At 37.4% G+C, this 72,089-nt stretch overlaps 3 protein-coding genes and 2 long non-coding RNA genes across 5 annotated transcripts in view; 4 read left to right on the top strand and 1 right to left on the bottom strand.

The window, feature by feature from the left end:
* LOC130459473 (uncharacterized) overlaps nucleotides 1–502 on the top strand; it is a 1,717-nt gene extending 1,215 nt beyond the window's left edge. Inside the window, exon 2 of the long non-coding RNA XR_008918872.1 lies at nucleotides 253–502. This is a non-coding gene — a long non-coding RNA (uncharacterized lncRNA). The remainder of the gene's footprint in view (nucleotides 1–252) is intronic.
* Nucleotides 503–24,960: 24,458 nt separating this feature from the next.
* LOC110784660 (uncharacterized) lies at nucleotides 24,961–26,202 on the top strand. Its single transcript, XM_021989117.2, has one exon. It carries the CDS (start codon nucleotides 24,961–24,963, stop codon nucleotides 26,200–26,202), a length of 1,242 nt encoding a protein of 413 aa, XP_021844809.2.
* Nucleotides 26,203–32,369: 6,167 nt separating this feature from the next.
* On the top strand, nucleotides 32,370–34,884 carry LOC130460063 (uncharacterized). The gene is made up of 2 exons (XR_008919933.1): nucleotides 32,370–32,978; nucleotides 34,750–34,884. It is a non-coding gene; the product is annotated as an uncharacterized lncRNA (long non-coding RNA).
* A 5,244-nt stretch (nucleotides 34,885–40,128) lies between these two features.
* Nucleotides 40,129–41,657, top strand: LOC110784659 (extensin-1). Its single transcript, XM_021989115.2, has 2 exons — nucleotides 40,129–41,122; nucleotides 41,430–41,657. Exon 1 carries the CDS (start codon nucleotides 40,170–40,172, stop codon nucleotides 41,082–41,084), a length of 915 nt encoding a protein of 304 aa, XP_021844807.2. The 5' UTR covers nucleotides 40,129–40,169; the 3' UTR covers nucleotides 41,085–41,122; nucleotides 41,430–41,657.
* Nucleotides 41,658–45,071: 3,414 nt separating this feature from the next.
* LOC110784673 (RNA-binding protein 2) lies at nucleotides 45,072–59,102 on the bottom strand. Its single transcript, XM_021989127.2, has 6 exons — nucleotides 58,861–59,102; nucleotides 47,470–47,606; nucleotides 47,090–47,363; nucleotides 46,924–46,985; nucleotides 46,212–46,293; nucleotides 45,072–45,654 (listed from the first exon to the last, which is right to left on the bottom strand). Exons 1-6 carry the CDS (start codon nucleotides 58,937–58,939, stop codon nucleotides 45,554–45,556), a joined length of 735 nt encoding a protein of 244 aa, XP_021844819.2. The 5' UTR covers nucleotides 58,940–59,102; the 3' UTR covers nucleotides 45,072–45,553.
* Nucleotides 59,103–72,089: the final 12,987 nt, after the last annotated feature.

Genomic DNA, 72,089 nt, shown 5'->3' with positions numbered 1-72,089 from the left:
GAGAAGATTTATAGTTTCCGTATAGTATGGAGTTAGTTTTATTTTTGGGATCATACTTGAAATGTAGTTTCATACTACATTATTTACATGACACTTTATTATTCTATTTTAGTATGTTTCTGTTTGTAACAGGTGATTACTCAGCTTTTTGCCGACGTGTGTGTTTATTTGTTATGTGGGTTTGCGGCCATGTCTTTTTCTTATGGTGGCCCTGCGACGACCCTTTTGGAATTTGTCCTCTATGGTGAGCAGTCAATATTAACTGGAGCAGATTGATCGTGAAAGATCGCAATTCAAGATGAAGGAGCTCAAATGTTATCGTATAGTCTTTTATGACAGTTTAATACTTTTCAGTTGTAAATAGACCACCTAGTAATCAAGTTGTAATAGTTTAAGTTTTGTAAGCCTTAGCACTTGACAATGTGGTCAAGTGTGGCGGTGATGCCTCCGATTTAGGTGTAAGCTTCCGCAAATTTATTATAAAGTCTTTTATATTCTTATTTATTTATAGTTAGTAAATTGGGGGTGTTACAATGTACTCTGCTGCCCGAAACACTAAAGATTGTGTACTCGGAGTCATAAGAGAGGACGGTGGCCTCGTCCTTTGGTGCAGGCTCCCGGCGTCTGGCGCGGGCTTGGTGTCTGGCGCCTATGGGCTGACGTACAAGCCGACTCTTGTATAAATAGGGAGCTTGTTGGATTATTTCTTGCATCAATCCTTCCCTGCTATCATTTCATACTGCTTCCTCTCGAAAAGAAAAGAAAGTATGGTTGTGTCCTTTGAAAGTGCCTTGAACTCGTGGCTTGGTTCGCTAGGCAAATTGGAGAAAAGGGAGCTTGATGGCATGCATCTTGGGGTGCTTGTCTCTTTCCGGTTTGTAAAATTGGATTTGCACTTCATTCTTGTTGCTCAGGAGGCTTGGGACCCGAATCATCATGTCTTCCATTTTGGAAATAATGAGGTATGTCCCCTCCCTGAGGAATTTAGTGCCATATTGGGGTGGCCCTTGATGCTGGAGCCATGCATGCACTACTACAGAAATGTCATTTAACAACGTTAATTTAACAGCGCTTTTCACCCTAATGCTGTTAAAGGTATCAAATATAGCATATAATAGCGCTTATCGTGTTGGCGCTGTCGTAAATGTACATACTATAGTGCTTAGGATAGAGGCGCTGTCTTATGTACATACATATTGTACCGCGTATGGTACAAGCATTGTTGTCCTCTCCCTTCGCTTCTCTTCCTGCTCTCATTTCCTCTCTCTCTCTCTCTCCTCTACTCTTTTACACGCCTACACCATTCCACATTTCCACCCAGCAACTTCTCCAACACTCGAAGATCTTCAACCTAATTTCGTTCCACAATAAAACTCAAACACGAGTTTTGGTTGCTTGCGAAACTGCTCGAGGTATAGTTCAAGATATTGCTCTATTAATTTTTAGATTCAAGGTTTTGAAACTTTCATTAAATTAAAACTTCAATTCCTTTCTTTTCTTTTCTCTCCTCAAATCTCACTGTTAGAAATTACGCCTACACTATTAGCAAAATTGACTATATTTTTTGAGTTTTCCCTCAAATTTTGAATTAATTAGGGTTTGGTTTGCAGAGGTATATGCAACAACACTCTCAGGTTGAGCTTTCTGCTCTAGGAATGGGTAATTTCCTTTCTCTAATTAAGGTTCTTTTTTCTCTTTCAGATTTAATGTAGTATGATGTTTACATAATTACATTGTGTCAGTTATAATTTGTTAATTTTTGCATTTTGTAATTGATTGCAATTTTTGGTGAGGATATAATTGGTGAGTTTGCTAGAAATTGTGTCAAAATGATGAAATCATGGCTTAGTTCTTGTGTAAAATGCATTATGCTTTCTACAATTGAGAGGAATTAGCTCTTGGTACTTGTTTTAGATATCAAATTTTAGATTTTGTTGATTTGAATTAGTTTCCATGTAATTTGGGAAATGTTATCTCTGGTGAAATGCGCCTAAACAAAGCGATTAATCGGTTATGTTGTTTGTGAGGTATAAAATAAAACAATAATGGATGGAGGATGAGAGCTTTGCATTTCGAATCGTCACTCTAAACAGATCTTAGAATACCTTGCTTACTGTTCCTTCCTCAAAATGACAGGAAAATGATATTATTCTATTCAGTAATAAAATTTCTTTTATTTGGTCTCCTATACTTAATGTTAGGACTTAGGTGATTTGAATACTACACGTAGCAGTTTACTATGCCAGAATTGTCTAAGTGATTGAGGAGCTTATTCATAAATGAATAACTTCCTTACTCCCTTCATAATGTTTGGATCCTGTAAGTACTGTTGCATTGTTTGAAACTGTTTGTAACTTTGTATGGGGAAATTGATCTTGAACTTTGTAAGCAGGCGCCTCGGGTGAGAGTGCGTCGCTGGATGCTCTTGCTTGATTCTTGGAAGAGTCAGTGCACCAAGCTGACCCGGAAGCTTTCTGGCCGGAACAGAGAGGTACCTCACTTGATCTTGAAACTTGTATACTGGAAAATTCCAACTGGGAAATTGATTCTTGAAATTGTATTTTGTATAGGAGCGTCGTCGAAACCGTAGAGACTCTGTTGACAGGGAGCCTCAGGCGGAGACGTCCTTGGGACAGGAGGGACCGAGCTTGGAGTTGGGACAGGGGTCCGGTGCTGGTGCTCATCAGAGGCATTCTGATGCTGAGCGGGGAACTTCCCCTTTTGTACATTTGATCCCACCAGGCATTCATTTGGAGGTGCTAGCGGTTCACGGCCCTTTGTTCCTCCTTCCAGTTACTACTTCGGAGGAAGTGGTCCTCGGCCTTGGGGTGCAGGTTCATGGGCTTGTTATGCGGAGATGGAGAGGATGCGCCAGACACAGATGATTGGGTCGTACCCGTACATGCCGATGCCGCCGCCTTATCAGTATTCCTCTTCTCAGCAGGGAGTTCATCCCTCCACTGGCACACTTCGTATCTCGGAGGAGGATCCTAGTACCCCTGGGACAGAGCTGGATCGGGAGCTGGAGCGCCTTAGGAGGCGAAACAGGGACAAGACGCCTGTGGTTAACGTTACTGCTGATGATGACTCGGACTGACCCTGCATGGTGGCGAGTTCCAGTTTGCCTGGGTTGATTTTGTATAGGCTGAATTGTATTGTATTTGTATGGCTTGAAACTTGAATTTTGTATGGTTTGTATGGCTTTGAACTTTGAATTGGTTTGCAAAATTTGAAGATTGGTTTTGTATGTTTGAATGCTTGAAATTGTATGCGTTGTGTGTGCCTTGAAATTCCGTAGCTATATGCATGCATGATAATTTTGCAAAAAATTTGAAAAAATTTGCCCATTTTTTCGGGTGTATATACCAACTATAAGCCCCCACTTTGACTGAGGTTTTTTGGTTAGGAAAAGCGCAAGTCAAAGTATATTCAACTTTTGCTAATGCACATGCAGACTCGACATAGGACGCCGATCTAGGACTAGAATGCTTGAATTTTGAAAGAATTGACCCGAAATCTGCCCGAAGCGTTGATCCGGACTGCTTGAAATTGCGCGGCTTGCGGCTTTGGAATCTTGAATAATGGAGGATGTACTCTGCTGCCCGAAACACTAAAGAGTGTGTACTCGGAGTCATAAGAGAGGACGGTGGCCTCGTCCTTTGGTGCAGGCTCCCGGCGTCTGGCGCGGGCTTGGTGTCTGGCGCCTGTGGGCTGACGTACAAGCCGACTCTTGTATAAATAGGGAGCTTGTTGGATTATTTCTTGCATCAATCCTTCCCTGCTATCATTTCATACTGCTTCCTCTCGAAAAGAAAAGAAAGTATGGTTGTGTCCTTTGAAAGTGCCTTGAACTCGTGGCTTGGTTCGCTAGGCAAATTGGAGAAAAGGGAGCTTGATGGCATGCATCTTGGGGTGCTCGTCTCTTTCCGGTTTGTAAAATTGGATTCGCACTTCATTCTTGCTGCTCTGGAGGCTTGGGACCCGAATCATCATGTCTTCCATTTTGGAAATAATGAGGTATGTCCCCTCCCTGAGGAATTTAGTGCCATATTGGGGTGGCCCTTGATGCTGGAGCCATGCATGCACTACTACAGAAATGTCATTTAACAGCGTTAATTTAACAGCGCTTTTCACCCTAATGCTGTTAAAGGTATCAAATATAGCATATAACAGCGCTTATCGTGTTGGCGCTGTCGTAAATGTACATACTATAGTGCTTAGGATAGAGGCGTTGTCTTATGTACATACATATTGTACCGCGTATGGTACAAGCATTGGTGTCCTCTCCCTTCGCTTCTCTTCCTGCTCTCATTTCCCCTCTCTCTCTCCTCTACTCTTTTACACGCCTACACCATTCCACATTTCCACCCAGCAACTTCTCCAACACTCGAAGATATTCAACCTAATTTCGCTCCACAATAAAACTCAAACACGAGTTTTGGTTGCTTGCGAAACTGCTCGAGGTATAGTTCAAGATATTGCTCTATTAATTTTTAGATTCAAGGTTTTGAAACTTTCATTAAATTAAACCTTCAATTCCTTTCTTTTCTTTTCTCTCCTCAAATCTCACTGTTAGAAATTACGCCTACACTATTCGAAAAATTGACTATATTTTTTGAGTTTTCCCTCAAATTTTGAATTAATTAGGGTTTGGTTTGCAGAGGTATATGCAACAACACTCTCAGGTTGAGCTTTCTGCTCTAGGAATGGGTAATTTCCTTTCTCTAATTAAGGTTCTTTTTTCTCTTTCAGATTTAATGTAGTATGATGTTTACATAATTACATTGTGTCAGTTATAATTTGTTAATTTTTACATTTTGTAATTGATTGCAATTTTTGTTGAGGATATAATTGGTGAGTTTGCTAGAAATTGTGTCAAAATGATGAAATCATGGCTTAGTTCTTGTGTAAAATGCATTATGCTTTCTACAATTGAGAGGAATTAGCTCTTGGTACTTGTTTTAGATATCAAATTTTAGATTTTGTTGATTTGAATTAGTTTCCATGTAATTTGGGAAATGTTATCTCTGGTGAAATGCGCCTAAACAAAGCGATTAATCGGTTATGTTGTTTGTGAGGTATAAAATAAAACAATAATGGATTGAGGATGAGAGCTTTGCATTTCGAATCGTCACTCTAAACAGATCTTAGAATACCTTGCTTACTGTTCCTTCCTCAAAATGACAGGAAAATGATATTATTCTATTCAGTAATAAAATTTCTTTTATTTGGTCTCCTATACTTAATGTTAGGACTTAGGTGATTTGAATACTACACGTAGCAGGTTACTATGCCATAATTGTCTAAGTGATTGAGGAGCTTGTTCATAAATGAATAACTTCCTTACTCCCTTCATAATGTTTGGATCGTGTAAGTACTGTTGCATTGTTTGAAACTGTTTGTAACTTTGTATGGGGAAATTGATCTTGAACTTTGTAAGCAGGCGCCTCGGGTGAGAGTGCGTCGCTGGATGCTCTTGCTTGATTCTTGGAAGAGGCAGTGCACCAAGCTGACCCGTAAGCTTTCTGGCCGGAACAGAGAGGTACCTCACTTGATCTTGAAACTTGTATACTGGAAAATTCCAACTGGGAAATTGATTCTTGAAATTGTATTTTGTATAGGAGCGTCGTCGAAACCGTAGAGACTCTGCTGACAGGGAGCCTCAGGCGGAGACGTCCTTGGGACAGGAGGGACCGAGCTTGGAGTTGGGACAGGGGTCCGGTGCTGGTGCTCATCAGAGGCATTCTGATGCTGAGCGGGGAACTTCCCCTTTTGTACATTTGATCCCACCAGGCATTCATTTGGAGGTGCTAGCGGTTCACGGCCCTTTGTTCCTCCTTCCAGTTACTACTTCGGAGGAAGTGGTCCTCGGCCTTGGGGTGCAGGTTCATGGGCTTGTTATGCGGAGATGGAGAGGATGCGCCAGACACAGATGATTGGGTCGTACCCGTACATGCCGATGCCGCCGCCTTATCAGTATTCCTCTTCTCAGCAGGGAGTTCATCCCTCCACTGGCACACTTCGTATCTCGGAGGAGGATCCTAGTACCCCTGGGACAGAGCTGGATCGGGAGCTGGAGCGCCTTAGGAGGCGAAACAGGGACAAGGCGCCTGTGGTTGACGTTACTGCTGATGATGACTCGGACTGACCCTGCATGGTGGCGAGTTCCAGTTTGCCTGGGTTGATTTTGTATAGGCTGAATTGTATTGTATTTGTATGGCTTGAAACTTGAATTTTGTATGGTTTGTATGGCTTTGAACTTTGAATTGGTTTGCAAAATTTGAAGATTGGTTTTGTATGTTTGAATGCTTGAAATTGTATGCGTTGTGTGTGCCTTGAAATTCCGTAGCTATATGCATGCATGATAATTTTGCAAAAAATTTGAAAAAATTTGCCCATTTTTTCGGGTGTATATACCAACTATAAGCCCCCACTTTGACTGAGGTTTTTTGGTTAGGAAAAGCGCAAGTCAAAGTATATTCAACTTTTGCTAATGCACATGCAGACTCGACATAGGACGCCGATCTAGGACTAGAATGCTTGAATTTTGAAAGAATTGACCCGAAATCTGCCCGAAGCGTTGATCCGGACTGCTTGAAATTGCGCGGCTTGCGGCTTTGGAATCTTGAATAATGGAGGATGTACTCTGCTGCCCGAAACACTAAAGAGTGTGTACTCGGAGTCATAAGAGAGGACGGTGGCCTCGTCCTTTGGTGCAGGCTCCCGGCGTCTGGCGCGGGCTTGGTGTCTGGCGCCTGTGGGCTGACGTACAAGCCGACTCTTGTATAAATAGGGAGCTTGTTGGATTATTTCTTGCATCAATCCTTCCCTGCTATCATTTCATACTGCTTCCTCTCGAAAAGAAAAGAAAGTATGGTTGTGTCCTTTGAAAGTGCCTTGAACTCGTGGCTTGGTTCGCTAGGCAAATTGGAGAAAAGGGAGCTTGATGGCATGCATCTTGGGGTGCTCGTCTCTTTCCGGTTTGTAAAATTGGATTCGCACTTCATTCTTGCTGCTCTGGAGGCTTGGGACCCGAATCATCATGTCTTCCATTTTGGAAATAATGAGGTATGTCCCCTCCCTGAGGAATTTAGTGCCATATTGGGGTGGCCCTTGACGCTGGAGCCATGCATGCACTACTACAGAAATGTCATTTAACAGCGTTAATTTAACAGCGCTTTTCACCCTAATGCTGTTAAAGGTATCAAATATAGCATATAACAGCGCTTATCGGGTTGGCGCTGTCGTAAATGTACATACTATAGTGCTTAGGATAGAGGCGTTGTCTTATGTACATACATATTGTACCGCGTATGGTACAAGCATTGGTGTCCTCTCCCTTCGCTTCTCTTCCTGCTCTCATTTCCCCTCTCTCTCTCCTCTACTCTTTTACACGCCTACACCATTCCACATTTCCACCCAGCAACTTCTCCAACACTCGAAGATATTCAACCTAATTTCGCTCCACAATAAAACTCAAACACGAGTTTTGGTTGCTTGCGAAACTGCTCGAGGTATAGTTCAAGATATTGCTCTATTAATTTTTAGATTCAAGGTTTTGAAACTTTCATTAAATTAAACCTTCAATTCCTTTCTTTTCTTTTCTCTCCTCAAATCTCACTGTTAGAAATTACGCCTACACTATTCGAAAAATTGACTATATTTTTTGAGTTTTCCCTCAAATTTTGAATTAATTAGGGTTTGGTTTGCAGAGGTATATGCAACAACACTCTCAGGTTGAGCTTTCTGCTCTAGGAATGGGTAATTTCCTTTCTCTAATTCAGGTTCTTTTTTCTCTTTCAGATTTAATGTAGTATGATGTTTACATAATTACATTGTGTCAGTTATAATTTGTTAATTTTTACATTTTGTAATTGATTGCAATTTTTGTTGAGGATATAATTGGTGAGTTTGCTAGAAATTGTGTCAAAATGATGAAATCATGGCTTAGTTCTTGTGTAAAATGCATTATGCTTTCTACAATTGAGAGGAATTAGCTCTTGGTACTTGTTTTAGATATCAAATTTTAGATTTTGTTGATTTGAATTAGTTTCCATGTAATTTGGGAAATGTTATCTCTGGTGAAATGCGCCTAAACAAAGCGATTAATCGGTTATGTTGTTTGTGAGGTATAAAATAAAACAATAATGGATTGAGGATGAGAGCTTTGCATTTCGAATCGTCACTCTAAACAGATCTTAGAATACCTTGCTTACTGTTCCTTCCTCAAAATGACAGGAAAATGATATTATTCTATTCAGTAATAAAATTTCTTTTATTTGGTCTCCTATACTTAATGTTAGGACTTAGGTGATTTGAATACTACACGTAGCAGGTTACTATGCCATAATTGTCTAAGTGATTGAGGAGCTTGTTCATAAATGAATAACTTCCTTACTCCCTTCATAATGTTTGGATCCTGTAGACATTTAGTTAGAACTTCTAAAGATCCCAGTATGCATTATCATTGTGTAAAAAGCAATCATGCTGCTTTACTCCATTAACTAGACAAAGAACAATTATGAAAAGTTAAAACTAGCTTAATGAAGAACATGAAAAATAAATATAAAAACAGGAACGTCTCCTAAGAAATCAAATCAGTTGTCTTACTTCTCTACCACAACCATAAACCTAAAAGTAAAAACATTTTCTTAATTATCATCTATCTTAATTGTCATTTACTGAGATTCTAAGGTTGCTTGCTTGTTTCTGATAGTATACAGACATATAAATACTCAGTTTCAACCATTCTTTGACTTGTATATTTTCAGGTCAATTTTAAAGCTTCAGGCATTAACTTACAACAGGGATCATTTCATGTCTAAAGTTTCATGTTATGCAGTCAAGGATTATTTATTGTTTATGAACTCTTAGAATTCTGTACTGTACAGTACATAAGAACTCTTAGAACTCTTATGTACTGTACAGAATTTAAGTTAAACATAATCTGGTGTTTGGCTGGAAAAAGTTTGAGCAATGATCTTATGTGTCTAAGTTGGCTTTCTTGTCCTGAACTCTTTTAGAAAAAACAACAAGGTAAATTCCACAATCCTCTTATAAATAATGCATGGAGCACTCTGTGTGGAAAGTTGCTTGTAGGAATATAACTTACATTGATTTGGACACAACATCAATTAATAGACACCTACAAGCTCACTTGGAAAAATCCATATCCTTTGGCTTTAATTTTAAGGATGGAAAGGTTGGTGCTATCTAACTCGATCTTGATATTATACATATTTACCAGATTTCAATAATAATTAAATTTACAAGCACACAACATGTAATACCATAATTATTGACATGGTATGGATTTATACAAACATGATAAACCACTTGCCACGATGGATAGTAAAATTTGCTTGTGGATAAGATTGTAGGGATATTTTCATGTGTTTTCTTTGAATTTACAGGAGAATAAGGGATGTCTTCAGTTTCTGAAGACTGTCGTTCATAAAGCTCGATACAGCAGCATGGTGGTCATTCGAATGACTGTTGCTGCAGCTGAGCTCTACAGTAAGGACAACTAAACAAGACCTTCAGCTTAAACTTCAAAGAAGAGGTACACTTTCGTTCTTCATTGGACCTTTACTTCTATAATATGAAAAGAAGCTAACTTGCTTTATTATCTCCTTTAGTATAGGCTAAGGTTGTTAAAGCCGGCAATGGTCTGTAAAGGCATCTCAACAAAAGCTCAAGGAGTCATTTTCTCTTTCTTGTTATATCTTATATCCGGATATGAAGAGGTATGAATTAATTCACCTTTGCTTCCTGTTTTCGGGTTGTGATTAGCTTGTGGCCAATATATTTTGTTTAATTATTCTGTCATTTAACCGTTAATTAAGTGATGTACTTGGAAGTTTATTTGAGTTAGATACTTAGATTAGTGTCATTTAACCGTTAATTAAGTGATGTACTTGGAAGAGATGCATTTTAGTTTGCAACTTAATATCTTAAATAGTTGGATCCATTTTATATTTTCTTTAGTTGAGTACATTTTTGGTTGATCATCATTCGTTGGTATATATCGATCAAACAGTTTGACTACTGCAGATTAGAAGTTGTTTAGAGTTTTGAGTCTTATTTTGGTACTTCATTAATCGTAACAAATAGAAGCATGCTAATCATATTTATAATTTATGAGATTTTTTCCTAGAGTTGAGTTTTGACTTATTTTGGGAATTGTAATTCTGCCATAGATGAAGTTTGTGAATGTGATTTCTTTTTTTTCTAATTCTTTATTTGGTTTATGGATTATTGAGTTTAGTTTATGAATCGAAGGGCTCTATGATCAAGTTTTTATATAGTTCATATATGTTTTTATAAAGTATGTTTTCTTGTTTTTCGTAGAAAATCCCACTAAAAAAATTTGGAAGCCATATTGCAGATTTAAAAGACATTTTTAGAAAACAGGGCACTGAAGTAAGAGATTTCGAAGTAAAATTTTCCTAAATCAAACCTCTTTAAGAATTTTACTAGCGAAATGCTCTACTAAAGCGCCTTAAAAAATGCTTATTGATGTTAGAAAATTGAAAGACAACTCAGTCTGAAAAGGGGGTTGGTGATGAGATGACCATTCTCCTACCGTCCTACTGATGTTAGATGTGTTTTTGTCATTGACTGATTGTAGTTAGTTGTTGTAGTGTTAGTCTTTTGAAGAACTGGGAATTTTATTCATCCATTTGATGATTTCTATCTTTTGATACTTGATGGGATATAATCTGCAAGCACCAGCAGTTACTTAGTCAAATTCCATGCAACCAATACAAAGCATTATCACATTTGGCTCCACAGGAATGCTAAAATCTTCAGCAATAAGCTAGGAAATTGTAGTGTTATTGTTTCTAGAATTCTTTTCCATGTAGCCTGTAGGTGCACTGAGGAAATGAGATTTGTGTTGCTTAGGTAGTGACTGTGGGGGGACACCACCCTGTTGGTGAGTGATCCTTCTTTTCAGTCTAAGGTGGTTCGTTGTATTGGTGAACTGCTGTAATTATATCTCTTTTGGTAATAATACTCCTTATTTTCCAAAAAAATACAAAGCATTATCATAATGTGAAGGCTTAACTCAATTACAAAAGAATAAAACACAGGAAGACCTGCCTGGCAGCAAAGTCCCTATACATTTCTTCGACTTCTGAAAGTTTTAAGGTACAAACAACAATTATTTAGGCATGAATGATACGCGGAATCACAGTTGATAGCGGCTAAGCAAATATAGGTACATTACCACATTTCAGAGGTCTAAATTTAATTGCAAAAGGAGGTATACTCCATAGATCAGAAACTCTATTAGACTATTACATTATTACTTACCGAAAGGGTTGTTCCCATTTTCTCATTGACTTTAAATGATTTGGGACAGTAAGTTCCTGCATGTATGTGATTTTTACAATTTCATCTCGTGGTGGCTGAACCAACCAATGTATATTATTCCTGTAAATATCCTTTCTTTTTTTTCATTTTTTTTCCTGAATCATGTTTAACTAAGAAGTGGGTTTGAAGCTTCTTAGCATACTGAGTTGTATGTTGGAGTTGTCATATGTGTCAGTGAAACTTTAAGGTGATTAGGGAGGGTACTTGTTTCTTTTATTTGCTGTATGGAATTGGTCGAACCTAAAAATGAATGTATATAAGTGATCGCAAATGTGGCATGGTGGATCTTTAGTTTGTATGGTTTATATAATGTTGCACTCATTACAGTATGTTTTACTGTAAATTGTATTATATCAGTTGACAAGAAAATGATTTCATTCTGTGCTCTCATTCTGTTGGGACGTTGCAATTAAATTTACACTGTTTATTGTTTATCAGAAGAAGAGTGATGCCGCGAAAAAGTCTGCAGATCGAGGGACTTTTATATCATCTGAAGCGTGCTCGTAGAGGATATGCTCGATTTGAGCAAGACGTGGTAAATGCATTTTTAATATCATCATATGTTTATCAATTTAATAAATTTTTTTGTAACTTTGTTTCTTATGCACTTGTGGTAAATGAATTTTTAATATCATCATATGTTTATCAATTTAATAATTTTTTTGTAACTTTGTTTCTTATGCACTTGTGTTGTAGGATTACTTTCTGCATCTAGCTGAAAAGGGTGACGTTGAAGACACTTTGTTTCTTATGCACTTGTGTCGTAGAATTACTTGTGTTGTAGGATTACATTTTTGCGTAATTTAATATTTGTGGACTTATTTTAGAACATATTTATGTAATCTGTTATATAATAGTCACAATTGCAAAAATATATTTATTAGGTTTGGAATTAATATTTAACTATTTACTATATTATTCATATCTCTAATTATGAACTCTTTATGGTTTTGTAGTATCGTAAAATGAAAAATATTGTAGAGCAAACGAAACTGTTTTTGTTTTTAAAAAAAATTTACTTTAACAGCGCTTCTAAGACTCCGCTATTATATAATAATTTAAAGTTGGCGGCAAAACTTTAACAGCATAACTTTAACAACGCTTATAATGTGCTGTAAAAGAATCATTTGAATATTTCTAAAGGGATCTTTTACAGCGCTTATAGCAAGCGCTTGTGCTTTTTTGTTTTAATAGCGGGGCGATTAACAGCGCTTGTAGAAGCGTTGTTAAATGCCAAAACAAGCGCTGTTAAATAGAATTTCTGTAGTAGTGATGCCTAGTGTTGAAGAACACTTTTTCTTGAGTTTTGAAAGGTATTTGGGCTGGAAGCCCCCACTTTTGAGTGCTGTTGTATACGGCAGAGGGGTGGATTTGTCCCTCTTTGTCACCTACTTTGCTGGGCTTGATGTTCCCAAAGCTTTTTGCCTGAGAGCCTTGAGTTTTTGTATATTCGCTCGCTTCCTCTTTTCGAAGCGGGGGTTTGGCAATGGTGATGCCTCCCTAATAGAGATTGTAGAGAAGTTTGCTAATGGTCGGGACCCAATGCCGCTTGTGATTGGCGAAACATTGATGGGCCTTGATATGCTGAATTCGGACCCCTCTTCTTTGCCATCGGGAAGTCCGGTGTTACTCCAAGTAAGGATCTGGAGCTCTCTTGTATGTTGAATTTTGTACTTGTATTTGAATTTTGAATGTTGAATTTTGAAGTGTTCTTCTTGTATACTCCCCAAGGTTTGGCTTATGGAGAGGCTCATGTTGATGGCACCACCGGAGAACATGGCGAGCGATAATAGAAAGGGATTCACTGTGCGACCCATGCTGCATGGCCGGCTTTCGTTGGATGAGTGATGGTGTACACTCTCTGGGGTTGAATCTTGTATAAGGTGGGTAGTTCCTTGGTGGGGGATTTCTGCTATGAAACATGCCCCTGGTTCTATTGCTTTGAGGGTGCCAAGCCTCACAATGCTGGTCTTCTACTCGCCTGCTCGAGTGATGAGACAATATGGCTTGAAATAGGAGATCCCGGACTGTATTGAAGAGAACCCGAAACCTGTTGCGCTGAATGCAAATCGTCTTGAAGTTTGGAGGCGGTATTGGGTCGCCAAACCATTCTTGAGTATCCAGTTCCCACCTGAGTCAGTTACTCTGTCTGCGGGGTACATTGTATGGATGAGAGGCCTAAGCCAGAGGGACATTTCTCTCTCCGGACCAGCTAGAGTCCGAGGTTCTAGAGCTAGACGTCATGCATCAACTGACTATGAGGAAGGTGACGGGGGTGTGGCCCATCCGGTGCTTGACCGTTCGGAATCCAAAGGAGGTTCGTCGTCCTCTCGTCTTGGAAGGCTTGCAAGTTCCTTCTCCCGCCGTTTGGGCAAGGGGAAGATTGATGATTGATTGCGGAAGGAGCCAGGGGATAGTACTTAAGGTTCAAAGACTCGAGAGCATAGTCGCCTGACCCTAGATCTTTGTAGGCTAAATGTGTTTGAAATTGTATTGGAAGGAATTGTGTTTAGAATATGTTTGGAAGATGTGTTTGGAAATGTGTTTAGGAAGTGAAAAGGATTTTGAACTTTGCTTCACTTGATCCTGACTTTGTATTTGAATTAGCTTTGAAGGCCTTAGGGCCAAATAAGTTATTGTGTTAAATTCCGCTTAAACATGCTTTGCTTTGAATTGGCACAGTTGGAATAAAGACGACAACAACTGAGTTTTGAAATTTGATTTGATTTTTAGGATGCCCTTAATTGAGGAAATTTTGAATTTTTTTGTATTAAAGTGGCCGGGCCTCGTGATGAGGTTTCCCACGTGTCCCGTTAGGGAAACAGGCTGGACGTAGTTCTGACTACCTTACAAGACCTGAATTTGGATTCTTGAATTTGAACATGGAACTTAGACATAGAACTTCTTGAGTTGATCGAGGTTGGTCAGAGATCTGAACTCTGTTCCGTCGATGTCTGCTAGTTCGAGTGCTCCCCCTGAGAGGATCTTCTTGACAATGTATGGGCCTGCCCAGTTGGGTTTGAATTTTCCCCTTGGGTCCATGGTGCTTTTGCGAAGGGCTTTCAGGACAAGCTCGCCTTCCTTGATGTTTCGGGTTCTGACCCTTTTGTTGAAATGTCTGGCCACTCGGCGCTGATAGACTTGTACATGGTGAGCGTCTTGAAGCCGTCGCTTATCGAGCATGACTAGCTCGTCATATCTTGCTTGTACCCATGCAGCTTCTGGGATTTTGCTTTCGAGGACTATCCTTAGAGAAGGTATCTCCAACTCGATAGGTTGTACTGCTTCCATTCCATAGACCAATGAGAACGGAGTTGCACCAGTTGAAGTGCGAATTGAAGTTCGATATCCCCACAATGCGAAATGCAACTTTTGGGGCCAGTCCTTGTAATTGGTAGTCATTTTCATGATGATGGTCTTGACATTCTTGTTGGATGCTTCGACTGCCCCATTGGTTTGTGGGCGATACGGTGAAGAGATGATGATGTTGAATCTTGTACTCGGTGAATAGATCTTCACACTCTCCTTGAAAATGGGTTCCTTGGTCACTGATGAACTCGTGAGGAACGCCATATCTGCATATGATGTTTTCTTGTATGAACTGGGCCACTTGCTTGGAACCCAATACTTTGAATGATCTGGCCTCGACCCATTTGGTGAAATAGTCGATGACGACCAGTATGAACTCATGACCCCCGGTGCCTGTTGGAGTGACTTTGGCGATGACGTCGATACCCCAGGCTGAGAATGGCCACGGTGACGATTGAGAGTATAGAAGTGATGGAGGAATGTGCTTCAGATTCGCACACTTTTGACATGTAGGACACTTCTTGACAAAGAAGTAGCAGTCCCGTTCGAGGGTAGTCCAATAGTATCGTGCCCTAATGATCTTGAGGGCTAGCATTTTCCCATTCATGTGGGTGCCACAGACTCCTGCATGTATGTTGTCCATAACTCTTTGAGCTTCGTGCTTGTCAACACATCGGAGGTTAGGACCGCTAAGGGACCTTTTGTATAGAATGCCGCCTTCTATGACGAAATTGGCTGATTGTAGCCGCAGAGCCCTTCGATTCTTGCTTGAAAAGTGTGGGGGATACTCTGAATTTTGTAGATACCTTTGAATGTCTGTAAACCAAGGCTCATCTTCGTCTTGCTCGACGTTGTCAATAGCATGGACATATGCTGCTTCTTGACGGGTTTCAATTGTAAGTGGCATTTCAGCCATGCTGCTTGGAATGTTGATCATTGAGGCCAGTTTTGCCAGTGCATCGGCGAATTGGTTCTCCTCTCTTGGGAGGTATGTATAGCGAAGCTCTTCTATTTGTTCAGACAGCTGTTCGAGATAGGACTGGTATGGAGCTAAACTCTCGCTTCTTACTTTCCATTTGCCGGAAATTTGATTGATGATTAGGGAGGAATCCCCGTACACTCGAAGTTTCTGGACGCCCAATGCTAAGGCGACTTCCAGGCCCATGATGCATGCTTCATATTCTGCCGCATTGTTTGTGACGTTGAATTGTAGTTTCGCTGATATCGGAATGTGCGTGCCGTCTGGGGCTACTAGAATTACTCCAACACCACATCCGTTCTGATTGGAAGCACCGTCAAAATACATTGACCAACTGTCATCACTGGTCATTAAGATTTGCTCGCCGGGTAAGTCGTAATCTTCCTCTTCTGCCTCGACAGGACAGTCGGCTAGGAAATCTGAGGCTGCTGAACCCTTGATAGACTTTTGTGGAATGTGTTTGAGGTCGAATTCTGCTAGCATGACCAACCATCTGGACAACCGTCCGTTGAGTGCTGGTTTCTCGAATAGATACTTGAGAGGATCCGCTTTGCTGATCACATGGACTATATGGGAGAGCATGTAGTTCCGCAGTTTCTTTGTGGCCCCAACCAAGGCGATGCTGAGTTTCTCGGGCTGAGCGTATTTGGTTTCGTACTCGATCATCTTTTTGCTTATGTAGTATACGGCGTTCTACTTGCCTTCAATTTCCTAGGCAAGCATAGCCACCACTGCTGAATCTGTTGTTGTGAGGTAGAGCCTGAGGGGAATCCCCGGCATTGCTGGTTTTAGTACTGGTGGGTTGGAAAGGTAGCTTTTGATCGTTTCGAATGCATGTTGACAATCGTCATCCCACACTTTGGGCTCGCTTTTTCGGAGCTTTCGAAATACTGGTTCACAGATCATTGTGAGTCTTGAAATGAACCTGCTGATATATTGTAGTCTGTCGAGAAAACCCCGAATTTCCTTTTCATTCGTTGGTGGTTGCATCTCGAGAATTGCTTTGATTTTCGAAGGATCAGCCTCTATGCCTCGAGAGCTGATAACATATCCGAGTAACTTGCCTGACGTTACCCCGAATGCGCACTTTTGAGGATTGAGCCTCATGTTGTATTGTCTGAGCCTGTTGAAGAACTTTCGAAGTACTGAGGTATGCTCGTGCCGTTCTTTGGATTTGACAATCATGTCGTCGACATATACCTCAATTTCCCTGTGAATCATATCGCTCATGATAGTTGTGGTTGTTCCTTGATAAGTTACTCCTGCGTTATTTAGTCCGAACGGCATAACTGTATAGCAATATGTGCCCCACTGAGTGATGAAGGTTGTTTTCTCCATGTCTTCCTCTGCCATGGGAATCTGATTGTAGCATGCATACCCCTCCATAAAAGAGAGTAAGGCATGATTTGCGGTGTTGTCGGCCAAGGTGTCGATGTGAGGCAATGGATCACCGTCTTTAGGGCTGGCCCTGTTAAGATCTCTGTAGTCCACACACATTCGTACTTTACCGTCTTTCTTTGGAACTGGGACGACATTTGCGATCCATTCTGGATATTTTGCTTCTCGAATAAACCCGGCCTCTAACTGCTTGGAGACCTCTTCTTGAATTTTGAGGGAAACATCTGGTTTCATGCGACGGAGTTTATGCTTGATGGGTTTTGAACCTGGAATAAGGGGAATTGTATGCTGACCGATGCTTGGATCAAGCCCTGGCATATCATGATAGGACCATGCGAAGACGTCTACATACTCTGAAAGTATCTTGATAAGATCGTCCCGCTATGCTTGAGAAAGAGTTAAACGAATCTGAACTAGTTTTGAATCACTGTTGTTAGAAGGGTTGATTTTTTCTCTTTCCTCAATTATGGGCGTCCTGTTTTCATGATTTTCGATAGCTTTTAGAATTTCAAAGTCAATTTCTTGTGAAGCAAAGTTGTGTGGATTAGGATTTGATTTTGAATTAGGACTCGAAGAGTAAGTAGAAATTGAAGTGTTATTGAAATCAGCAATCATTACATCGACTGTTTTGACTTGAAGCTCGGCCTTTAGAGGCTCTTGATTGATGCAAGACTCTAGTTCTAGACACTTAGACTCATTGCTAGACTCAGATCCAGACTCATCCTCTGACTCGGACTCGCTCATCATAGATCCTTCGCCCACAGTAATCTTGAACATTTTGCCATTTGGAGCAGTTATCTTGAGAGACTTTCTCCAGCCATTGACCATCTTCTTGCTTGGAGTAATTAGCTTGGATGGGTCGAAGTCTTCTATTTCATTTGGACCATGGCATCTTCGGAATTGATTGGGTTATCTCCTGGACAAACACTAGACCAAAAGCTGATGAATCAAGGCATTCAGGGGAGGCCTTGTCTTGTATTGGAGGAGAATCCTCTAGAAAATGACAGTCTTGAAAGATCTCGAATCCGGGGTAAAGGACCCCCTTTGAAGAGTCATAGAAAGTTTCTGGGAAGTCAAAGTATAAGTCATCCTCTCCTTCTTTCACGAATTGCCCATTGAGTGTGAGTTGATGAGGAGGTATCTTGAATTGATCATTGCCAGCTCGACGGGCCCTTAGCTTAGCCTTTTGCTGCTTGTCATCGAACTTAGTCGGCTTGTATCCCAGTCCGCAACAGTTAGTCTGTCCTTGGGCCTTGAAAGAAGATTCGGTGGGCGGTGGCAGAGTAGTGCCCAAGAAGCGCCCACGCTTGATCATCATGCGCCTTGCCATGGGATTCATTCTGGATTCGATAGCTCCAACTTCAGCACTGAATCCCCAAAGGTCTTCGTCGTTGTCATCATGTTCGATCAATATCAGAGCCTTGTCGGCTATCTTGGTCCTTGGATGGGACGCATGCAGGGTAATGACATTTCCTTGGACCTCCATTCGAACTTTCTGGTGGAGTGAGGATGGCACTGCTTTGAGGTCATGGATCCAAGGTCTTCCCAACAGGAGATTGAAACTTGCTTTGATGTTGAGCACTTGAAAGCTCACTTTCCGCTCGATTGGCCCTGTGCGGAGTTGTAGAGTGAGAGTTTCCATTGCTTCCCGACGAGTGTTGTCATAGGCACGAACACCTTGGGAGGAACTAGAAAAGCCACTAGGGGTGAAACCCAGATTTTCGGCAGTGCAGAGAGGACACACATTGATGGTTGATCCATTGTCCACTAGAGTCATAGGCATGATCTTGTCTTTGTACTCGACAGTCAGATAGAGGACCTTGTGATGGCCTGCCCCCTCATGTGGGAGGTCTTCATTAGTAAAGGTGATTCCTTCTTCCAGATTTGTAAGCAACCCGATCAATTCGTCAGGAGTGACTTCTGGGGTGACATTCAGTTTGACCAGAGCATTGATAAGAGCAGTGCGGTGCTCCACAGAGGAAGCCATGAATTTCCAAATATTAACCTCTGCCTTAGTGCGCTTCAATTGCTTGATTAGAGGGTTCTCCTCGGTGGGTAGAGGAACATTAGTTGCCGGTGTCGTTCTGTTGGCTGGCTCTTGAATTCGACCAGACCTAGTCATGACATGAACATTGTTTTCTGCCTTGGGGTCCAAGTACCAGTCGGCGCTCACGATTTCTCGGCATTCATCATCAGAGATGTTTTCAATAGGAGGGTCCTGATATGTGTCTTCATCATCGCTGGCCCAGATCCCGCAAATGTCTCCTTGAGGTAACCCAGATTCCGAGTTTTCACTTGGCTGCACCAAGGGTGGCACAGACCCTTGATTATGAAATATTTCCTCTACCTCGAATGGGCCCACAGCATGGAAAAGAGTTTCTTGATTGTCCTCGAGAGCCCTTATGCGAGCCTCCGCTTCCTCAACACGTTCATAGAGCTCTGCTACAGCTGCTGCTAGTGAAGTCATCTTGAATAGGATTTTGTGAGGAGGAGTCTGAGCACCTAGTTAGGACATGATTTTGAACTTTAGAACTTGAACTTCCCGACACATGATATGATATGCATGCAATGAATGAGACCTAGACTTGACTCTAAGTGTCACTCCGAAGACTCGGGATTTTGGATTTTGTATTTGTATTCGTGATTTACAACCCGTTGGAAATGTTTGAGAGGAGCGTTCATTCTTTTGTGAAAGTTGGCTCTGGTACTAGAACTCGGAAAAGGAATATTCCGACCTATTGGAAATTGGACTTATTTGAAGGGGACTTCAACCCGCTCGAGAATTTGGAAATTGGACTTGTACTAGGAAATTGAATTTTGTATTATTTAAAGGGAATTTCAACCCGTCAATTTTTTAGGGGAGTTTCAACCCATTGGACTTTGAATATTTTGAAGGGAATTTCAACCCGATTGAGAATTGGAATTTGTATTATTTCAGGGGAGTTTCAACCCGTCAATTTGAACTTGTATTATTTCAGGGGATTTTCAACCCGTTGGAAATATTTGGAATGGGGTTTGTATTATTTTAGGGGATTTTCAACCCGTCAATATTTTAGGGGAATCTCAACCCATTGGAATTGGAGTATTTGAAGGGAACTTCAACCCATTGGAATTTGTATTATTTCAGGGGATTTTCAACCCGTTGGAATTTGAATTTGACTCGAAGTTTGAATTTTGAAATGGAAAAGGACGCATTTTGTATGTAGAACATGAAGCTTCGTATTTGGAAAATCCGGCATTATGTCGCCGTGGATTTGAGACATTGAATTTGGGAACTTGAAAGTTCGGCATTATGCCGCCGTGGACTTGGAGTGTAGGATTTGAGATTTGAAGGTTTGGAATTTTTGAACTTCGAGCTTGAGGTTTGAAATACGGAATGGAAAATCGGCATTACGACGGCATGGATTTGAATTTGAAGCTTTGAGCATAGGACTTGAAATTCGAAAGATTGACATGGAATTTGAGGTTCGAAAGTTGGAGTTGAAAAAGTTGGCATTATGCCGGTCATGAACTTTGGCATTTGAACTTTGAGGTTTTGAGACTTGAAATTGGCGACTTGACTTCGATGCTTGAAGACTTGGATGTTTGAAATAGGAAATCTGGCATGACGCCGTTGGATTTGTGGTTTTTTGACTTTGAAGCTTGTCATTTGGGCTAGAAAATCCGGCATTAAGGCGTCGTTGGGTTGCAATTGAAAATTGAAGTTTTGGACTAGAAAGTTTGAATTTGAACTTGAAGCTTGAAGACTAGGAAATCCGGCATTATGACGCCGTTGGGTTGAATTTGACTTGAAAATCGAAACTTGAGTTTGGAAAATCCGGCATTTTGGCGCCGTTGGATTTGGACTTGAAAATTGAGGTTTTGAATTAGAAAATTTGACTCGAAACTCGAAATTTCGACTGGAAAATCCGGCATTACGACGCCGTTGGATTTGAAATTTGACTTGGAAGAAGTAGGAAATCCGGCATTATGGCGCCGTTGGATTGCATTTTGAACTTGAAAATTGGAATTTTGGACTCGAAAATCCGGCATTATGACGCCGTTGGATTGAACTTTGAATTTGGAACTTGGAATTTGGACTCGAAAATCCGGCATTATGACGCCGTTGGATTGAATTTTGAATTTGAAACTTGGAATTTGGACTCGAAAATCCGGCATTATGACGCCGTTGGATTGAACTTTGAATTTGGAACTTGGAATTTGGACTCGAAAATCCGGCATTATGACGCTGTTGGATTGAATTTGGCATTTGTGCGTGAGGCGTGTTTAAGGGTTTTGAATCAAATGGAGTGACACTCCTAAAGACCCTAAAATCGGCGATTTAGATGCATGAGGTTTGAATGATGCTCCTAGGGGTTTGGTTTCCTAGTTGGAGGCTAATTGGTTTTGGCAAGCTAGAACTCGAGGTTAGCTATTCACGCGTGCAAAGACGCCCACACAATGCACAAGTAGCACGTTGTCACACTAATCATGAATATGAATGCGACATGCAAAGTTCTCAACCTAAGGTCGGTCTAAGTTTTGTATGATGCAAGTGGTCGGCTTTGGGTGTCAAAAGGTACTTGGCTAAGAGACGGATCCGGCGACAAGCTGTCACATCCGCCTAAGGGAAGTGTGTGTCGGCAGACGGCCTCCATACTTGACATCGGGAATGTCAAGCAAATGCCAAGTTTCGGTAGGCGCGGAAATGGTCACACACTTTGGTCGGGAACCGTATGGAGAGTCACCATTTCATTACCCCCGGGGCTAGCCCGAATGTAGAACACATCCGTTTGGGCAAAGGTAGAAATTCATTTTGCATAATATGGTTTTCGAAAAATGCATGAAATGCCTAGAAATTGAAATTGAAATCGTACTTGAATTTGTATTTGTAAAGCTCGTTTTTCGGCACTCGTTCACGAGGCTTGGGAGCGTCCTTCCAGATGCAAAAATAGACTAACTCCCAACACGAAAAGTTGAGCAAAAGTGGGCGACAAGCCACTGTGAGCCACTGTCCTGGATGCAGGCAGTGGCGTTGGGCGCAGGGGCTGCGCCTGGCGCCAATGCGGGCATCCAGTACTTCGGCAGATCAGTGGCCGGTTGCTCGAAATTTGCTCGCGTTTTCGAATTGAAACTAGAAAATTCCCCAGTGGAGTCGCCAGAATTGTAGGGGGTTTTTTTTTGTATTTTCCCCGTTTCCTACAAGGGGGTTGTAGGAGGCCGGCCGGCTCGTTTAGAGAACTGTTTGATTTTTTGCACCTCGAAAGAGTCGCCACCAAACTTTATTTAAGGTCTTGTTTGGAAAGACCGCAAATGACTCTATTTTTGGATAAGGCCTTGAATCCTTGAAACGGATGGGTGAGATCCGGGCTCGGGAACGAAAATGCTTATTCGGCGAGCTTTAGAAATATTCAAGTACGTTGGCACAACATTAGTTCGAAAATAAACCCTAGATTAGACTATGTGGGTTTGAATTTTAGAGCAAAATAGAATTTCTAATTGTACGGTTGTCACTTTGCTTTAAATATTGATTTAAGGAACCTAAGGCCGGTTTGTCCAAAAATATCTTCGTTAAGCGTGATGTAACCTTTGTATTTTGTTGTATTTAGCATGTTGGTGATGAAAGCGATAAAGCACATAAAGCAACATCACAATACTAAATAAAGTGCGGAATTAGTAAATACAAGACCCCCTAGAAAAGGACTAGGAAGTAGGTCCACATTGCCTAGAAATGGACTAGGCAAATAAAGATGCGGAATTGAAAGTGCGGAATTGAAATTGCGGTATTGAAATTACGGTATTGAAAGTGCAATATTGAAAGTGCGATATTGAAAGTGCAATATTGAAAGTGCAATATTGAAAGGTGCATAATCGAAATTTGTACTTGGGCACATGAGATTCGAACGCCAAGCGGCTCCTTAAAAATAAGTGCGCCCGACACAAATTCAAAGACAAAAATCTCAACTTGCATGGGAGAGGTTGCTCAACCCAAATATCCTAGATTTTGCATATTAAACTTGAAATTGAAAGCTTGAATATTGAAATGTTTGAACTTGAAATAATTGAAATTTGAACTTGAAATGATCCTAGTTTAGGGAAATAACTATGAATAACCCTAAACATGGGAAGATCTTTGAAAATTGAAGACTTGAATTTGTATATTGAAAATGGAGTTTTGAATCTCAAAGACTAAACCTTTAAATGTTAAAAGGTGTTTATCTTTGATTACCCCATGTTTGATGGTGATTCTAGCCCAAGAGATGATTGTAAACAACTTGGACATCCTTGAATCTTTGAAAATTGTATTTTGTATTTTGAAAAAGTTTATATTTTTGGAAAACATATGTGATTGTTGCAAGTGGTGTTTTTTATTGATTAAAAACACCAACTTGCTAATCATTTAGGAATCAAAGCAACATAGTAGATTAGAATGGGATTTGGATTTACCTAGTTAGATTTAGGCAAGAGCTCCCAATTGCTTTGTATTTTAGGAATTTTGTATGTGTTTTTGAGGAGTTTTGAGTTGTATTTTGAGACGTAATGTCGAAATTACGACGTTGTATTGTTGTGCTCCCCCTTTTTCGATGGAAATGAGGGGTATTTATAGGAGGGAATGGTGCAAAACGCCCGCACACGCCAGCGCAGGGCGCCAGGCCAGCGCTGTGCGCTGCTGACGTGGTTTGAATGCCGCCAAAGCAAGGACGGGGAATCGTCCTTGTTTCGTCTTGTAGCGTTGTACCTGTTGTACGAATAGTACTAGGTCTGGCGTTTTGTATTTTCTTGGAGGTTAAGGCATCGTTTAGCGTCTAAAAACAAGCCTTTCTCGGGTTTTTGAATTTCGGTTTTACGGGACGGGGCCCGGCATGCTCGGTTTTGTGGGTCGGCGCCCGAATTTGACTTGCCTTATATGATTTTGATTGGAAAAGGCTTAGTAAAACCAATGGGATGGTCTACTAGGTGAGATTGTACTTGGATTTTGAAATTGAATTCGGAAAATTGTATCTTGTACCGGGAACCGAAAGGGGAACGGTCTCGGGGGTTGGATTTTGGATCTTGAATTTAGAAATATTCTTAGAAATTGGGATTTCCGCCTGGAGTTACTCCAATCACCTAACAAGGATAATGGTATCGTCATCATCCCAAAGGGGAGACACAAATTAGGTGTCTACAGGTATTACAGCTTAGGTTTTAGAGATTTGCATTGGGCTCTCACAATTGGGTTTGGGTTATAATTACAAGCTTTAAGGATTTGTTGGGTTCACCAACTAAATGGAATTGGGCTCGGAATTTATTTAAAACACGACACAATAAATTCCTGAATAAAATAAAATAATAAATTCATTTAATTTATTTAAGAAATTTGGATTTAATTTATAAATAATAATTATATTATTTAAAATAAAAATACATTTAAATCATTATTAAATGTAATTAATTCGTAAAATCATAAAACTTTATAAATACATTAAAATATATTTATAAATTCAGAAAAATACGAGTTATTACATAGACGAACCTCTTTTCTTAAAATCTAAATGAACTAACCTATTAGTATTTCAAATTTATGTTGATAATATATTATTTGGAGCAACTAACAAAAACTTGTGCAAGGAGTTTGACAATTTAATGAGCAGTGAATTCGAAATGAGTATGATGGGGGAACTCAATTTCTTTCTTGGTTTGCAAATCAAACAAACCGAGGAAGGTATTATGATTCACCAATAAAAATATGTGAAGGAACTCCTAAAGAAGTACGAGCTAGAATATGCCAAAGTGAATCACACACCCATGGGAACTGCCACAAGATTTGATGAAGATCCAAAAGGAAAAAGTGTGAATTAAATGAAATACATAGGAATAATTGGTTCATTGTTATATCTAATAGCCAACATACCAAACATATCCTTTAGTGTAGGTATATGGGAATGGTTGCAATCCAATCCAAAAGAGTCTCACGTGACTGTTGTAAAGAGGATACTAAGATTCTATGTTGGAACATTAGGGGGTTGAATAGGTGTGATAAGCAGCTAAAGGTGAAGATAATGCTTAATCTTCACCACATTAAACTATTCAGCCTTCTGGAAACCAAGATAAAGGCTCCAAAATTGGGTGACCTTTATCTGAACTTGTGTCCTGGGTGGAATTTCACCACCAACTTAAGTTGTTGTTCTTCTAGCAGGATTGTGATTGGTTGGGATCCTTCCTCTTTTAATCTCAACATTCTAGCCATGACCAACCAGAGTGTTCATTGTGAACTGACTTCTCTTAGTACTTGTCTCAAATTTTGTGTGACTTTCATCTATGGGATGAATGATAAGGCTGACAGAGCCAAATTGTGGGATCACCTGTGTGACATTGCCCTTAACTGCAGCTCAGCTTGGGTAGTCATGGGAGATTTTAATGCTCTCATGGACATTGATGACAGAATTGGAGCCCCTGTTAGATTGAATGACATTCAACCAATGAGAAACTGTATGAATTCCTGTCAATTGGATACAATCAAAACCACTGGTAGACTTTACACATGGACCAACAAGCAGGAGGGGATTTCTAGAGTGTTCTCTAGAATTGATAGAGTATTGGCAAATTCACAATGGGGTGACATGTTTCCTGATGCAGAAGCTAACTTCCTTCCAAAGGGGGATTTCGATCATTGCCCCATGGTCCTTTGCTGCTTTCCAACTATACATGTCAAGAGGCCTTTTAGATTTTACAATGTGTGGACAACCTCTGATAGGTTCATTAGTCTTGTGGAACAGAACTGGAAAAAGAGTGTTCATGGGTGCCCTATGTTCAGACTTACACAGAAACTCAAGTGGCTCAAAACTGATCTCAAAGCTCTTAACAAGCAAAGTTTCAATGATGTTGAAGCTGATGATCTCAAAATGCACGGCCTGCTTCTAGAAGCTCAATCTAAAATGCACGCAGACCCTAGAAACACCAGTTTAGCCACATTGGAGAAAGAAGCTGCTGCAGCTTACCTCAAAGCTCACACTGCCTACACTTCTTTCATTCAACAGAGAGCTAAGATTGACTGGTTGGAGTTTGGTGATGAGAATTCTAGACTCTTCCACCAGAGCATCAAACAAAGGAGAAAAAAAACAGTATTCACTCCATACATTCCCAGTCTGATGAATGGATCCAGTCCCCACAGGGAGTGAATTTTGCTTTCCATCATTTTTACAGTGACCTGTTCTGTACCACTTTGGAACACATAACTGTTGTCAATCACTGTATCATGAATAGAGGAGCTAGGCTATATGAGAACCACAAACAGTTGTTATCTTGCCATTTTTCTATAGAGGATGTGAAAAGAGTGTTGCATGACATCCCCATCCACAAAGCTCCTTGTCTTGATGGCTATAATAGTCATTTTTTCAAGACTTCCTGGGCCATCATTAAAGATGATTTGTACAATGCCATCACTGACTTCTTCAGAACTGGGAAGTTACTAAAAGAGATAAATGTTACAGCAATCACTCGGGTTCCCAAGGTGCCTGTTCCAGCCACAATGGGAGACTTCAGACCCATTGCCTGCTGCACAGTAATCTACAAATATATCTCCAAACTTATGTGTGAGCAATTGAACAAGGTTCTACCAGATATCATCTCCCATAATCAAGGGGCTTTTGTCTCTGGGAGATCTATTCTACACAATGTCCTTATTTGCCAAGATATTGTCAAGATGTACAACCAAAAACACACTCAACCTTGTTGCCTAATGAAGCTGGATTTGAGGAAAGCATATGATACTGTTGAATGGAGCTTTATTGAGGAAGTTATGTTGGAACTTGGGTTTCCTTCTTTCTTTGTGCAACTGGTCATGACTTATCTTTCCACCACCAGATACTCTATCCTCATCAATGGCTCCCCCACTAATCTCATCCAGCCAAATAGAGGTTTGAGACAAGGAGATCCTCTCTCTCCTCTTTTATTCACTCTATGTAAGGAATACTTCTCTAGGTGTATGAAAACATTTGGTGAGCACCCTAGTTTCAGATTTCACACCAGATGCAGAACACTCAGGCTCAACCACTTGTGCTTTGCAGATGACTTGTTAATGTTCTGCAGAGGAGACCCTAAGTCCATTCAGCTTATGATGGAAGGTTTCATCCTGTTCTCTGCTACCACTAGTCTGCAAGTTAATCCCTCAAAGTCCTCTGTGTATTGTAGTGGTATTTCTGATGTTTTCAAACATAACATTAGGGGTATCACTGGTTTTACTTTTGGTGATCTACCCTTCAGGTACCTGGGGGTTCCCATCAGCACTAGGAAACTATAAGCAGGAGAATGTGATCAGCTTGTTGATAAAATGGTTACAAGAATCAAAATCTGGAGCACTAGAAACCTATCCTTTGCTGGCAGAATGCAATTGGTGAACTCTGTGTTGATGAGCATTTGTATCTACTGGGGGCAGATCCTTATCCTCCCCAAACCTGTAGTGAAGAAGATAAATGATGTCTGTAGGGCATTCTTATGGCATGGAGTGTATGATGATAGCAGGCCTGGACCTGTAGCATGGGAGACATTGTGCTTGCCCAAAGAGAAAGGTGGTCTTTGTTTCAGAAACCTTGCCATTTGGAACCAAGCTGCTGTGGGAAAACTGGCTTGGGCAATTGAGCAAAAACAGGATTACCTGTGGGTCAAATGGGTTCACTCTATTTATGTAAAAAGCAAATCCTGGCAGATGTACATCCCCTCAATGGCTGCTAGTTGGGCCATCAAGTACATCTGCAGAGCCAAACAGGCTTGTACTGAGTTCACTGGTTCCTCTGTATGGCTCACTACTGCAAAGTATTGCATTAAAGATGCCTACAAGTTGCTGAGAGGTGCTAGAGACAAGATTAGATGGAATATATTTGTCTGGAACAAATTCTCTGTGCCCAAACACAGAATCATATGCTGGTTAGGTTTACAGGTTAGATTGAAAACTAAAGCAAGGTTGTTCCCATTAGGCATTGGTGATGACAATCTGTGTGGCCTTTGTGGCTCCCATCCAGAGACTGGAGCTCACTTATTTTTTGAGTGCAAATATAGCAAGGATTGCTGCACTGCTATAATGCACTGGCTAGGTTTTAGAACCTACAGATCATCTCTTTTTTCTCTCTTCCAGTGGGTTAGGAGATATTGCTCTTCTGGTTTCAAAGAAAGGTCACCTATGCAGTGATCACTGGGGTTGTCTACTCCATTTGGAAAGCTAGAAACTCTTCTATTTGGGAAGAGTCTGTTCCTACTGTCAAACATACTGTACAACACATTCAGTTTTGTGTAAAGAATAGTGTTAGTAAACTCATAGGAAAGAAAATTAGCACTAGTGAAGCTCACTGGTTTGCTAGCTTGTAATTAGCTTTTTTGGGGTCTGTTTGGGGCTTTGTGTGAGCCTTGCTGGTGTTACAGTACTTGGTACTAATTACGTTGTAAATTGTTTTGGTTGATATATATAAATCCTCTCTTACTTGTCAAAAAAAAAAAAAAAAAAAAGGATACTAAGGTATTTAAAAGGAACAGATGATATATGCCTGTTATATCCTAGGAGTGGAATATTCGACTTAAAATATATGCGGATGCTGACTATGCAGGTGACCTAGTTAATCGAAAAAGCACATCAGGTATGGTTCAATTTTTAAGATCTTGTATGGCTTCTTGGGTTCCAAGAAACAAAATACTGTTTCTCTATCCACTACTGAAGCTGAGTACGTAGTTGTTGCAGCTTGTTGCTCACAAATACTTTGGATAAAACAGCAGTTGAGATATTTTGGTATCATATATGATTATCTTCCTATTTACTGTGATAACACTAGTGCAATTTTTATATCAAAATACCCGGTTCATCATTCCTGGGTACAACATATCCATTTAGGAATCACTTTTTAAAGGATAATGTTGAAAAAGGTTTAACCAAGTTAGACTTTTGTCAAATTGAAAATCAAATTGTTGATATTTTGACTAAGACTTTAAGCAGGGAAAAACACGAGAAGATGAGACTGGAACTCTATATGATCAAGCTGAGATGAATGCACGTAAAAATAACCCGAGACAAAAAAGAAAGGTCCATGCATGATTAGGAGAATCCAGCACAAACAAATGTGTGTAAACTAGTTGAAGTTTACCATCACAATGGGTCAATCAACACAAGTACGGGACATAGTAAGTAACAACTATATTAAATTAGATAAAAAGAATAGCCGAGTTTTTTTTCCTTCTTTTAATTTTTTTTTCCCGGTTTTTAAGATAAAATTGTTTCTGAAATTTTATCTAACTTTGAATTTTTAAAATTAATGATTATCTTGTTTTGAGTTGCATTCTACGTATAACTCTTCAAATCCCCATTCATACCCCCTATTTAAATTCAATCACCAATCACCAATCCACTTTCACACTCAACCCTTCACCTCCATTCATTCCCCTTTACTTTTACACACCTTATTTAAATGATCTTCCCATTCCACCAATCACCACCATCCCACCTCAAACGTAAAATACCCTCTTCACCCACACCGATGGATATCTCTCCACTTGCACCCGCACCCACTCCTCTCTAAATTGAAGCTCCACCAATCCAAACCCCAGACAAAAATACTTCCACCATGAAAGCTCCCTCCTCCAGTTCTAGGCGTCGATCTGCACCACAAGTAGCGGCTAAGAGGCGCGGGGTCTTTGAATTTGATGATGAGCATAACTCTAAGGGGGAAGAATCAGAAGCGTCGCTCTCAGCCAAAAAGGCGAACCTAGTGGAAGGGTTTGCCATCAACAAAATCTGGTGTGAATCCAACAAATTCACTGAGCTAATGGAAATTCTCGAACATCAAAAGTGGATAAGCCTTCTCTCCACACATGCAAAGAACTTAATTTACCCCGAGGCAATGATGGAATTTTGTGCTATAAATTTGATGATGATGTTTGTAAGAGTGAGGTCAATGGAACCACAATTAGTTTTAATTGTGATTATCTAGCCCAACTATTTGAGGTTCCAAATGAAGGTTTTGATAAGTTTGTCAAGGGGAAGTACAATGTCATTATTGGGGCTAATACGAACAAGGAGATTGTTAATTTCATCCGAGCTACACCCATCAAGAAATTTTTTCTTTCCCAATTAAAAAATTAATTTTAAATATTATTAGGAGAATCATCATCCCGTACCCAACAACGAACTAAATCCAATTTGCTTGATGCATGTCTAATTATTTACTGCATACAAAGGAAAATAACCATAAATTTTCCCTCTCTCATGATTCAACACCTCGCCCAATCCATCTCCCACAATAACAAAACTAGGTATGCATCCTTGCTCACTAGTATTCTTTTGAGCTTCCATGTGGATCTATCCAAATATGGGAGTGTTCCCCTTAAGGCTGAACAGATTGTCCAATTCGAATTCCTCACGAAGTTGAAACTGGAGGTTATTAAAGGGAAGTTGGAGTACATTTCACCAGAAGAATCTGAAGGTGCTCCAACTAAGGGGGAATTGAAGAAAGAAGTGGTTATTGAGGTTGTTCCAACCACAAAGGTGTCTAAAAAGAAGGTGGCTACCCCTAAAACTGTTCCACAAAAGAAGGTGAGTGGGAAAAGGAAGAGTCTAAGGATATTCACTCTAGGTCCAAAGAATGTGAAACCCCCATTATTTCTGGACATTATGGAGAAAGAGGGTGTATGAAGGTGAGAGTGTTCCAGTGGCAATGGAGGAGGATTTTCCAAAGGAACCTGCAGACAGACAGGCTGATCCAACACAGGGTGTTCCAACAGATAGAGAAGCATTGCACCAAGTTTTGAAGGAGTGGAATGCAACAGTTGAAGCTGAGCCTTAACCAAGTGGTGTTGGTGGGTTTTCTCAATTCAGTTCCACCAGCTCCCATGTTCCATCCACTAGCATAGTAATCAAGGAACTGAAGGACATTGTTTCACAATTGATCTCTCTCCATGAAGGATCGGATCAGGATGTTGACTCTTCAGACTCAGGTTGGAACTCTGGTCAACATGCACAGAGAGGTGTTGGAAGAGCTTGCCCGAAACAGAGACCATGTTTCGGAATCCTTGGTTACAATCCTTCAACGTTTTGAGGCTTTAGCTTCTAAGTTCGTTGAAGAAGGCGAGCCAACTAATCCAACTGGTGATGTAGAGGAGCCACCTGCCCAGCCCAAAACAAACTCCTCTTTATTTCTGTTGAATGCTTCTTAAAAGAATTTAATTTCTTTGTGTGTTTTGTGTAATTCAAATTTTATTTTGATGTTTTGGAAACACTTTTAAACTAGCTATTTCTTGGTTCTATGGAATGTGGATGTTGCATGCTTTGTTTCTTTGGTTTTGTTTGAATGGAACCAGAGCTTTGCGGGTAGCTTGACTTGCCAAACGTTTATCGCAGGGCACTGTGTTTGGATTATACTTGTCTTATATTGTCCTTTTTGTTAATGCCAACAGGGGAAAAATAGGTTGCAAACTTCAAGGAATGATCATGTTGCTTGTTTCACGAACTTCAACTTGTGTTCTTATACTGTAAGTTTTTCTACTGTAATTTAGTTTTCTTAGTTTAGTTTTATTTTGTGAAAAGTTTGCTTGTGTTGGCATCACCAAAAAGGAGGAATATTATTGCCCCTAATGGTTTTGTTTAATGACAACACACAAACTTCCTAATGCGAGTCTAGTTTATGTGAAGGTCGGATTAATTGCTCCTGAGTTTGAACAAGATGAGTTGATGAGATTCTTTAATGGAACAAGATAAGCATGGAGCACTGGTCTTTACATTGCTGACTCGCCATAGCTGCTGATAAAGGAACAACAATAAAGGTGAGTTCCTGAAGTGTAGTTCCAACTGGAACTCAGAAGTTTCTGCTGAAGGAACTTTCAATGAAGCGACAGAGTTGGAGCTTCACTGAGTGTATACATAACTCCAATAAAATAATGAGTTTTATTTTTAGGATTATGCAAGTATTAAATATTCGCTTTTAGATTATGGAACAAAGGAACACAAAAGTTTAACATAACTGTTTGAGAAATTTTAGGATGTGATTTAAGAATCGATTTTCAGTAAATAAATTAATTAATTTTTCTTTTAATAAAACATCTTGTATTTTGTTTTAAATCCTTGCTCACAAGAAAAATATTTCGGTCAAAATCTTCCCCTTAAATCTCTCATTTAGTTATCGGTTTGTTTGTGAAGATTGACTTAACAGTCCTAGTTTTTTTCAACTACCTTTGAATGCGTGGAGTGATTACAAAGAAAACAACCACGAGGTTGAGGGAAATGTGGGTTCTAACCCTATCTTTGTTTTTCTATAAAAGGCTAAGTCCTATTTCGAACAAAATATATCTGACAAACATATATTCTTACAAGTCTAAAAGAGTTTGCAAAAATATATTAGTCATATTACTTAAGAGTGTTCATGAGTTCCACTTGTTATTAAGCGTTTATTTTATACTAGAGTTCCCTATTATTATTTTTTATTATTTGGGGTTAAAGGATCGAGTGATCTTAGTAAGACTTTGAGTAAAGTCTAAGTGTTGAGCGAAAGTGAGGAACAATGATCAAAGAGGATTATTGTTGGGTACTCGTGTTCAAGTGGAACTCGAGCGTTTGTATTTTGTAATGCTTAATAAAAGAGTTGGAGGTTTTTACTTCTTGATTAGTGTCAAAAAGTTTCCTCAAGATAAACTTTCTCTCATACTTTATCTATTTTAGTTTCAAATTTTTAATTCCGCAAGAAACTTCACTCCAAGTTTCATACACAATTCACCCCCCTCTTATGCATGTTCCAATTAGAATATCAAACAACCCAACTGGCATTAACCTCCGTTAATGGTTTTCAAAGGCGCTGAGCTTATTAGCAAGTGTGATCATAGGCTGGTCACATATAAGACTTTTTTTTGGGTGCGAATGAGCCACAAGAACGGGCATGAGAATCGATCTCAGGACTACTTGAAACCGGGATGGAAGCTCTAACCAGTATGTACTAGTACAATTATTACGGAGTATTTTTTTTTTTTTTTCCGGATTTACTTTAGACAGTAGGTGGCCAAACAGTAAAAACAAGGTTATAAAAAGGGTTGAGATGTATACTAGGAAAACAAGAAAAATAACTCCAAAATCAATCAATGATATACACATGGGAAATTTTGGAGGAATGACTTCCCTTGTAGCCACTCTACTAGTGGCATTCATCTGGCTTAGTGTTCCTTCACTAACAACAGCCGACTACACATATTCCACTCCACCACCGCCGGTGTACAAGTCTCCCTTCGTTCACAAATATCCACCACCGCCGCCGGTGTACAAGTCTCCACCAGCTCATGAATACCCACCTCCCACCCCTGTTTACAAGTCTCCACCCACACCAGTATACAAGTCTCCGCCAATTCAAAAGAACCCACCACCCACCCCTATTTACAGATCTCCTCCCGTTCATAAGTACCCATCACCTACTCGTGCTCCCACCCCCATCTACAAGTCCCCTCCAGTTCAGAAATAGTCTCCACCAGTACACGAGTACTCACCTCCCACACCGGTGTACAAGTCTCCACCTGTTCACGAGTACCCACCTTCCACTCCCGTTTACAAGTCTTCTTCTCCCTATGTCTACTCTTCTCCTCCTCCCCCTTACTAAAAAAAAAACAGTTTCACTTAAGAATTTTTTGCTAAAAAGGACCTTTTATAAGCATTTCTTTGCGAGAAAGGATCTTTTATGTCAAAATTGGTGAGATGGGACCAAAAACACAACTTTTTTTGTCAAGTGGGACCTTTAGCCGGATTCTTGGAGTCAACTCTCTTTTCTGGCATTGACTTCGACACGTGGCAACCGGTAACCGCCACGTGTCAAACTATTTAAAAAAAAAAAAAAATTAAAATTTAATTTTTTTTTTCCATTTATTTTCCCTCCAAAACAACTGAAATATTTTGACAAAATTTAATTTTGTTTAATTTTTTGTCAAAATATTTCAGTTGTTTTGGAGGGAAAATAAATGGAAAAAAAATTAAATTTTAATTTTTTTTTTTTTTTTTTTAAATAGTTTGACACGTGGCGGTTACCGGTTGCCACGTGTCGAAGTCAATGCCAGAAAAGAGAGTTGACTCCAAGAATCCGGCTAAAGGTCCCACTTGACAAAAAAAGTTGTGTTTTTGGTCCCATCTCACCAATTTTGACATAAAAGGTCCTTTCTCGCAAAGAAATGCTTATAAAAGGTCCTTTTTAGCAAAAAATCCTTCACTTAATTAAGAATATTCTACCCATGTCAGTTTCATATTAGAAAATTAATGTTTGTATTTGACGTTATTGATTACTTCCTCCATTTTTTAATAATTGCACCATCTTGGTTTTAGCACTATTCACATATTCTTATATAGTTATTTTTTGTGATTTATATGCAAGGAAAAATATATTCACGTGGGATCTTGTTAGATCCGTCTCGAAATATACTTTCAAATTATCAAAATTTTATAATTTTTCAAAATATATAATGAGAGATATTAGTGGTTAAAATAGTGCATTGCCAAGCGTAAAATCCCAGATGGTGCAATTAAAAAAAATGGAGGAAGTATTAATTATTTATTTATTTGTGTTTTGAGGGAAAATATTACACTAATCTTAACCATCTGTATAGACGCTTGATGATTAGAAGCTTGATGTAAAGATCAAAATAAAGTATTAAAAGGTCTTTTGAGTATTAATGAATTTGGAATAATAACTAATATTTTATTTTATTGTTTACACCTTTTACAGGGGGAAAGTCAAAGTGGAAGACGTATCTTTGTTAAAAGAGCTAGCTTATACAGTCAAAGATTGTCGTCTTGATGAGAGATTAGCGTTTGGATATTATATTTATAATAAATAAAAGAATTATTATTAATCAAAAAATTTAATTTTAATTATTTCATGTGCTAGCTAGCTCTTTTGCATGATCTGCATGGGCGTTGTATAATTTTGTATTTTTATTAATGAAACTAGTTTTGACCCCTGCGTGGAATGCACGAATTTCTTAATTAAAAATTCGGTTACATCGTTTATGTAATATAAAGTAAGATCCACAAATTTTGAAATAATAAAACGTGAAGCGTTTGGAATATAATGAAATTAAATTTGGAATGTGAAGCAAATAAAATGGATATCTAATTAAGAGGGCCGGAGAAGTGAAAATGATGAATATAAATGATGATTTAACAAAAATAAAAATATATAAGCTAAAAGAGATGACACGTCACACGTGGCATCACTTTATGCAAATATTGTATTTTAAAATATTAGTATAGATAGGTAGTTGACAGGAATCAATTAGTGAACTTCAACTATAATCACAAATCCTGTGGTAAACGTAGGTAAGGAAAATCGGTCATGTTTGAAAAACAACCCCAAACTATTCCATCTAGGAATCATCCCAACCTAATTTCTAGTCAGTTGGGTGAGAACCATAAACCCCCTCAATCCCCCGATAATTTTGGTAGTTCGTATCCCCTGGAGTTCACAACTTTTTTAGACTATCGAACGGAAGGGCCAACCATTGTAGTAGCTCATCTCCTACTCCACATGCTAATCCTACTTGGTTGTTTTGGTAAATTGGTTGATTGAAAGTTAATTATTATGTTGTACAATGGGTTAAGGCTTTTAAAATTCTGTATAGATAGAAAAGTATACATAAGATAACCTAATACGAAGTATATGTTTACAGTTTCTTACTACCTGAGTATTTCAAACAAATTCACTGCTAATTACGAACAAAATGAGTTAATCATAATTCATTTGTGCTCCTCATATTGGAAATAAGGCGGATTTTACGGACAATTCCCTTGGTTTAAGGTATGAATTGTCTCACTTTTCACAATTGTTGGACCCTTATTTTGGTTTGGTCATGAATTGTGACTTTTAATTTAATTGTTAGTTTTTGGGAAGTTTTAAACATAGCATGTTGAAATTTGGTTCATCGAACCAAGCTACCGTATTTCTATGAAAATTCTGCCTGTAATTAGCCAATTTTGGATAGTGGAACCTGTTTGATTACCCAAAGACAATGACTTTTTTTTTTGAAGAGCTTGAGTCTGCAGGATAGCAAGGGAAGCTTTCTAACATGTTAAACATGTAGATATAGAGGAATGATAATGCATGTTGTGAGATTAGTATTTCATATACTTTTCAAGTAATGGTAGGAAGATAGGTTTTCGTAGTTGAATATTATGGGTTTATTTGCTTATGAAGTCTTATGACGATTATTATTGAATATGACTTCATTGACTAAATTCGTAATAGTATGAATCAAATATTTTCTTAGGCTTAAATGTGAAGGGAATTAGATAGAAGTCGTTCTTTGATTGAATTTTCTTATGACCTTTTCAAATGTTTGCCAAAACATGTTTGATCTACAATTAGAAACTTACTAGGGGGTGTATGAAAGATAAATCCCTTCAACAAACTGAAGAAAGTGGTATAAGATATCCCATTATTTTGATTATTGAATATCGACAGCCAACAAAGTGACGTTTATATTTTCGGGAAACCTTTACTCTGTTATTTTGATGTTACGGGTGTTATCATAACAACATGTTGAACAGGAAGAGGTTTTCACCTTTGACCTATAAATTTTTTTTGTTTATGTTCATGAATTTAAGAGAGTTATAACCTTAATGAGTGATTTGTTGTTGTCGATTGAGCTTTTTTTTCTTATCAGTAAAGCATAAGCTTTTTTGGGTTCAGATTGTATCTCAATATGGTGAATTAGATTGAGATGTTGAATTGGTGTTTATCAACCGAAGAAGATGAACAACTAGTTTATCAACCAAAGGGTAAAGGCCAACTAACACAACAACTCTCAGTCTGTGAATACTCTCAACTCTCAAGTCCACGCCAAGAGGTAAACGACTGTCCCATGATCTTATTTATTTTTGCACAATGATAAAACAGACCATACACATATACATTTGTATTTAAGTAGCAATATTGGATTTACTAGAATTTTAATCTTGGAATACTATTAGAATTTGCCGGGTATATGACTTGGGATACTATTAGAATAATCATGATATATGACCACTACATAAATGATGATTATGCATAAAAGAGTTTAGGTCTTTTGGATCCTCATATCCTATTATTGATCTTTTTATTATTTTTAGTCCAGATTGTTGTCAAATTGTACCCGTGATACATTTTTGTTTGAGCCTTGGCCATGGAAATTGTAATGTATTGTTAATATAAATATGGTGAACTAGATTGAGAGGTTAAGTTAATGTTTGTCTTAAATGCCTACTCTTTTTCCAGTAATGGTTCTCATTTCTTGAACTTTTGGAATGTTGAGTCATTTTGCAGAAGTATAGGTACACAATTGAAAACTAATACATTCTTTGCAGATTGAAGGGAAAAGAATAAGAGTTGTCAACAACATAGCAAATGAATAGGTCTGTGAATGTGGAATGTTGGACATCAACAAGACAATGATGGATTTATTTTTATCTAATGTTAGATATTGTAATCACATTAGAGTCTTTTTAACAATAGTTTTCAGATTGTACTAATCTGTTTGATTTTACCTATTATGTTAGGGGTAACTTTTAAAGAATATAATATTAAAACTCTGATTATGTATTGTACAAAGAATTAAGCTTTCATGTAACTATTAGACATATTAAAGAATTATATGTAAACACTACAAATTATAATTTAATATAATGAAAATTTTCAAAAAATACCACTGTCTTTCATAGAATTAAAAATTTCCTATTTTTTTCTCCTGTAGAACATTACAGCTTTTTATCATACAGTTTGTGTCACATTTAACAAATAAAAGGATAAATTTATATTGTTTTGTGATCAAACTAAAAAATAATAGAGAATTCGTGCATTGCACAGGTTAAAAACTAGTTAGCTTATATATGTCAGACAACTGCATGTGACAATTACAACCCACTCACACACGCATAATGATATAATACCCTGGTCCATGATAACTTAGCATAGACCCGGTTTATTTAGTGTAAATATTCCTTGTGAGTAGCTAGAGCACAAAATTTTAAAAGTTTTCTTCTTTTGAAAATTTTATACGAAGTACTCCCTCCGTCCCTTAATACTCGCACCGGTTTGACCGGTGCGGAGTTTAAGACATTTGAATTGACTTATTAATTTAATGGGTGTAAGTTGATAGTGGGGTATTTTTTTAATATAGTTAGTGGAAATGTGTAAGAGGTGGAGAGTGGTGAGTGGGGGTGAATGATTTTTTGTATGGAATAGGGGTGTAGGTGGGGTAGTAAGTAAGTGTGAGAAATAATATAGTATTGGTATAAATTTCCATTTATAGAAGCGGTGCAAATATTAAGGGACGGCCCGAAAAGGAAAGCGGTGCGAGTATTAAGGGACAGAGGGAGTATATGTATATGGAGTATTTCCCTCCGTCCCTTAATACTCGCACCGGTTTGGTCGGTGCGGAGTTTAAGACATTTGAATTGACTTACTAATTTAATGGGTGTTTGTTGATAGTGTGGTATTTTTTTAATATAGTTAGTGGGAAATGTGTAAGGGGTGGGGAGTGGTGAGTGAGGGGTGTTGATTTTTAAATAATTTTTTGTAGGGAATAGGGGCATAGGTGTAGTAGGTAAGTGTGAGAAATAATATAATATTGGTAAAGATTTCCATTTATAGAAGCGGTGCAAGTATTAAGGGACGATCCGAAAAAAACAGCGGTGCAAGTATTAAGAGACGGAGGGAGTAATACTTTTAAGAGTCTCGTTTATTTAAAATGCCTAATAAGTTATTCTAAGATTATTTATTTAAGGGAATTAAGTAAAGTATTTTATGGATTAATTATACGGTATTTATGCATTAAGTCAACAAACATCCAGATTACTGGGGAGTATTACATGAAAATTTCATCAAACAACAAATTTTTTATTACCTTTTGGTGAGCTTCCAGCCTTAAACCAAGCAAGTGCCAATAGTAGTAGCAATACAAAACGAATATCATATACCCAAGTCATACCTCAGTTAATATGTTTCACACGACATCAATATTATAATAATTAGTTTTAAATTTTTTCTTACTGCTCGGGCATGGAAGGTGTAAATGGGAATGAACTTGTGTGTAAATTTGTAAGAAAATCAACTTTCATTTCCATGATAATGATAGTTACTCAAAATTATCTATTTTTCTTCATAAATTTTCATTACCATTCATTGCCAATTAGACAGTGGTTTTTTGGTGGGAATGCAAATTTATGAATAAAAACACCATGTTTGAGATACTCGATAAGTTTCCTTACCATTGATATTGTTAGGAATTAAACACAACTTAGTTAAGTCGACAGAACTAGTAAGGTTTTCCGTTTTCTCTCTTCCTTTAAGGACTTGTTTGGTTTAATATCTTGTTTCCTAGTTTAATTAGAATTGTAATTAGGAAACTATATATATTTTGGTATGTAGCAATCTCTAGGATTATTTAGATTTGGGGAGCAAATATAATTCTAGTATATGTAGGTTTCTAGTTTTGCCTATAAAATGAGGTTTAGGCCTAACTAGAAAATAAGAGGGAAAATACATTGGTGAGAGGAATCATCAATTGAGGGGTTATTGTGTTATTTTACAGGAACTTAATAATACGATAATATTTGAGGGGAGGAAATCTAAATTTCCTCATAAACACGTGTGTCTTTTATTATTGTTTTTGCCATTTTTTCTATATTGTATTTGCAATGTTTGTTCCCAATTGTTTGTGGCACGCGTTTGGTTATAACAGTTATTATGATGTTATTTTACTTATCAAATAACGCTTAGATTTATTCTCATTCTCACCATTTATTACCGGCTACCAAACGGACTGTTAAGATTTTAACTAGTCAGAATCTTCTATCTCGTAATTTATGTCTCATTTGGATGTCACTTCTTTAATTTATTGTTTGATATTTGTATGTTAACTACTTTTTATTTTACATTTAAAATTATACTTCGTGTTACTATGACCAATAAAAAGTGACATATATATTGACGCCATTGTAGATTTGTAGGATAGAAGATTTTAATCCGGTTTAAACATAATTATAAGGTATTATACATGATTAGGAGCTACTTACATAGAAAGTAAAAAAGGTAAAATCTGAGGCTATATAAAGGGGTAGTGTGCAGTAGATAAGAGCACAACCCAAAGCCTTGACATTTTAGTGAAAACCATGAGAAAGTTAGGAGGAATGGCAACTCTTATGGCCACTCTAGTAGTGGTTTTTGTCTCCCTTACCATGCCTTCACTAATCTTAGGCGATTACAAGTACGCCTCTCCACCGCCACCTCCTTACCAATACACCTCCCCTCCACCACCGGCCCACCATGAGAAGCCTAAGGAACACTACCCTCCACTCCATGATAAGCCTAAAAAACCTTTCCCACCTCATCATCATCATGAGAAGCCTAAGGAGCACTATCCTTGGCCAACACCTTCTCCGGTCTACAAGTCACCCCCTCACTACTATTCACCGCCATCTCCGGTGTACAAATCCCCACCTACATACTATCTTCCTCCAACACCGGTATACAAGTCACCACCTACATACTATCCCCCTCCAACACCGGTATACAAGTCACCACCTGCATCACCCGTGTACAAGTCTCCTCCTACATACTATCCTCCTTCAACCCCGGTCTACAAGTCACCTCCACCACCACCAACCCCAACATACAAGCCTCCTCCAAAGTACTACCCACCTCCAACCCCGGTGTACAAGTCTCCTCCAAAGTACTATCCACCACCACAAACTCCTATCTACAAGTCTCCTCCGGTTTACAAGTCTCCCCCGGTTCACAAGTATCCTCCACCAACTCCGGTGTACAAGACCCCTCCACACTATTACTATCCACCTCACCCTACACACAAATATCCACCCCCAACTCCAGTTTATAAGTCTCCTCCACACTACTATTCACCACCAGTCTACAAGCAGCCACCTCATCGCCACCACCCATTTTACAAGTCTCCGCCGAAGCAACACCCTCTCCCATACCCTTACCCTCAGCCTCATCCTAAGCCCGTCTACCATTCTCCTTCCCCTCCCTATGCCTACACTTCTCCCCCACCTCCTTATCACTATTAGCTTGAGTTGATTATTGGTTTTAATTATTGACTAGCTAGGTACGTAATCCTACATTTTGAGTACACTGATCCTTAAATTTACTATTTTAATGCAACATTTAAAATCCACATTTTTTAATTCTTCCTAAGAAAAATTTACGTACTACATGTTATATATCTTTGTAGTAATATCATTCTTGGTAACATATGCATCTTTTGCCTATACGTACAATACACATATTTCACTACTTTAATTACGTACTCTATACCATATTTGTGTATATATTTATTTATATACTTGGTACTATAGGGTCTACGTATAAACTAAATTAGATAATAACAAAGGGTCATTTTAAATTATTTGCAGGTAATTAATTAAGTGGCAGTTAGCTTGTGGAAGTGGAGCAAGTTCTAGTTAAGGAAGAAAAGCATGCTAGCTCCGTAGTCGTATTGTAACAATAAATCATTCATTATGGGAGTGACTTATTTTCTTGTTTTCCTAGCTAGGGACTAGGGTTGTATTCTGTTTCCAGCTTATGCAACTCAGATCAAATGTCAATTAATATATGTTTGCCAAATATTGTTCCTAATAGAATTGTTTTTTAAGCTTTAATTTATTATAATATTTATCATTGATAACATATATACTCCGTACTTAGCTTCCTTTGTTCCGAATTGAGAATATGAAGTATACGGAGTGTAGTACGTACCAGTAATGTTCGGAAATTCAATCAAACGTCGTAAAGACAAATAGAAAAAAAATTGTTAAAAAAGACCCCACATTGGACAAGTTATTCTTCTTCCGTTCCTTAAATACCACACCATAGTTGACTTTTACTCATTTAACACATTACTTTGACTCTTAACATCTCAAATTGAGCATAAGTAAAATTATAAAAAAATTACTCATATTTAGGAAATATTATCAATACGAATCTCGCATGACCCTACATAGCTGCAACTTTCTTATGTATGAATCACAAAAGATGGACAAAGTCGTAGTGTAAATAGTGTAAAAACAAAATGGTGTGATATTTATGGAACGGATGAAGTATAAAAGATGATAATAATTCTCATTTTTATAACTCTTCTCAAAGATTTCTTTTTTTTTTCTTTTTAAATATTCCGATTTTTTAATAAATAAACAATTATTTTTATTTGGATGTTTGAGTCTCAAAAGGGGTTCCAATAATAAAGACTGGTCATTGTAAGAAAGAAACAATTATGAAGGTTTTTGAACCCCAAGTGAAGGTTCACCTATGTTAATATTCCACTCCGGAAAATGTTATATGTACACCTAGTGTACAAGATTCTCTTGTGCACCGCTATTAATTTGTTGACACATCATCAAACCCAGTAAAAAATAAGAATGAAAGACAATAAATATGTCATTTCAACCAATAGAAAAACATGGTGTGCAAAATGTCTCTACTCCCTCCATTCCTAAAATATTGCCCCAAGCACTTTTGTTCATTTTCACATGATTCAGTGTATTTAAAAGTAAATGATAGATACATTTGTCTTTTAATTAGATTAAATAATGGTGTGTGAGGAGAGATATGTAGGGATCACAATCCAAATAAATTATGGAGCAAACAAATAGGGACACTCATTTATAATATATGGGATAATATTTTACTTCGTAAGAATTTTTTTTTTTTCTTTGAAGGTTACTTCGTAAGAACTTAGGGAGTAATACGTCTATAATAAAGTAAATGAATAGTTGTAGTCTTTATTTGAAAGGCTCTTTAAGTCCTCTTGCCCATGTGACCTGACTCTATACCTTTGGCTAGAGAATCTAGTTTCCAAGTTTATAAACAAAAATGAAAGTAGTACACTCAATTATTTGGGTATAGTGCAATTGTAATGACAATTGACAATGAATGAAGAGGGTAAATAAATCTCAAAATAACTATTCACATTGAAGGCAATTGTCATCATCATACACTCTTTAAAGAACTTTTACCATTTATGTTCACCCTTTGAATCACGTACAACCATATAATGAAGGCATGCTTTGGAATTTGATTTATTCCCATCCTCTATTTATTGCCACTTGACTTTTTTCAATTTTTACCACTCGTTTGATGGGTGGTACGGAGTAATGGAGTATTACATAATAATAAAACAAATTTGTCAAAAACTACTTTATAAAATATGATTTTTGCAAAAAACTACCTTATAAAAAAAATGTTTTAATAAACTACCTTATAAAAATGTTATGTTGTAGGATACTACTTTTGGCCGGATTATGAGCATTAATTCAAAATTACGACGTTGACCTTACTAGGTGCATCTTACGCGACATCTAACGGGAAATACTTAATTAAATGACCCGTGACATATATATGGTAAAGTCAATCTCGAAATATCGATCAAGTGTTCGTAATTCGGGAAAAGGTAGTATCTTACAACATAAATTTTTTATAAGGTAGTTAATTGCAACATTTTTTTTATTAGGTAATTTTTTACAAATGATTAATTTTATAAGGTAGTCTTTGACAAATTTGCCTAATAATAATGGTAATGGTTTTACATAATTAGTAAAATATCATGTCATTCCAATATTCGTGGTGATGATGTTATTCCATCCCCAAATACTTCACTACTTATTTTTATTTTTTTTACATGACTTCATATATTTTCATTACCCTTTATTATCAACTTTTGGTAAAGAAGGTCTTATAAGAAAAACTCAGGCTATTACCATGATAATGGAAAAAAATATTCCTACGTATTATTTACCATTCACGTAATTTAACGATCTACCAAACGAATACTGAATTAAAATAAAAAGTAAATATGTAGTAAATATTACATACTTCGTATTTAATACTTAATAATTGTAATAATAATAATAAAATAGATAATAGATAATATCAAGTAATTCGTATATAATAATAATAATAATAATAATAATAATATTACTAAATAATAGTAATTTTAATAATAAATTATAATGAAATTATTAATATATTACTCCTAAATAATAATAAGTTGAAATGAATTAAACTGGAAAATAAGACCTGAAACTAAAATTAAGCCAAAAAGAGGAAGACCTAAGTACGCCCATGAGGAGAGAGATAGTGAGAAAGCAAGTGGAGCAAATTTAAAGAAATACCAAAAAAATAATTACACGGCAATCTTTTAGGGACGGACGAGTAAATAATTGATATTTATATTTGTGCAATTGCACAATGAATGACTCTCAACTAGACATGGTTATTGAGTCGGTGCGGGTCAAAAGTGATTTGGGTAATTAAAGGGTCATTTTAGTGAGTCAATAATGAACGGGACAAAACAAATTGCGAGTCAATAGTAGACCTGATAGTGGGGGAAAATGGGAAAAAAAATGCCGTACACAAATACAAGTGAATACGAAATTATACATATAATCTTTTATATCATAACTACTTAGTTTTACCAATGATGTCTTGACCTAGTAGTTAAAACTGAGGGCCTATGTACAATAGATCTAAGGTTCAGATCCCCCTCCCCCATTTATATTTATATTGCCCCCGTGGCTTATTCATACTAAAAAAAATAACTATTTAGTTTTCAAATTATTGTTATTGTGTTATAAGTTTAATGATATATAAGTTCAAAAATAACTAGGTCTACTCTCAACTAGCAAAAAGAACGTTATTTTACAAAGTCTCCCTACATTTAGTGGTCGTCAGAATTTGTAGTTTCGTACCATTAACGTTACAATCAGGTGGTCGTCAGAATTCGTAGTTTTGTACCATTGACGTGTTACAACCATTAATTCATATCAGATCCTTCCCCTCAACAAATATCAAGATAGACGGATGGAAACAAGGTAGGCATGCACAATTTAGACTCGTGTTCATTGAAAAGTTTCCTAAATCCTAACTAGTAAAGGATACAAATATACGATGTGTCTACGCACAAAGTGTAGATGCAAAATAGGCAGTACTAAGGCTGCTACTTCCATCTGCTAAACGCCGGTTCTACGTTCCATTCTAAATACCAGTATACCACTATCATATGCAAGCAACGCAGATCATGTCATATCATTAAATTTTGTTTATTTTGAAAACCATGTCCGCAGCTAAAGAATTAGCGAATTAGCCATCTCCGACTGAGTAAACTAGCCAGGTAACCATGGAATAATACAGTATCTTCAACTCAGAGACGGCTGAACTAATGTGTTATAGCTATTAATGTAGGGGGTGAAACTAAAACTTGATGGGTAGCATTCAGGTTTTAACAAAAACCTGCCGAGAACTAAATATCACATAGGCAGATGTCAGAAACTACAATAAAAGGCTAAAAAGATCTAAGCCACTTTTAACAGAGATGCCATATCTGAATTGCGAAATCTTCTTTCCTCGTCTCTTGCTGCATGTTCAATGACCTCTATGGCAAGGCATTGACCCATAACACAGTGGGGCAAAATAAAACTCCAAATTGGATCAGCAAATAGTTATAAATAAGCCTGAATAGCACGCTTGCCCCCAATCTCAGTACCTAATGCCTCCCACGAGATCCACCAGATCGGGGACCAGGGTGTCGAGAGAACTGTATGCGTAGATAAGCGGAATCGCGGTCATCTTCATCCATCTTGTAACCTGACAGCATTTACAGAGACTAGCTATTTTTAACAAGTCGCTGAAAAAATAAATGTTATGCTGAAATACTAGCCACAAAATACTCCCTGACCAAAGATAATTGCCACATTATACCCCCTCTTCAAAATTAAGGATATGGCTTAACTTTACCAGACCAGAACACTAATAATATTTCGACCACTCTCCTACCCCCCCCCCCCCCCGATAACTTTAGCTATGCGCACTTTTTAAAAAATCTAATTATAAACCATGAATTCGTTAGGAAAGTTAAAACTATTTAAACGTCTAAAACTAGTACATGTGACGAAATAAGCTTGGCATTTCAATCAATATAGATTGAAGAAAATAGAAAACTACCAAGGATCTTCACCTTACAACCAAGGCTACTTTAAGCACATGTGCTCACAAGATCCAAGCAGGGCAAGCACATGGGAAAAAAATAGCCTTGGTTGTACCATGCTCTTGGTACAACCAGTTGTACATAAAAAAATTGCTGAAAACTTCCAAATAACTTAAAGACATAAGGAAATTTAGTTTAGCAGGTCGGTATATATTACCTTGCAAAGCGCTTAAAGCTGTAGCAGCGCAGGCTGCATCAATAAAATCCACAAAACAGAGGACAAGAGGATCTCCTCCACGCTGCATAGCAATAATAACTCTTAAAATAAAATTTCAGTTACAGAAATAGAAACAAAACCAGGTCTAGCAATAAATAAAAATCACCAGTCCCCAACAGAGGGAAGCGCAAAGAATATTTGTAGAGTGCGTTTTTGTCAACCTAATTTTCAGGGTTGCAGGTGATTTTTGGTGCCAACTTCTAGTAAACTTTCAGGATATCCACTTAACTACTGCCGAGTTTGACTCAGGTAATGCCAGCTTGTCCGCTTCTGGGGTTAATTGCACTATTGTCTAGTTTTCAGCGAGTTGGGTTGGGTTCAGGAAGTCAAGCCTAATTCACAAGTCCAAAACATTATTTAAAATACCTTTCATGGGATTTCATAATTCAAGTCAGTTTTGGTCAGTTTGGATTCAGTTCGGCTTCTCAAGCAGAGTCAGTTGAGCTGTATATTTTCCATTTTAAAGCAAAACCAGAAAACCAATCTGAAACAACAATTCCGTTTACAAAAGGTGGTGAATGCCTTCTCGGTCACAAAAGAGACAATAATCAAGGCCGTACTTCTAGGCATATGTCATATGAAATAGAAGCAATGAAAAAGTTACCAAACAGTGGATGAAGAAACAAGGAGACAGAACCTATTGCGCACTTACATGTTTGGACTCCTTGGTCACTAGCCGTACTTCTTTATACCCCACAAAAGGGCGAAATATATCTAGACTAGTTAAGAAACTTGGCAAAATAAATTCATTGATTTAGTCATAAAACTCATAATTCACTATAACTCACTCTCGCCAACACGTGATGAAAAAAGGATACGAGCTACTTCCCTTTTACTGCTATTCGAAGGAAGCCCCTCGACATATAGAGTGTTTGAAGCATCGGAAGGAAGAGGTACTGTTTCACGTACAGGCCTGGCCATTGTATCAGCTCTCAGCTGACCACCATATCCAACATCTCGTCCATTTGACACTGCTTCCAAGGCCAGAGATCCAGGGCGGCCCAATAAAGACGGTTCTCCCACTGAAATACCCCTTCCCAGTGAACCTCCTGGAAACGTACTAGCTTCTCCAGCATTGTAGGGCGGAACTTCCTTCAGGACCAAAATAAGGGAAATGAAAAAAGAGGGGCGTATTTCACAAACTAGAAGGAAAGGCCAAACAGGAAAGAAAATGTCCCAATAGGATCGAAGACACTACCGTTCTTTGGAGATAGCGATCGTACGCTGACCCTAGTGTTTGTGAGTCCTTTGCAACCCTGGGTCCTCCTCGGTCATCTTCTCGTACTAAATAATCACGCATATCAAGCGCAGGAGTTATCCTTGAAGGAGGCAGATCTGTGGGATAAGGATTAAAACTTTAATTCAACAGGATTAAGAAGACTTGCTCAAGAACCCAAAGCATGGGTAGCAGATATGAATTTCAGCGCCGTGTACGCGTCCATCATTTGGTAATTTAAGAAATAACCGCACACGTCTCTTCAAAAGAAGATTAGGAAAGATTTGAGTGAAAGTGGTAATACTCGCCAACTTTGACAAATAATTTGTCTTATGTGTTAAATTATACTCCCTCCGTATTTTAAAAAGAGATACACTTTGACCGGCACATAGTTTTAGGAGAGTGAGTTGAATTTATTAAAGTAAGATGAAAGTGAGGTAGTGGGTGAATTATTTATTATAGTAAAAAGATGATGTGAGTAAGTGTGGGGACCACAAGAAAGAGAGAAATATTAATATAATGGAAGTGAGGTCCAAAACATGTCAAAAAAGAAAAGTGTATCTCTTTTTAAAATACAGGCGTTTAAGGAAAGTGTATCTCTTTTTAAAATACAGAGGGAGTACATCGTAAATTCGTAATAACATCACTAAATTTGAAATACTAAAGACTAGATTGGCCCAAGGGCTGGAATTTTACTTGGCTATTTGTGTTTCTGTTTTAGAGCCTAAATAAGAAGCTAGATGTTAATATGCAAAATGACTCAACTTTTTGTTAGTTAAAAAACTTGCAGCCATTCCCCAAAAACTACAAAAACCAGACAAAGCCATTGCCAAAGTTGACAAGCATTGAGAATAGACGTAATAAAAGGAAGTTGATATGCATAGTATGTAAGACTTATTTATTGACGTAAGGAACTAATCTTAATCTACTATAACCATCAATATATAAGAGGAAAATTTCAAGAACATAGAGAGTGCCACATAAGCAAGTCCTGTCATATACAAAAAGAAATGAATAAGACAAAAATAGAGTTTGATGTTCAAAATAAAGACTTCAAAATAAGAGCATATTGGAGTTTGATTTTCTATAAACCATTACAATTAAGTTATGAAAATTGAATACAACTTTATAGCCACAAGTCACTCAAATGTTTACACCAAATAATATTACAAATTCAGCATTCCTCTCAAGAAAAAATTAGCTATATTAACTCCAAGTTTTATGAAACTTTAATTCTCACTAGACTTGTGAGTTTCAAGATGTTACAACCCAAGTTGCCATCATCTCCATGGACACCACTGGCCAACCATAAAAAGGCAAATAATGATTTATTCTAAAACACTATGAAAACTTTTTGATGAAATTTTCTGAACTATGCCTCAATTGAAAAAAAAAATATATCCCACCTATACATATATTAACACAAGTAATACCAAATGATAGTATATCGAATCAAAAATCTATAACAAATAGTCATTATTGAACTTACTCATAAAATTTATCAAAATACTACTCCCTCTGTCCCGGAATACTCGATCCGGTTTGACCGGCACAGAGTTTAAGGGACTTGAATTGACTTATTTAATTTAATAGGTAGTAGTTGATAGTGGGTATTATTTTAATGTAGTTAGTGGGATGTGAGTTAAGAGGTGGGGTTGGGGGAGAATAGGGGTTGAATTTTTAATTATTTTTTGTATGGAGTAGGGGGTAGGTGGGTTAATAGGGGTGGAGTGAGAAATAATATAATATTGTTAGAATATTTCCATTTTTAGAAACAGGTCAAGTATTAAGGGACGGCCCGATAAGGAAAACAGGTCAAGTATTCCGGGACGGAGGGAGTACGTGCTAAAATAAAATTCGGGCATCAGCAGAAGTAGAAAAATTGATGTTGCACTGTAGAAGTCATGATAACGGTCACTGTAGTGCAAAAGCGGTATTTTGTGTATGCTGTATCACACTTCACCATTGAAGTACAGAAGGATAAATGGGAAAAGTTCCACCAAATCAATGAAATTCAGTGTTTTTTAACACATTTAGACTATTAAAAAATATAATGTTTAATACAGGTGTCTTGTTATTCGGAGAAAAAATAAGACGTTATTGATATTTATTTACTAAAATCACTAATTCTTAAATGGAATGGTTCACACTAAATTTATTGTGGACCATGCCTCAAGAAAGTTAACAACTAAAGTCTAATTTATTTTGACGTGTTTATTAGAATTGTTATGAAAAAAATATATATCAAATTGGTATAGTTAGTACATGTTGTGCTTGAATAATGTGATTTTAAGCCACGATTCTCTTTTAAAAACATAGGGTTACTTTGATTCAAAAAATGGTTACTATATCTAAGAAAATTGGTGTTTAATTTATTATAGTCCCTATGTGAACAATAAATGTCACTATGTAGGGTGTTAGATTAAACTGTTAGCTTTGGGTCCACAGATCCATGCAAGAATAATTCTACTAAAATAGGATAGTGTTAGCATATTCAATAGTATCGATAAGTTCGACTCGAACATATTGAACAAGTGATACTACTATGTATTAAATTCACAAAGTTCGGCACCTTTGATGATATTACGACAACTTAAGTGATACACCGTAACAAACCGGTAGTAATCTACAATTGAGGTCAGAGATAGACCTGTCAAAAACCGACCCGGCCCAAAAACCGACCCGAACCAGACCCGAAAAAGCGGGTCTTGAACAAGTTTTTTTTGACCCGTATCACATTTTTATCCGAACCTGAACAACCCGAAATTTTCGGGTCAAAATCGGGTCGGATTGAGTCTAACCCGTCAGGCGTCAGGTTTAGTGGTTAAATGAAAAAACAACCTAAAATCCTAATAAACCCTAAAATTAAAGTATCAGAGTAGCCGCTCTTTCTCTCTCTCTCTTTCCTCTCAAGCTCTCATCCTCTCTAGTTACTGGCCGCCTATCTCAAGCTCTCATCCTCTGTCGTTTACCGGCCAAGGCGGCTATGGGTCGAAGGCCGAACTCTCGTCCTCCCTTCCATAAGCGAGGAGGTTCTCCATCCCTTTCCTCGTGGTCAATCAATTTTTCCGTCCTTTTCATCTCCCACCTTCTCGAGAAGGTAATCCCTTTATCAATTATTAAATTTTATACTTTAAATTGTATCGTATATGACTGTAAGAGTGTTATTGTTGATTTTTAATTCAAATTTATGCCAGGCTTTTTTCCCCCTTTGAATCTTTATCTTCGTTGGAGTTCATGTCAATCTAATTTGGACTACTAAAATTGTATGTGGATGTGATATTTGTGTGCGGTTAATAACTTAGGCGGTATTGTTAATATTTTAGGTGCGGTTAATAGCTTCGACATTGGTTTTTCCTATGAGCAATTGTTTGGCGGTGTTGTACTGTTGTGGTTATGGGAAATGTGATAAGCATGTCTTACTCCAATGTGAAAGTTGTAGGTTTTTCTATGTAGGCTGACTTTGGAGTTTGATTGTATAAATGTGATAATTGTATATGGAGTGTGTTTTTAATAAAAACAGCTTCATATGATTTTTTTTATGGAATAGGCTGCCTATTCTTGGAGACTAACGACTAACATTCCTGTATATGTGCAAACCTCTTCTTAATGAGTCTAGAAAACAAGCCAAGTGTACATTTTGCCTCATGTTTCTAAATTCTAACTCGGATCATTTAAATTTTTGTAGGAGTTGAGCCTAATGTGGGTGGTGCAAGCATTGGTGATACAAGTGGCAGTGGTGAGAGTGGACAAGATACATTGTTAAAATGCTTTCAATTGGATCTCTCACTGTTAAAATGCTTTACACCTGATATTACTACTATTGTTAAAATGTCAAATTGGTGTAACTTTAAATTCGCCTGATAATCTGATATCATTACTATTTAATGAGTAAACGATATTGCCAATTGGATCTCTTAATGTTAAAACACTTTCAATTTCATGCACATCTAAATTCATCACACGAGTAACTAATAGTAACCTATGTTACTCCGACGCTCCGGTGGGAGATGGGTGTCGGTGTCGACACGACCCGACCTGCGACACGGCACTCGACACGTGTCCGGGGAGGTGTCGACACCGGTGTCGGAAAAGGGTCCGAATTGCAGTGTCGAAATCGGCGATCCGGTGGAGTATTAAACCCTAGATCTTGAAATTGAAGGGTTATATATTCAATTATTTGTTGGAATGATGGGGCTTTTGTTCACGAGGTTGAGGCGAGTACAAAGGTGAAACTTTTGTCGTCTCCAGCGACCATCTTGCCGGTCAATTTGCCGATGACCGTAGAACAGAGGAAAGAAAACCGGTGCTGCTGGTGATTTTCCGATCTTCTATTCTTTTCCTCTTTCAATAAAATAAAAATAAATAATTAATTGTGAATGATAGGGAATCTGGAAAAGGTAGGTATCCTTGTGGTAGGTACCCACATCTGCCACATCAATATGGGCACATGGCTACTTTTCTCAAAAAAAAAATTATTTTTCTTCTCTTTTTTTACCATTTTTTAGTAACCCAAGTGCGTGACTGTTTGGTTTCTTTCCTTTCATTTTTTTTCCTGTTTTTCATTTAAACATTCATTTTTTTTTCAATTTAACAAATTTTTATTCCAATTTTTTCAATTTTAACAAACTATTTTTGTATTTTTAGATAAAGTGTCGTTTTTTTATCCGACAATTTGTACCGAAGCCATGTCTAAAAAATAAGTCAAGACACTCCTTTGACCGTGTCGGAGTGTGTCCCACTCCGACACGACACTAACACCCGTGTCTGAGTAACATAGGTAATAACAATCATCCAACCCGTTGGGTCAACCTGAACCCGTAAAAAAGGCATAAAATAGTAAAAAAAAATGCACATAAAAGCTCTCAACCCGTTGGTTCAACCCGAAAAATCTGGGTCTTGAACAAGCATTTGTCAACCCGAACCCGAAAGTGACCGACCCGATAGAACCAGAACCCGAAGTTGACCGACACTAACCCGACCCGTTTGACAGGTCTAGTCAGAGATCAAGATGTGATTTTGAAACTCCTATAAATACTAATGAATGGTTTTATAACTTATAAGGAGTTCCTATAAATACTATAAAAGTTAAAAAGATAAAACATATACCAATGAAAGGTTAAGTGAAGTAAGAACCCACTAAAGATTACAACTATTGCTCACTTATTTCCCTTATATTGCCACAATGATAAAACCACAATTTTCTTTCTCTGCAACCAAATTATTTGATCAACAGCACGAAGCTACATTATAATAGAAACTTATACAAAACCGCACTAAAGTCATCAAAACAACTTTCTCTTAATGGCAAGTTACCAAATCTAGCACACGGGAACTTTTACATAAAAAAATGACCTCGATTTGATTCCACTAGACCACCCTGGCACCCCACTAGGCCACTACAAGCTACCTCCCTCCCTTTTCCTACCCATTGTGAGGATGATCACTAATAAACCCCTATAACTACCAATCCCATATTCCCCTACCTATAAAGCTGGTGCCTCTACCTTCAAACCCTCCTTCTCTTCATTCCCTCATTCTCCCTTCCTTGTTCCCCTCCTTGGCTACCAACCTGAATTTTGAACCAGAAGCATTATTAACCAATAGAAAAAGACTTGTTGCTACCTAAATGGTCCTTTACTGGCATCAGCTTTTTAACATTTACACAGAAAAGAAACTAGGCGTGCTTCTTATAGTTATGATCAGCTACTTCCTGAATACTTCCTGGATACTGGTAACATGCGTTTATTCCTAGAGCACTATAAAGTGTCTGTGAAAATCTCCATACAGGAAGCCTATGAAATTCTCATAAGCAGTTCCGGTTAATACCCTAAGTTAAAAAGATAAACTGTACACTAATGAGGGGTTAAGTGAAGTAAGAATCCATTAAAGATGACTATTATGCTTCAATTATTTCCCTTGTTATTGCCACCAATAACAAAACCACAATTATCTTTCTCTGCAACCAAATAAATAAATCTTAGATCAACCGCAGGAAACTACATCATATAGAAACTTGTACAGAATTCAAAGCCGCTAAAGTCAGGAGGAGTCATGTGCTCCACGCTTTAAACAATAGAATCAAATGATTTCTAATTGGAAATATATTCACCCGCCCGTTCCACCCATTCGGTTCTCATTTTTCAGTGATCCGTCCTTGGTTTTAAAAAGCGTGTGCTTAAAACGAGGAGCGAAGAGGAGCGCAACTGCAAGCGCTTTTGTTGAAAGAAGCGGAGCGACATACAAGAAGCAAGCACTTCTTTTCGCTTCTCTGGAAGCGAAGAGCGCATGAAGTGTTCGCTTCAAAGGTCCTGGGCGCTATTTTTAAAAACTGTTTTTAAAAATTAAAAAAAACAACACTTGAGTATCACGTGATTTTTTTTAAAAGTTGGTTTTTACCTTGTACCTGGTCAGAATAATGCTTTTAAGAGAGAAAAATCTGCCCCATTATTTTGGGGATTTTTGAGAAAACCTAGCCATCACTGCTCTGGTCTTTGTTCTCCAGCGGTCTTCTCCGGCCATCACTGCCGGTTTTCTTGCCAGAATCTTCAGATATGTCTTCTTTTTCAATTTGTCTTTTTTTTTCTCCATTTTCATGTTTTCTTTTTCTATTTCTTCCTCTTCTTTTTCCTATCTTTTTTTTCTATTTCTTTTCTTTTTCTCTCATCTTCACGATTTGTCTAACTTATACTGACTGTATTTTCAGTTTTTTAATTTTATCTTCTCTCTCTGTTTAATTGTGTGGTTTTAGATTTTAGGATAAGTTTTGCCGTTTTACTCTGCCTTTTGTTATTTACTTTTTATTTAGTTTTTTAATTCATTTTTTCACTCTTTTTTCACTCTGGTTCTTTGTTCTGTTTTTTTTTTAATTCTATTTTTTTAAATCTGTTTTTTAATTCTTTTTTTTTTTTATTCATTTTTTATGCTTTTTTTTCTCTGCTTTTTTATAATCAGTAGGCAGTAGCTTTTTCTTTTGCTCTGCTTTTTTTTTCTATTGGTTTTCTGACTTCTGCCTTTGAATACTAGGATGGCTACCTATGAGGAGGGTCAAGCACACCTTCCTTAGATACCGTGGATCCGGCAAGAAAGTATGGTAAACCGGAACCTACTCATAAGACCAAGAAAATATGTTCTAGAAATGATGTAAAAAGATTTTTGGCACTTAAGGAGCACTTTGCCTACGTAAAGTGTGCGCTTTGCCTACGAAAAGTGTGCGCTTTTCCTTTGTGCCTAGGCTTCAGGGCCCTTGTGCGCTTCGCTCTATTTAAAACAAAGGATCCGTCTATGTCCCCTCAGCATTGTACATTTAAAGACAGCAAAGGAGATATATTCCCTCACAAAAAGTAAAACTCTAACAAAGCTTTTCATACCCTCTCTACAAATCCCCTCCAATCAAAACACACTCTAAAAATTGAGTTATCAACAAGCTATTGTGCACACTACCAGTAATAACTACAAGTTAGAGTCATTGGGGCCATTGTGACCTCAAATCTGGAACTACCTACAAATTCCAACCACCAAGGGTTCAAATTCAAGCCATTTCCTCATGCTAGCGAAAAACAATAGATACGTTTCGTCCAATGTATAAAAAACGCTCTAACGCGCACCAAGGCGATAGGGGGCTTGTTGCACCTAGGTCGATTGCCTAACGCCTCACCGCCTAGGAGCGCCTTTCCATACACTGGTTGGGTCGTGAACAACACTAAAGGTGGTTCATTTGGAAGTTATGAGAAAGAACAAATTAAGTAGGCTGGAAATTGGCTCACCAGAAGCTCGCGAAGATTCAAGGCATACAACATAACAACTTCGTGAGAGAGAGGGAGAGCGAGAAAAAGGGCAAGTAGCGGTTTTATTGATGGAAAGAGAAGTTTCAAAACTTCCAATGTTTTCCTTCCTTTATGTTTTCAACCAAACATCATGTAAGGATTTAATATTAGTTTCCCCACACCATCCAAACAAAATTATCATATTCCCTTAAATACTTCCCCTTGTTTCCCTATCTTGATTATTTTCCTTTTCTTAAAATTAACTAAACTAACCATAAAATTGATGATTCAAAGATCTTTATAACAACAGTTCTGCCTGCAGCAAAACATATTTTTGGAAACTAAACAAAAAGAGTATTGTGACAGAACAATCAAGAAGAACCGGAAGTAAAAAAGAGCCAGAACGATGAAGGGTCGGTAACAAATGTTACCCGGTGGTGGCTAGCCAAGAATTGGAAACTAACAAACAGAAACATATGTCCATATGTCAATCCCAAACAAACCAACCTAGTCCTCAAAGTGGCTCTCATCCCTGACTTTCCTCCCTCCCTCCCTCCCTCCCTCTCAGACTTTAGACCCCCTTCACTGTACGTCTATACTACAAACCATCAATCTCTACTCTATGGAAGAGTTGAAGATCATTGTTACTGGTTCAATAGAACTTAAACTCCTTTATGCATAGCTTGCATTCAAGCTTTCTGTTTTTCCCAAAAAATTAATTCTACAGATGATGAACTTAATACGAAGTAAATCCGAAAAGAAAAACATTTTGAAATGAACAAAATAAGGCACCGCCAAGGATACTTATTATATGCCGAACACACACAGTAATCACCCAACTAAACTCCGTACTAAATTCATTACCCTTCAAATAAAACACCTACATTGAAACAACCGAAAATGCAACACCGAGGCACCGAGCCCAGCAAAACAACTATAAAACAGGAACACACATACAAAAACATATGCCAGTTCCATTCATAAGTCTTAAGGGTACAATGTTTAATCTTTAACAGTTGGACAACAGACCATGATGCTTGGACTCTTTCTTAACTCAACGCTCTCCAGAAAAAGAATATGTATATTTCACTATAACTTGCATAGACTAGTGCTGAAAACAGGATTCCATTTGAAGAACTTGACATCAAACTTTATTAAACCTTGCCAGTACTCATTAGAGTCATCACTCCAAAGGCCCTTCGGTGTAAAAAAGAAAAAAACCACAGCAATACACAATGAAAAGTAGAAAACACTCAAACCAGTCTGAACCCAAAACACAAGTATAAAACAGCAACCTCAATATCACTCTTTCAGTAAAGGATACTCCATATTACCTAAAGTACAGAACCAATCACATAGCTGTCAAAAACCCTTCTGATAACTCCAAAATATTTATCATCAAAGATAACATAAATTACCGTTTCAAGACAGAAAAATATTTACACACACCAACAAGTTAGTCCTACAATATAAACCATTTGGGAGGGGCCCTTACACTCTCTTTGCCTATTAAAAGCCAACAACAAGCATATGCTGGATGCCTAGATTTTCTAGGTACCATCTTAGTTTTAAAAAGCGCGCTTAAGCGTGCTTAAAGCGAGGAGAGGTAAGAAGCGCAGCTGCAGGCGCTTTTGTTGAAGGAAGAGGAGCGACCTACAAGAAGCCTCGCTTTTGTGCGCTTCTGCGGAAGCAAAGAGCGCATGAAGCGTTCGCTTCAAAGGCCCTGGGCACAATTTTGAAAAAAACTGGTTTTAAAAATTAAAAAAACAATACGTGATAGTCAAGTGATTTTATTTAAAGTGGGATTTTACTTTTTGACACGTGAGTACCTGGTCAGAATAGGAGAGAGAAAAAAATCTGGCCCGTTATTTTTGGGATTTTGGAGAAAACCCTAGCCATTTTCTTGCCGTTTGTCTTCTCCGGGATCACTGCAGGTCTTCTCCAGCGGTATTCTCCAGCCATCACTGCCGGTTTTCTTGCCGGGATCTTCCTTCTTTTTCGATTTTTTTTTACCTTCTTTTTCATGTTTTCTTTTTCTATGTCTTCCTCTTCTTTTTCCATCTTTTTTTCCTATTTGTTTTCTTTTTCTCTCACCTTCTCGATTTGTCCAACTACTAACTGTGTTTCAAGTTTTTTTTCAATTCTTTTATTCTTTTTTCAGAAATCTTTTTTTTTAATAAAGTCCCGCATTTTTTAATAAAAGGTTCTTTAGTACGCATTTTTTGTAATAAAAGGTGCTGCTTTATTTTTAAAATAAACTCCCTTATTTTTTTGTATTTTGTGATATTCTAGTTGGCCTACCCAATCCTTCATGTACTTAATCATCAAAATAAAACAATGCTGACCAAAGAAATGACTTCGATTTCCAAAATCCCACATCAAAGCGAAAAGCTACTTTTTCAAGAAATGCTCCCATTAGTTTATCAAACACCCTTTGTGCTTATCCCCCAATTAGCCCTTCATTTATCCAACTGAAAGTCAATAGGACAACAACTAGTTACAATCTCAGCTCTCTGAAAAAGGTTATTCATCACCATTTTTCACTTACTAGGATGCACTTACTGATCAGAACTACCATGTTTGTTCTTTAACAAGGTAAAACGCAATGATGTGATCCAATCTAGTGATAACAACAGAAAACTTGTTCCAGAATCCAGATTGCCTCTTTTAAAAATGATCTTGCCCAGGAATTCCAATATGAGACTTTCCCATCAATACCATACCTGACTAATACTCTAAAAGAATTACATCAAAATCACTATGTAATTATGTATCATAAAGCCATTCCTTCATGCTGACTTGTCAACAAACTTTCAACCACAAAAAAATCCTCAGAGACAAGAGCATTGCCCATTGATGTACTTGTCTGTTCTCTTCTCTTCTCTTTTTGGCACTCCTGGCTACCCCCACCCCACCCCACCCCCACCGCACCCTAGACAGAAATAGCTCAAGAAATTCACAATTCACAGCAAATTCTCATCATCTGACATTCTGACCTCACATGGAAAAGGCCACTACTATTCAGAAAATTTATTTTGAATAGGATTAATAACATTTCATGTCCAAAACATTAAGAATGTCAAACTCGATGAGTCGTGAGTCGGCTGAGTCCTTTGACCAACTGTATAACTCATGGCAATGAAAACCAAGTACAAATTTCACACGAAGCCTACAAATTCCATTCCGCAAAGGGAAAAAAGTTCTTGTTGTGCCATATGATTCTTTTTTCTAGAACAAGCTTGTAATTGAACATCAAAAACAGGTTTTAAATCTACCACGGCAACAAATCAGAAGATAACGTTTGCAGTGTGCTTAAAACATTTTACACAATGAACAAAGAGTAGCGCAAAAGCTAGATTGCTGAACAGAGATAGTGTTCCTTTCACAACCCCAATTGTCCTACCTACCGTGAAAACAGGCTTAAGCAACCAGTGTGTTTTCGCATACACAACCAGTAATCAACCATGTCAAATAAATTAACAAAAAAATAATTACAAGAAACAAGATAAACCCTAGATTAAAAAAATTCAACAAGACAATCAAAATTAATCACCAAATTCCAGTTTCGCAAAAAAATTGAAGGAGAGAGAAAGGCAGAGGGGGTTACCATATTCGTTGCGAGGGCGCTTAAGCATGCCAGGAGAAGAATACAAAGGTCCTTGTCGACCCCAAACGCCATCCGCCATTGTTACTATTTTCGAAAAAAGGTTGTCGATTAGCAGAGTTTCAACACTTTGATTTAATGATGTGAAAGACTCGAGGGGAAAACAAGAATGTGAAGAAGAAACCCTAATTCTGAATTGAATATGAAGGGGGTTGAAAACTTGAAATTGATTGAAGAAATGGTTTAGTGACTAGTGAGCAGAACACACCATACGAGGGCTACGCCAAATTAGATCAGATCAGACCTGATCGAGAAAATTCAGATCAGAAAAAACACATTAAAACTTTTGTGTTACCTTTTTTGAGGGAAAAAATAAGCAGATATATTTTTGCAAATCAAGCTCCGCCAAAAGTGAATATACCAAGATTGGGTAGTAGTGATGATCCGAAAATGTGGTAAGTTCTTTAGTCGTTGCATTGTGCACAAGGTAGATCGCGATCAAGTCCAGAAAGAGGATAATATGGCCAAGAATGATGTTCAAAAGAGCTTTACACGGGTTTCGTTTGCCAGAGAGCCGGATTAGATTTTGGTTTTTTTTATTTAGTTCAGCGCGTCTCCTGTGAGACCAGTCACACCATCGACTTGATGGTGTGACGAGCGCGAAACCAATACCGTATCTCTCCTAAAACTATAAAAAAAAAAAAAAAAAAAAAGTAACAGATCTAAACCATAGAAGTAACATACCTAAACTAAAAAAGTACCTCCTCTAAAATTATTTTTAAAAAAAAAAAGTAACATGTCTAAACTATAGAAGTAACATACCTAAACTAAAAATGTACCTCCCCTAAAACTATTCCGTATAAAAAAAAGTAACATGTCTAAACTGTAGAAGTAACATACCTAAACTAAAAAAGTACCTCATCTAAAATTATCAAAAAAAAAAAAAAAAAAGTAACATGTCTAAACTATAGAAATAACATACCTAAACTAAAAAAAATACCTCCTCTAAAATTATTAAAAAAAAAGTAACATGTCTAAACTATAGAAGTAACATACCTAAACTAAAAAGGTATCTCCCCTAAAACTACTCCGTATAAAAAAAGTAACATGTATAAACTATAGAAGTAACATACCTAAACTAAAAAAAGTACCTCCTCTAAAATTATAAAAAAAAGTAACATGTCTAAACTATAGAAGTAACCTACCTAAATTCGCAAGTGTGAATTGGTCTCACCATCAGTTGATGGTGAGGACAGTCTCATATAAGAATTTGGGTATTTAGTTTTGTTTCTTCATGTGCCTTTTATAATTGTCAAAAAAAAAAAAAAAAAAACAAATATATTATTTAAATCCAAAAAAAAATGTAAATATGCTTTGGGGAAAGAGTTCATACAAATCACTTCATAACTACCTCGAATATCCCACCTTACCATTAGATGTCCCATTTTCACATGAGAAATAACAAAAGCGTTAAAATACATTGTTAATTCGCCTATATCATCGTAGATAAAAAATAACAGAGAGAAGCCACATTCATTATTGTATAACGCTCGAAAAACATTTATAACATCACCCTCCAACCATACGTACACCATTGAAACCAAACATATGGGCAATTTGTAATCCATAACGAGTCATTTCAGTCATCCATACAACCTCCACCTTCCAGGTTGCAGTCACTAGTATTCGCCCTTGAGCATTGATGTGCTTGTAATTTACACATCTTTAGGGGCCAATTAGAGACATTTTGTGTACATATTAGCGTAGTTTAGTTGCATATAGTTGCATTTAGAGCTATTCATACTCTATTGCCTTTCTTTGCTTGTTTTCTACGAAGAGCTTCTCTCTCCTATTTTCAGGCCAAGCTAAAGCGACGCATGGAGTATAAATGTCCCGCTAATCCAAAAGAGAGAATTGACCACGCCAATGGGGTTCGAGTGCAAGCTTCGCGGCATCCTCGTCATCCCATCTCATCCTCATCATTGAAGGCTCTCGCGAAAGAAGAGCAATATGGGTGGAAATCTTCCACCAAGGTAGTGTTCTCTTCACCTGATTTTGACTTATCTTATCTTATCTTATCTTATTGGTCCTGAACTTATCTTATTTTATCTTATCTTATCTTATCTTATTGACCCTTATCTTATCTTATCTGAACTTATTGACCCTTATCTTATCTTATCTTATCTTATTGACCCTTATCTTATCTTATCTTATCTTATCTTATCTTATTGGAACTTATAGTATTACTTTATGTAATATTTACCTTATTTATATTATCTTATCTTATCTTAACTTATTGGCCATGAACTTATCTTATCTTATCTTATTGACCCTGAACTTATCTTATCTTATCTTATCTTATCTTATTTACCCTTATTTTATCTTATCGGACCTGAAATAAGTGAAAATAAGGTGAAGAGAAAAAAGCCCAAGTTGAGCCTATGCACTTGAAGTAGCACGATATTTATACAATGGATAAGTGAAGAAGAGAAGAATGGAAGCTAGGGTCATCATCCATGCATAGGTGATGCAGCCCTTGCATTGCAATGTGAAGGAAGAAAGCCACGGGAAGCAGCCAAGCACGAGTCGTGCAACACCTATTACCCAATTTTAATTTCCAAAATTCCAAGTAAATCCACATAATCAATTAGCATAATTGAGGTATACATACAATTTGTGATGTGTGCCTTCCTTAGCTACTCCCGAATCAAACAAGAACTAGTTTAGAGCTCCAAATGTCGCCACTTCGTATATAGTCCACAACACGTTCGGATCCGCCTTAAATTTGACCAACTAGAATCTCAGTATAAGGTTTTTGGGATTTCGGGATCTCACTTTTAGGTGATAGGAAAAATTAGAACTCTCCCTTTAATTGAATTCCACACGTGTCGCTTGTGTGTGTTGTAAAATTATATGTAAATAATTCGCCTTACGCTCATGTTTATAGTGTATAAAACATTCTAGAGTTTCCAAAATTCCAAGCGTATTAGGATTATGATACTTAGAATTAGGGTAGGTCTAGGAAACTAGCTGAAGGAAATATGTCATTGGTCCAAGTTTGCATTTAATGCGAAGTCTAATAAATACAGAGCGATTTCCGACAATAATGCTAAAAGAAGTGAAAATTCCCAAAATATGTCTCATGTTAAGTTAATTCCCATACTACCGTTCACGTTAGCAAGACTTTTTAAAAAGTATATTTTTTTCCCGATTCAACATTGAACCACCAGTTCAAATGGCGGTTTAGTTTTGGAGTAAACCACTGTTTGATTTGGCGGTTATAATCACCAAACCGCTAACTCAAATGGCGGTTTATTCTAAAATCAAACCGTTGTTTGAGTTGGCAGCTCGATGACTGCTAAAACATCACATTACAACTAGTATAACAATTTCAGTCCAGAATTAATTAAAAAAAAGAAAAAAAATTAGTCCAAAATCTATACCTGGTATTTAAAAACTCAAACCATAGTCACATGTGAGACATGTGTCCACCTTTCCGTCATCTCCATATATTTTCCTTTATTTTTATTTGTATAATTTGATTGACTCATTACTATGTTATTCAATATTAATACTTGTATTAAAATTGTGAAAACTTAAAAGACACCCTTGTATATGAAAAAAAACAACAACTCAAAAGACGCCCATAGTAAAAGCATTGAAATAAATGATCACAAATCAATAAGCATTAGTACTTACAACTTAATATTCTTTGTAAATTCTTAACTTCAAAAAATAATAAGAGTTATATATCAACCTCTCATCTCCCATGCACCCCTTATAAATAAATTTGACTACCAACCATTTTTGGTTATATCATTAATACAATCAACTATATATATATATGTATATATCAACATTCATTTTTTAGGTTATATGCTTTTATTATATGTATTCTACCTTTTCTATGACTACGTCTTAATTTTTCCCATATATTTTTATTATTTTAATTATTAATCATTTTTCTTTGCTATTTTTGAAGTTATTGTCGTTGATTGTTACTCCTACATTTGGTTTAGGTCGATTTTATAATAACCTTAAAGTAGAAAAAGAGTAATAAATATAAGTGTTTTTATTTATTTATATCTTACACTAACCAAATATTTGTGAATGTATCATAAAAATAGGATACTACATGATACCTAAAAAATTTTGAGTGATGTAAGTTTTTCACATTTTATATGTATATAATGCTCCCGTGTATTGCACGGGCCAAAATGCTAGTTTAACATTAATCAATCTCCAACCCCATATTAGATCGGGAGAGATGAAATGACTGTTTCAAATACAAGAGTTGTTTTTAGTCAAAGAAAACTACTACCCAACACCAATTGTAACTGTCATTTTCGAGCATATTGATTCCCAAATATTAGAGAATAGAAGCAGACTCATGAAAGAAATTGATGCTAAGATGTTAAAGAATATAATGAAGTAGACCCAAATTGAATTGAAAATAATTACTTCGTATGAAGATGCTAAATTGGGGAGGAACTTGTAGTCATGAATTAACTTTTCTCTTCCACTGCCATTAAAGTTCATAAGTGAGCTTTCTGGAGGAGAGAGAAAATGAACAGATTTAGAAAAGAGAGGAACCGATATAGGAGAGAGAAAGAGAGAAGAGCATGAGTGTCTGACAATGCAAAATCGTTTTTCTTGTATAATGTAAACCACTCATTTAAATGGCGGTTCAATATTAAGAGAAATCATCAATTGAAATAGCGGTTTATCTATTTTAACCGTTATTTCAATTGCGATTTTGTGGCGATTGATTAAAAGAAAAATAGACCGGCTTTCTTACTTACATGACGGTAGTATGGGAATTAACTTAACATGGGACATATTTGGGAATTTACGCATCTTTTAACATTATTGCCGGAAATCGCTCATAAATACATCTCATTATTAATTAAACAAGTTAATTATTCAGTGAGATCAAGTGATCTGAATGCTTAGCTAGAGGTCACTTCACTTCAAGTGGGATTAATAATATTAATGCCACAACTTACTCTTGACTGAACCTGTAGGGTCACACAAATAGTGCGCGAACGGATCAAGTATTTAGGTGAATAAAATATTCAGTAAATACTCAAATGGATAATCGAAAATGATGGATGTTGGTTTCAGTCAGAGCTAAACAAACCATCAAAAATCAAAGTCGAGAAAATTTTTCTGAAACGAAGATATTGCCGGAAACTGAAATATGGTTCGTACCGGAAATATTATCGAAGGAAATATTACCATAATCGAAAATATTACCAGAAATGGAAATATTATCGGAAAGGAAAATATTTTTGGAATCGAAAATATTGTCGAAAACGGAAATATGGTTCGGAAATGTTGCTGGAAATGGAATCATTATCGGAATCGGAAATATTGCCGGAAACAAAAATATTGTACGAATTGGAAATATCGTCGAAATCGGAAATTGAATTGTAAACACGAAGCACGATCCATGAGCCGGAAGCACAGGCCAAGGGCGGCGTACAACTCGGCCCATGGAGAGTGTGCACGCCAGCCAAGGCACCAGCACATGGGCCAGCACAAGCCAGCCCAACGCCAGTGCTAGGCCAGCGCACATGGGCCTGCGCCAAGGCAGCAACGCCAGCCCACAGGTCAGCGTGTCACGCGCGCATGGGCAACGCCAAGGCTTGCATCCCACGGTTGCTTGTGTGCCATGACTACTTGTTGTATAAGTTACTTAGGCCACAAGCTACTGGCTTTTGTTAGGATTAGGATTCTAAAGTGTTTGATTCCTAATCAAACTAAAGTTATTAATTTCCTAATCCTATCCTAATTCTAGTATCATAATCCTAATACAATTGGATTAATGAAATTCTAGAATATTCCATGCACCATAAATATGAACCTATAGTGAAATATTTATAACATCCTTTCGACATACAATCCATAAACATACCAAACCACACGTGGGACTCTAAATCAAGAGAGAGAATTGTGACTTTGCTAATCACCTGAAAGTGAGATCCTGAAATCCTATACACCTTATACTAAGATTCTAGTTGGTCGTATTTAAGGCGGATCCGAACGTGCTGTGGACTATCTACGGAGGGGCGGCATTTGGAGATTTATACTTGTTCTTGTTCGGTTCGGGAGCAGCTAAGGGAAGGCACACATCACATAGTATGTATTCCTAAATTATGCTAATTGATTATGTGATTTACATAAATTCCGGCAATTATGGTTTTCCAACATATTAATTGGATTGTTCATAACCTAACAGTGGTATCTCGAGCCTCTTGTTTTTGCATAATCAATTATAAATAACATGGATTAAATTTTATAAATTTAAAGGAATTAAATGAGTGAAGTAATGTGGTGGTAATTAATTGCAAATTCTTGCGATTATTTAATTATATGTTGACAGGGTTTTCGGCAGTTTTGCCAATAACTCATCGGAATCTTATGTTAATTTTTATAGTGAGTTCCACATGTAAACGACGTTTTAAAATTTTACAAAAAAATTATTTTTAGCCGAACCCAGAATTCCCAAATTCGAAGCCTAACTATGACTTTTCGGAGGTTTTAGTTTTTTGGATGCATAATTATAATTTTAGTGATGTTAAAAACCAATATTTGCGAATCTTGTTTAATAATCTTAAATTAATAAATCACCTACTGCATAAGATTAACAATTCCAAGATTTAAATTCGTTAATTATGCTACATAATTTGTAATTATATTTTGTTTGTTGAATTTTGAATAAATTGGATTTTTTGCGTTTTTCATAATTAATTGATAATTTAATTGGGATCTCATGTTTAAAAGTCCTCCTAAAATTTGTTAAAGTTCGAATATTTAAAATTTTATGAACCCTAATTTTAATCCCTAAAATTAATGTAATCGGAAATTATTTTAATTAATAAACTTTCTATTTTTCGCCTAAATTCGTGAAATTAATATATTTTTCTAATTCGTCATGAAATTTAAAATAATTATGAAAATTCCGATTTTTATAAAACGTTCACGAACTTGCACATACGAACAAGGCTGCAAGGCCCAAGAATGTATGTGCGCCTCAAGGGTGTTGTTGATACGTGTGGGAGCACAGCGTGCGAGCGATGGGTGCTCGTGATGTGCGCTGCACTGTGCGGTGTGCGAATGGGTAGGGGCGCGCACGTCATGCTTGCGTGTTATGTGTGATGCCTGTAGTGCAAGTGAGGCAAGGGGCCAATGCAGCAAGGATGTCAAGGGCAGGAGCATGGGCAAACGGAGTGACGAGCAAGGGAGCTCGCGTACGCGCTGCACATAACTCACCCGCCAGCCAGCGCTGGAGACAAGCCGAACCAGCAAACACATAGGCGCGTTACAAAATGGCAAGGCCCAACAGCCTTGGTCAAGCGCACGTGGCCCGTATGATGCTGTTGCTGTGTTATGGCGAGGCACGACTGTAATACCTCGTATTTTTCTATAATTATAAATATAATTTATTATATTTATAAAGCATTTCGTTGTATTTATAAAGTATTTTTATAAATTAATTCCATTTAATGAGAATTAAATGCACTTTTATTTTTAATTAATTTAATTATTAATTAATTACGAAAATCGAATTTTATTAAATAAATTCAATGAATTTATTTAATCGGGATTTGTTGGGTCGTATTTCGAAAACGAATTTCATTTAATTAAAGCCCGGTCGTTTTGTCTTGAGCAAACCCAACAAAGCTTGCAAGGAGTAAACTTAAATGAGCCCGGTAATAAGCCCAACTCAAAATTACGCTAACCTAGCCCACATGGGAGAGAAAACCTATAAATAGACCTCATATCAAACCCTCACAAGAAAAATTTTCAGAATTCTCTCTCTCTCCTCTCTTTCCTCTCCTTGCGGCACGCCCCACACCCCTTCTTCGTCCGTCTTTTCTTGCGGCCCAAGGCAGCCGTGCGCGCCCTGCCTTGTGCTCGCCCAGCTCGCCCGTCCCGCAGCCGCAGCGTAGCACATCGTGCCTGCGCGCTGTGTGGTCATGCTTGCCCAACGCCTGCTCGCTCGTTCCGTCCCGCGTCGCGTCGCAGCACAGCACCCCTGCTGTGTGTGCGCGTCTCGCCTGTGCCCACGCCCAGCCTCATCGCCCCTCTCGTCCCTTCGTGCGCGCGCGCGCCCTGCTTGCGGTGCGTTGCGTGCGCTGCTGTTGTTGTTGCTTGTTGTGTTGCGTTGGTCGTCGCACACACACACGAACAATTAATCGTTGTGCGTGTGTGTGTTGATCAATTGTTTCAATCAAATTATGTTTTCAAAAACATTAATTTTCAGTTTTAAATTGTTTTAATTGTTGTGATTATTTTAAATATTGGGATTGTTTAAGCTGATTAGAACGGTTATGAACACCGTATTGGGTTAGAGTTGTGTTTTAATTAAAGAGATTTGTTTTGATGATTTAAATTATTATTTTCAGATTTAATAAGTTTATAAAGTGTTGATTTTTGAAGTCAAAACATGCTTTTATGATAAACTATTAGTAGGGGTTTTTTTATTTCAATTAATTAAGCGATTGATTCACATAGTTTAATGACAAATTAAGTTATGGGAATCAACTTAAATTTTCAGATTGTTTATAAGCTTTAAAAAGTTGGGTTTTAATGGTTTTAAAGCTAAAAAGTCAATGTTTTTATGTTAGGGCTTGAGTTGACTATTTGAGACTATTAAATTAATGATTAATGAATGATTTCTAATTGAACTAAGAGTTTTAGAATCTTAAATAGTTGCTGGAAATTTAGTAAACGTGGATAATAATTTAGTTTCTCCTTTGTGTTTATAAGAGTTGATTTCTAGTGAGTCGTGATTCGCACAGTGGCCCCCGTACTTAGGTATTCCACGTACGTACAAGACTAGGGTGACCACCCATCCCTTAGGGACTTTGTGAAGTGTATTGAATGCGAATCATGTGAACTTATATGTTATTATGAATTCATGTTTGATGATTGGGAATGAATATGTTATTATGAATTCATGTTTGATATTGAGAACGAGCATGTTATTATTATTGTTGAATCTATGTAAACGAGCATGTTATGAATTGATTTATGCTTTATAGATTCTATTGAACTATCATGTTATGGACTTTTATAATCGTTGAATTATGTCAAGCTTGTTGTTCAAGTTGGTTTGCATGTATGAGTAGTGCACATGCAAGTTGTTATTATTATTATGCTATAGTACAGATTGTCTAGCATAAATATTGAGCCAGTCGAATATTGCTAGTGAGCAATATATATTCTACCAAGGGGTAGAATATGTTAGAGAGTCTATGTGAATTGAATTAAGGACAATTCGTGCTAAGGGCACACCCCGCTTGTTAATAGGCAATGTCGGGTTATCTCAAACAGTGTTTTTGAGAAGGAACAATGGGATTAGTTTCACTTGAGTCTATGTTTGATCACAAGTCCTAAAGAAGTAAAATAATTAAGAGTCATTGTTGAATTGTTTGATTGTTTGTATGTTGTGTCTTGGATAGAGTCTTGAGTCGCCTTGAACATAATATACTAATTAACGTAAAGTGTAACCCAAAGTGCTTCAAAACTCTTGGAACGTATATACCTTGAGTATGAACAATGGGGGGAGTCTTGCCGGAAAACTTGTACTCCTAGAATGATACAAGACGTTGTTTCATTCTTCTTTTATGCCGTTGTGCATTGGAATTCCTGTCGGTATGGCCCGACTGTCGGTAGTAGCCCGACTTATTTTGGTGTATGGTTGGCTCCCATCACCATTTCTTTCCTTTTGAGGATACTTTACTTTACCCGTTTGAAGCTACTTTTTATTAAACTGTGAGTCAAGAGACGTGTCAAGTGTCGCGTCTTGTCTCCATGTTTATCTATTTACTATATGGCTTTTGCATGTGGATTATTTAATTTGTCGAGTGAAGCATGTTAGGATAGAATGTTATTCTAGCTTGTTCGTACTCAGCTTTTGCTGACTTCGTGCTTCATGTCTTCTGGTCATGGCCTTTTCCTTAATGACCCTATGATGATCCATCAATCGCATTTGCGTTGTTGGGGAGTAGAATTTTAAAAAAGCAGGTTTGTAGAGATAACTTGCCGGAGAAGTTATCATGGGATTCGAGTTGAGAGTTTTATTCTTCCGTACTTTATAAACTCTATTTTTATTTATAGTCATGACTAATACTATCTACAGTTAATGGGTTTTTAAATGGTTTAATATTTTGGATTTGGGCCTCAACGGTTCCATCTTGTTTTAATGACCATTAACGATTTATTTAGTCTGTTTTGAAAGTTAGTTAATTCCGCTGCGTAATTCTGGTAAATAGCCTACGCCGTTATCACGGTGGCGGTAATATCTTGGTAATTCCTGTGTTTTAAGTCGGAAAATGTTTTATAAAAAGCAAGGAATTATTAGGGTGTTACAAAGTGGTATACTAGAGCTTAGTTTCAGTTCTTCTTTGTAGTAAGTAATACTACAAAGTGGTATTTGCAGAGCTCTAGTTTGAGAGCTGCTTTGCATTAATTAATAGTGCAAAGTGGTAAATCCTTAAACTACGATTGCGGAACTTTAGGATTTTTCGAAAATCATTTTCGTAAAGTCAAAACGTTGTTTTTGAGTACTCAAAATTTTGAAAAGCCAAATACCAATTATTTCAAGCATTTGAGAATTATTTTAATTTTCGAATTTTTCAAAATTTTTTTTTTTTTTTCGGATTTTTCCGTATTTCCAAAAAAAAAAAAAACAATTTCCGAAATATTCATTTATTTATTTCCTTTAATTATTTTTGAAAATAATCGAATTAATTAATTAAATTATTCGATTACTTATTTTAAATTTTCGATTTAAATTTTAATAATTTCGTGTATATTTGAAGTTATTTATTCAAATTAATTTCGAAATTTTTTATTTACTCTAAGTGAGGAAAGCGTAGGTTAAGAAGGGCATAGTTAGATTAAGTATGCATTTAAGTTAAGTATGCATAGTAATCAAGTGTTTTTGTGATTATGCCTTGACTATGTGATCTTTTATTTAAAGTTTGATCATGTCTTGTTTTGCTTTATGTGATTAATTGCATCACGATTCATCATTAAGCATGTACTTGTGCATTGAAATTGTATGGCTCAACGAACTTACTATGTTTTTGGAACACTTTAGTAAGACTTTGTAGTTGTTAATTTTCAGGATTTAAGATGTTGATTTTAAAGTACGCAAACCTAGGAAACCTAGATAAGCTAGACTGTGAAACCCCACACATTTATGTGAAGAAGATCGAATTTGCTTGCAATTATTTTGCTACAGTGAAGAACCTACCCGAACTAAGGAAGAAAGATGTTATGGCAGAAATGGTTATTCATTGCTTACCTTCTAGGAACCCATACATAGAGCTTAAGAATCGATTTCGTGATATGCATATGGAAAATGGTATTCCTAACTACTACAAGTATGGTACTCCATATGGTAGATGGATATATGATTTGGAGATTATGACCACGATTATAGAGCTTGCGGAGGAATGTTTTGTGGATGGTAAGATAGTGTCGAGTGTTCACAATGTAGGATTATATCATGAGACAGAAACTCAGATGGATGAGGATAGTGATGATGATGTTGTTGAGATTGAGAACCCTAATCCTGTCATTCCTGAGCCTACTATTGAGATCTCCAGTGACACAGAGATTGAGCATGAGACTAACAATGATGAAGAGAACAGTGAGCTACAACAGAATAATGAGGATATGGAGTATGAGTCTGATCCAGAGGAAGACTTTGATGACTTTGAAGGCCATGAGCACTCTTCACCAGTTTGTGAAGGAGGTTGGATAGTAGAGTAGCAATTTAAAGACTTTCCTAATGTAATAGCTAGTGCTTAAATTTTAGTGAAGTAATAAAATAGTAAACTACTATTTATGGTTTTAGTAGTTCAGTTTTGTGGATTTTTCGAATAAAGTGCGATCCAAAGATGTATTATTTTCCCATTGAAGTAATAAAGCTTAGTATTCTTTCTTTTGCCTCTAATTCTAAGTTATGTTCTCTTTGAGCGATTATCGCAAAAGAATTTCATGTATTTCTTCAATGAAATTATACTTGCAAAGTGGTTCAATTTTCACCACTTAAACTTTGTGATGCGGACTAAGAGAGAAAGCGACTATAATAGGCGCCTATCTTGCTTAGGGTCCGAAATTTTCGTGTATGTGTACTAATTGTATGGCTAGTTAGTGCAATGTTTTAGTAAGGCAGTGTCCAAACTCAGTGGTTAAAGTTAGTCTTTTGTTTTATCCAGGAGAAGGGAAATGACTACCCAAGGGATTGCCGATGTGGTTAGGCAACTAGCTGAAGTAGTGCAGAACTTAGCACAGAATAGGTATAACCAGGAAGTTGATCCAACTGGTGAGATGTTTAAGAAGGTGGCCCAAAGTAAGCCTCCTTTATATCAAGGGGAGATAGACCCAACTATACTTGAGAACTAGCTAAGGGAGTTCGATAAGCTTATCGTAGCTGTCAATTGCCCAGAAGACCTTAGGGTTAATAGTGTTGTGTATTACCTTAGGGGAGAAACTTATTTGTGGTGGCAGAGGTGTGAGAATGCTTTGAGAGCTACGCCTGGATTTGGATGGGAATCATTCAAGGTAGCCTTAAGGAACAAATTTTACCCACCATACCTGAAGAAGCAAAAAGCCCAAGAGTTCATCGAGTTGAAAATGGAAGGGATGTCTGTAACAGAGTACTATTCCAAGTTTATAGAGATGTCTAGATTTGCACCGGAAGTGGTGGCAATGGAGGAGCTTAGAACTCAGAGATTTGAGAGTGGATTGACTATGGATTTGCAATTGATGCTTGCTGGAGAGACTTTTACATCTCTTGACACCCTGTATGGAAAAGCTGCCCATTTGTATGGCCTACAGCATAGGAAGAATGGAAGTGGTGAGAAGAGGAAGGATGTTGGTAACCAAAACCAAGGTGGTGGCCAACAAAATCAGGGGAACTTTAAGAAAAACAAGGGAAACAACCATTTCCAGTTCAGGGGGAACCAGGGTGGAAACAGAAACAACTTCCACAATAACAATGGAGATAAGAATCAGTCTATAGGGAATGGAACGAGAGTCTATGAGTGTAGACGCTGCCATACTAATCACCCAGGTCGAGACTGTAATGGAAACCAAGTTGTCTGTAGGTTTTGTGAGAAGCTAGGTCATAGAGAATTTGAGTGTTGGGCCAAGAATGGGAAACCCAACCAAGTCAACCAAGGCAACCGCCAGAACAACAATCGGAATAA

This window comes from Spinacia oleracea, chromosome 4 (assembly GCF_020520425.1).
Source record: "Spinacia oleracea cultivar Varoflay chromosome 4, BTI_SOV_V1, whole genome shotgun sequence".
Classification (NCBI taxonomy): Eukaryota; Viridiplantae; Streptophyta; class Magnoliopsida; order Caryophyllales; family Amaranthaceae; genus Spinacia; species Spinacia oleracea.
Note: the sequence above shows the minus strand (reverse complement) of the source record. Positions and strands in the feature narration are given on the sequence as shown.

Coding starts and splice junctions, on each gene's coding strand:
- LOC110784660 (XM_021989117.2), top strand. CDS start 24,961: ATGGGAATGGTTGCAATCCAATCCAAAAGAGTCTCACGTGACTGTTGT.
- LOC110784659 (XM_021989115.2), top strand. CDS start 40,170: ATGAGAAAGTTAGGAGGAATGGCAACTCTTATGGCCACTCTAGTAGTG.
- LOC110784673 (XM_021989127.2), bottom strand. CDS start 58,939: ATGGCGGATGGCGTTTGGGGTCGACAAGGACCTTTGTATTCTTCTCCT. Junction 47,364..47,469: donor ATCGCTATCTCCAAAGAACG/GTAGTGTCTTCG, acceptor TTGGTCCTGAAG/GAAGTTCCGCCCTACAATGC. Junction 45,655..46,211: donor AGCTTTAAGCGCTTTGCAAG/GTAATATATACC, acceptor AAATGCTGTCAG/GTTACAAGATGGATGAAGAT.